General features: G+C 48.3%; 3 protein-coding genes and 1 long non-coding RNA gene across 4 annotated transcripts; 1 reads left to right on the plus strand and 3 right to left on the minus strand.

The window, feature by feature from the left end:
• Positions 1–1,710: 1,710 nt before the first annotated feature.
• LOC107076612 (uncharacterized) lies at positions 1,711–19,778 on the minus strand. The gene is made up of 3 exons (XR_001477803.2): positions 19,472–19,778; positions 15,382–15,465; positions 1,711–2,047 (listed from the first exon to the last, which is right to left on the minus strand). It is a non-coding gene; the product is annotated as an uncharacterized lncRNA (long non-coding RNA).
• A 124-nt stretch (positions 19,779–19,902) lies between these two features.
• vgf (VGF nerve growth factor inducible) lies at positions 19,903–30,000 on the plus strand. Its single transcript, XM_015340600.2, has 2 exons — positions 19,903–20,081; positions 24,216–30,000. Exon 2 carries the CDS (start codon positions 24,240–24,242, stop codon positions 26,247–26,249), a length of 2,010 nt encoding a protein of 669 aa, XP_015196086.2. The 5' UTR covers positions 19,903–20,081; positions 24,216–24,239; the 3' UTR covers positions 26,250–30,000.
• Positions 30,001–32,806: 2,806 nt separating this feature from the next.
• ap1s1 (adaptor related protein complex 1 subunit sigma 1) lies at positions 32,807–46,733 on the minus strand. Its single transcript, XM_069186553.1, has 5 exons — positions 46,544–46,733; positions 39,085–39,263; positions 37,329–37,437; positions 36,599–36,736; positions 32,807–35,281 (listed from the first exon to the last, which is right to left on the minus strand). Exons 1-5 carry the CDS (start codon positions 46,544–46,546, stop codon positions 35,234–35,236), a joined length of 477 nt encoding a protein of 158 aa, XP_069042654.1. The 5' UTR covers positions 46,547–46,733; the 3' UTR covers positions 32,807–35,233.
• Positions 46,734–47,687: 954 nt separating this feature from the next.
• On the minus strand, positions 47,688–56,244 carry serpine1 (serpin peptidase inhibitor, clade E (nexin, plasminogen activator inhibitor type 1), member 1). Its single transcript, XM_006627500.3, has 9 exons — positions 56,053–56,244; positions 54,243–54,481; positions 53,548–53,772; positions 52,856–53,050; positions 52,114–52,312; positions 51,689–51,789; positions 51,357–51,443; positions 50,662–50,745; positions 47,688–49,591 (listed from the first exon to the last, which is right to left on the minus strand). The coding sequence occupies exons 2-9, from the start codon at positions 54,478–54,480 to the stop codon at positions 49,545–49,547; spliced, it is 1,176 nt and encodes a 391-aa protein (XP_006627563.2). The 5' UTR covers position 54,481; positions 56,053–56,244; the 3' UTR covers positions 47,688–49,544.
• Between the last annotated feature and the right edge of the window lie 14,880 nt (positions 56,245–71,124).

The following is a 71,124-nucleotide window of genomic DNA, read 5'->3' on the forward strand; positions in this document are numbered from 1 at the left end:
GCTGTAGTAGCAGGAGTATTGGCGGTAGTTACTGTCAGATTAACATTGGTATGGCCGAGACTGTGAAAGTTAACGCAATAGTAATAGTACATTAGTGTCAAACAAATAGAAGAATCCTGTTTCAAAGTGCTGCTTAGCCTTGGAGTCTGTCTACCAGCAGCGGGGAGCCGCGCTATCGCTACTTTAGGGATGCTGGCGTTGTTCGATGTCAATACTGAGACTGTTAATGTTTACTGTATGTCGTCTCTGCTCGCCAGAATGTGTGTGGGCCCACAGCACCCCGAGGAAAGGGATATCAGCAGAGTAAACAGTGCCCGAGAGAAAGAAGACGGGGTAGCTGGGTTATTCTCCGCATCAACGCGTGTTGGTAGCAGGTCTGCGTTCATCAGTGGGGGGTCTCTTGCGCCTCAGTGTGTCGGTGCAAACGAGACGAAGTGTGTAGAGCAGAGAGAAGGCCTATCACTGCGCTTGCAAGAGTCCCAAAGTGTGCGTTTGTGTGTGTGAGAGAGAGAGAGAGGGAGCGGGAGTGAGAGAGAGAATGGTTGGAGCTAATTAAATGCGCAGACCTCTCGCTATCTCCTCCTCCAGCGCGCCAGTGACGCACGAGTCGGCTGCAGAGGAGTGAGTCACCGGCCTCGGGGGATCATCACCGCTCGTGGTCTCTCTCTAAATATAAACCCGCGCTAACCACTCAGAATACCTAAGCAGCTCCGACAGGCAGAGCGCAACACCGGTCCTCCGCCCTCGACCCCTACATCTAACCCTTTCCCCGTGCAGATCTGCACTTTCTGTATCGCCTGCTGCCGTCCTGAGCCGATCGCTGACAGCGGCGTGCAGTACGGTGCGATACTGTACACTGCGGGACACTGAAGCGTTCCCTCAGCTGTGCGCAGCCCGCACTAAAAGCGTAAAATGCGCGCTGTGCGTTTCCCTCTGTGCGACTTTTGTCCGTCTCCACGGGCGCAGCTAAAGAGGAATTTACGCGGTGGTAGGAGCTCCAAAGTCGTATTCTGAGGAGGCAGCACGGTTTAAAAAGGTGTGGTCGAAGAGAGGCTGCAGCTGAGCCAGAGGAGTGGGTTAAATGAAAACATGCAGACCTATTCTACGGTCGCTTTTAGTCTCCATGCGATTTTTTGCCTCTCGCCAGAAGACGGCGAACAGATGGATGCAATCCCTGTCCCATCATGCAGGTTTAAGAATCTGCCTTTGACAACAACAACAAAAAAAAGGCGGTGGATATATTTTAGCCGCGAGTGTTTGTCCGCTTCCAAAGCGCATCGGTTATACCAGAGCTGTGTTCCTGGGCGCTTTCACCAGCCAGAGGCTCCTGAACAGGGCGGTCTGCTCACAGGAAAGCGAGCACTGTCGTTGGTCCAGGGTGTCTCCTACAGGGCACGTTTCGGACTCTTCATGCCGAATGTCGGCTCCTGTTCTGTTTCATGTCGGTGCACAAAATAAGTTCGCAGTCACTCGTTGGTGGTAGGGGTGGCTCATTTAAAAAGAGCTGAAGTTGCACAAACACTCGTATATGTTACATAAACTATGAACACACCAAGACAATTAACATGCGCCCTGACCTCTCAAACAGATTAAAAACTGGCTTTCACACACACACACACACACACACACACACACACACACACACACACACACACACTAACTCAAAGAGTATTAATTGGTTTATTAACTAATCAATAAATGTGCCGACATTAAATTTGGAACCCGATTTCCCTTCTCTCACGCTCTGAATGTACGCACACAGGCACTATTGAGTGACCTTTGTAAAGACCTTTTCTTGACCCCAGCACGGTGAGGTTCTGTTCAGAGAGAGAGATAAAGAGCGTGCTAGCCACACCCAGCACCCAGACAAGAGCCCTGAGCACAGAGGGGTGGCAGGTGGGAGAGACAAGCAAGCAAAATTCTGTGAGCTCCAAAGACGTCCATCTTTATTCATTCAGAAAGACAGCAGAGGGGGATCGCTCTCCTCCTCACTGTTTTTGTAGAGTCTTTAATTGGACGTCCTCGTGAAACAGCCCAGATCAAGGTCCTGGAGGGAAAAGGGAATACATACATTCCAGAGCCTCATCATCAAGGGGAGTTTTATAAACAGTATTAACGACAGCATGATCCACAAACATCCGACAAGAAGCCCGATGAGGACAGAGCAATTGTGGCCAGAGCCCACCTTTGGCCTTCAGTCTTGGGTCAACTCCATGACCTACTGTAAGAGCATGGTGTCAGGAAACCAATTGGTAGCGTAGGAGGATCCTTATGCGTAACTGTGAATCTCACAGGATGCGGAGTGGCACAGGGACAAACCAAAAGACGTAATCCAGGGGCTTGGTCAAAAAGGGAGGCAAAGAGTCCCGTAATGAGGGAAATCAAGAAATGACAATCCAAAAACAAAATAATAATAATAATAATAATAATAAACTTTATTTTATATAGCGCCTTTAAAGGTGGCTTCTCAAAGCGCTTTACAGGATGACAATAACAATAAATAAGAAGACTACAACAATAAATAAGAAAATTTCACAAGACAGGACACAATTATAATTACAACAATACAACAATAACAATAGAGGAGACCATGGAAGATGGTATTAAGAAGAGCAGAGGGGTGAAGAATGGAACCAGTTAAGTAAAGGCTTTTCTGAAAAGGAGGGTTTTGAGTCTGGATTTGAAGGAGTTTAGAGAAGGTGACTCTCTAATATCCTTGGGCAAGGAGTTCCAGAGCTTGGGGGCATAGCAGGAGAAGGCCCTGTCGCCCATACAATGTAGACGGGCTTGGGGGACAGTAAGGAGGGCAGAATTTGAAGAGCGGAGGTTGCGAGGTGGGGAGTAGGGCGATAAAAGTTCAGACAGGTATTGAGGTGCCAAAAATCCAAAAGGCATGGTCAAAAAGAGCCAAGTTAAGTATGAGGAGATCAGTCAAAAGGTTTAGAATCACAAACAAGAGTTCTACTGAAAGCTTCTCAATAGTGAGCAAAGGTTGGTGTGTGAGGGAACTTTAAGTACTGAAAGGAAAGGGATGTGGTTGGATAATTGGTTTGGGAGTGATAATTTGTGGAATCTGGTGCTTGTGGGAATGTGATGGGTTCAATTAGGAGTGAGATTGTGAAACAGTGGGTTTGGGAATGCAACGCCGTTTGCGAGGGAGAGTGTGGGGCGTGACACATGGGGAATGTGACAAACGACAGGAACCTCACACTCGGTGTGAGATGTCAAGTTGCTCGGCATTTGAATCACATTGAGGATCTCATCCAAACATTTCTTGAAAAACCTCTAGTTTGGCTTCAACAACGTGGCTGCTCAGCTTGTTTCAAATTTCCTCCAAATGCTTTTGGAAACAAATGTTTGCAGAGCCCTCTGGACATGCTGTGCACCTTGAAAACATCCTTGTGGCAGTTGACTAACGACAAATGCCAACTCAAACTCCTGGTCTCAGGACTGTAGCACTCAACACACCATTCACTGAATTTTTTCCTTCCACAGGGATGCAAATTAAAAAGAATCCGATTGAGGTGTTGGTTAGGGAACTATGATCTTTTAAACAGAAGTATCGCAGCAATATCCAACGTTTTCCCTGATCCCCCCTTAAAAATGTTTAGTTATCTTATTTGTTTAACAGGAAGCTCTGTACAATTGTCACTTGATTGTCAAGCACCAACCATCAGAGAAACACCTACAGTTTCTATTTCTGTTCTTATTTACAGTGTTTACACTTCAAGCCCTTCTGTCCTGCACTCTCCAGGTTTGCTGAATAGAATATAAGCTTTGTAGTCCTGTTCACTCCATTTCCAACCCTTGACAGAGGTACTTCAGATCTGAACCAGCAGCTGGAATAGGGAAATACAGCAGAAGAGTCATCGCTAGGCCAGGAGAGGCAGTTGAGTCGGCTATAAATAGTCCAGTCTATTATAGTCCAGCGTGCAAAACTGAACTAACTATAAACGGATGGTATCTGGTGACGTCACTAAGAACAAAAATATCACAGCCTCAGTGTTCCAACCTGTTTTGAAAAAAATATATATTTTCTTTGCTGGCTGAAGCATGGAAGAGATTACCAAAGCTGAGCGAACGTGTGAGTTATCTTTCATTATCTCTGCTCGTTCACAGCCGGAGCACTTAGTTAACATGACATCTTTTAAGTAGAAGCAAATGAAAAAGTGAAAGGCAGAGGCCGAAGGAAACCAGATGTGTAAATTAAGGCTGATAAGCAGCCGTCGCCGATTGGCCCAGGTGTATCTTAATTGCCGATGGCTCCTTCATTAAAAAAAGACAAGTAACAGAAATACGTATCCCTGAACTCATCTTTTACTGTGTGAAATGCAGATGCTATTTAAAGCCTCAGACTGAAAATTAAGGCGGAATGCAGGTGGAGACGATGACAAATTCACGTGCCAGTATAGAAGGAACAATATAGGGGAATATAAAGTAAGCAATAAAGAAAGGAAGGGTATGATGATGATGATGTAGCGCTTTTCTGGACAACAACACAAGGTTTTGTAAAGGGGTCTGGGGACTCCCCTCCACTCTCAATGTGCGGCATCACCAGGATGACGTGACGGCAACCAAAGTGCACCAGTACGCTCCCCACACACCAGCTCTCAGTGGTCAGTGGGGAGGAGAACAGAGTGATGAAGCCAATTTGATAAATGAAATCAGGACCTTGGTTTTACCTCTCATCTGAAGGACGGCACCTTTTTACAGCATAGTGTCCCTGTCTTTATACTGTAGTATTACAGTAGGACCCACACAGACTGCAGGATGAGTGCCCTCCATTAACACCTCTTTCAGCAGCAACCTCATCTTTCCCAGGAGGTCTCCCATCCAGGTACTGATCAGGCTCCCACCTGCTGAGCTTTAGTGGGCTGCTAGCTATAAGGTGCAGGGTGACATGGCTGCTGGCTAGGGGTACTATGAGAGGTGGAGATAGAGAAATAGATTTTGGAAAAAGACAACAAGAGATTTGAAACTTTTATTGCTAATAAGGGAGTTCCATATGTTATGTGCTTAAAACCAGCAGGCAACAGTTTGCGATGGGTAAAGGCCTGCATCCAGGGTACCGCAGGACAATTAAGTGAAGAATGAATTGAAATGAAGTCATTGAAGGTCCAGGATGGAATCAAAGCCAGAAGGCAACTCCTCCAGGAGTCACTATTGCCAGTCAGAAATTCAGCCAGGGAGTCAATCAGTCAATGGGTTCGTCACTGAGATGGCCTTTAATTCAGAGAGTCAGGCAGCTCCTCTGGAGCACCTAAACATGCTTTGGGCAAGAGAAGAACCGTTCTACATCGTCCACTCTTCTGAAGAGAAGAGCATTCGGAATCCAGAAAGGTACCCAGAAAATCACAGCGGAGGAAAGCAGTCGATAGACACTTTTCCAACACAAACCATTCCCCATGCTGTGATGGCAGTACTGGCAGATCCTGGGGCTGTTGAGAAACATTTTGAAAGATATGAGGCACTTTTCGATTTAAGAGTAGGCGCCGTTTAGGTAGGAAATGGTCACTGACATTGTGAATATGTCCCCCTTATTATTAGCCTTTTGTCAGGCATTACTGTCGCCGTGGGAACATGGTCTGCAGCTCTGTTCCCCGCCTTAATAACATTACATACCCACCCAACCACGCCTCAGCCACGATGCTGCACAGCTCCACGTTTCTGCAGAAAACAACCAGGATCTATTCACATATATTTAAAGACGAACACGCGCTTCCACCCTGCCTGGCACAGCACCTCATTGATGGATCGAACGCTCTTTAATAGAAGTGTCACCGTCCCTGGAATGTGATATCGGATGGTCTGGGAGATGCGCGCCTGGGGAAGACTGCAGGCCAGTAAATCTCCAGCGCGCCCAGTTTCCTTTCACACCGCCAACACGCCGAGCGCGCCGGCAGCCTCCTCTGAAAGGGGGGCCGTCAATCTCCGGCCCTGCAGAGTCCGCATGTCCTCCTTTATTTCCACCCCCACAAGAGCCGCTCAATTCACATTATTGATCTCCACTGCCTTGGCTGGATGCACACAAGATCTTTTAAAAGTTGTTGATTCATAAACGCGAGGTATGAGCACTTACTCGCTCAGCTGCACGGAAGTCTGTTGAGCCGTAAAACGATCTCTTTGCGCCCTTTCATCTTGAAAGAACTAATCGCCTAGAAATCTGAACTCCCACTCGCCAGGATAAATGTCCGTTCGGTTAATCTGGAAGAGGGATCATTGACAAATGAGCCGTGTTTATCACTTGCTACACTGGGGGATATCATTGAAGACCTGGGCAACACCTCCCATCTGCTATCGCGCTGCGATGTAGGTCGCCCGCACTTTCAGGAACAGGCTGGCACAACGTCCAGGGGAGTTTGCATTTCCCGGAATTCTGTTGGTAAGAGTCGGAAAGTTTCCATTTCCGTCTCTCTCCGGCAGTGATTATGATTATTTTTTTTCCACGAGTGCCCTCTCTCTCTCCGCTAAATTACATTTCATCTTTAATTCATAACTTCCACTCTGCCACTTTTCCAGCCCGCCTGTTCTACACATGGGTACCAGCCGCCAGACGGGCGAGATGAGCTGGATGATCTCTGGCCACCCGTCCCCCTCTCTGCCGCTCCTTTCTGCTCCTCGTTCCTTCCTCTCATCTCTTTCACGGTTTATTTTCTTAATGAGGAAGCGGCGTCCCTCCCCCTCGCTTACTGACTCAGTCGTGTCCCGCTCACTGCCGATTGACTGCGCAGCACGGCCCTGCACGCCGAGATAAGCGGCTCCATTCTTAATAAAGGAAACTGCTGGCGCTTTGTGTAAGCAGCCTTCTGTCTTTTAATTGAAAAAAAAAAAGCCTATTACCTCCACATTAATTATCTCTTTCCCGAGGCATCTATTCCGTCACAAACCTTCTTAGGGGGATTTTTTCATTCATAAAAAAAATAAGTAAATCGACTCTCCTCCCTCCCACCCGGTAGCGCACTCAGCCGCCCATGGATCGCTCTCTCCAGCTGACGAAATCTGCCTCAAAGTGGTTTTAAAATAAAGTCCCAGTTCGAGGAAGTGCTGCTCGAGATCCGGGGTTTTATCGCTTTCAGCCCCGTTTTGAAGCGCCAACTGCGCCTCGAGGAGGCCTGCGGCGGTTAACGGTGACGAGACGGAACATTTACCGCGGCGTTTGTTTGTTTTTTGTAATCGTCAAATCTCACTCAGTCTTAACATTTTCGCCCGCTGGTTCCCTGGAACCCCGAGCAGCTTTGGAGGTTAAAAACAATACGGTTACAATCACGTATTTTAAATGTTTGAAAGACTCCCGTTTCACTCTAGTTCGGGGCAGCCGGGTTTAACCCGACTCTCAGCCAAGCGGCCTCGGCCGGTAACACCCGTGTCGCCAGGGAGCGACGTCAGACCAAGAGAACAGACGCGCCTCCTCCCTTTCAGAACGCACAAAGATCTATCATCCATTCACCTGGTTTTCATATTAAACAGTTTTTTTAATCAGACCCCTTAGAAATGAATTTGAAAAAATAGGAACATCTGCTGGTACTTTCGACATTACTGCGCAGCTCGGGCGGACAGAGGACTCGGATCTCGTACAATTGCAGGCCAACAAGACCACACACACACACGAACACGTTCCTGAAAAAAAAGCGGCTCAGAAGGTAAATCGCTTCCTCCAGATTATGGCTCGTGTGAGGATGACTCACGCTTTGCAATTACCTCTTTTAAAACGCGTTTAAAATTGCTTCCATTCCACTCAAGCGCGGGCCTGATAACCGATAACAATTTCATTTCAAAAGGAGTTTTTGGAGGGCGGTACGGGTTGTTTTCTTTTTCTATTAAACCTCAACGTATCAAGGCAGACTAACTCAAACCGTTTGATCGATATGAACTTTTTTTTTTCCCCCGGCGTAAAAACTGAACATCAAACAATAAAGTAAATCACGCCTACACTGAGTCTTTCATGATGTTAGTGTCTGAAGGAGACGTTAGATAAAGTGAAATTATTTTCAGCCGTGTTGGAGAGCGAATTAAGACGACTTTCCCGTCAGTACTTTACTCTGCTGTTCGATTGAATTTACAAATAATCAATCCCCACTCCCCCGCGTCTCCAACCCCTATCTAACTCCTCAGACACCGACCTTCTCAAAATGACAAGTCTTGAGTTACGGATTACACTCCGATAACTAATAAGACCCTACGTGGAGCCGGCAAAACTTTCGTGATCTTCCAGACATCTGTCTGCAGTGGACGCGCAAAACTTTTCGCGATAACAGTAGCAACGTGACTTTACTGAGAACAGCGGCATGGATCGATAATCAGTTCTCTAATTCAGCTGTGCATCTATCAAGAGCTGAGGTGGTTATATACAGTACTGTAGGAGCGGGACATAAAATATTATGTGCGTAACAGTCACAGCAATACCAGGTTTTGGTTTGTAATATATAGTATGAACCAAAAGAGCTCCTGTCCGTACAGATACTTAACGTTTTTTTTAAAAAATGAGAGCACTTTTAAGCCCTTATTAAAAGGATGCGGACAGCCGAGTCTTAGAGAATTCCACACTGCTCTCGGCAGCTCAGGACGCAAACTGTCGCGCAGTGAATTTCTGCATCTTCAACTCCTACGCAATCTGAAACTGCAGGCTAGGTGAAATGCCGCCGCTCTATATTCCTTAAGATTATTCCTTAGCATTTCAACAAGATGATTCCCTGACATCCGTAACACGAATTCTTTAAGGTTAAAAATGCTAATGAAACGCCCGACCTAATTCAAACCGTGTCACCATTACGAGGAACAAAAACACTGTAACCACATGATCACTTCCAAAGTTTCTTAAAAATCCAAAACGTTCATATCTGCATTTGGCACCAGGAAGTGTTAATGTCAATCCATAACACGTTATGAAGTCAGATAATCAGATAATTAACTTGCGCTGAATTGCACCGGTTCTGGGATGTTTCAGAACTTTAATTTTTCGGAGAACGCAGAGACACTTTATTATAGCAAGTCTTGCATAAACCTCGGATGGTTTAGAGGGAACCAGCTTTTCCGGGATCCGGATAGCAGCACGATGCCCCCGGCGCGCGTGGAGAAACGGACGTTTATCAACTTGTAGTTACATTTAGGTATTATATACGATATCAAATATATCTGGAAAAAAACATTTACGAATGATATTGGTGGGGGATTATGCTGTTAACATTGCCAGTCAAAATAGCAACCTGACACGGAGACTAAATCTGTCAGGCTCCGTTTTGCGTTGCACCGGGAACGAAGTGACGTTTAATTTTTAGGCGCACTCATGACCGAACACTTAAATCCCTAATTTTACACAGACAGCCGCGGTAGTCTATTAAATGCAATGCAAAACTGTCCACTCTGAAGCGGGCTCCGCCTGATCCACTAAGAACCGGTCGAAAGAGATGGCTGGCACAATGTTCGGCCACCGTTCGCAGCCAGAGAGACCCGTTCCTGACTCCGCCATTCCGTTCGGTCTTGAAACGTCATCATAAAGCAACCGAGCAAGGCCCTGGAGCCCGGTCTGCACGGAAGCAGCCGGTGTACCGCTCAGCGGTCAGATAAACTCACGGCAAAACAAGCAGACAGTCAATCTGGCAAAGATAGAAGCACCAGAACATCACCATGCTTCAACCATTTGATATGAGGAAGGAAAGTCAGACAATAACGCAACACAGTTTAATCGTATTAATTATTAATAATAATTGTGCTATTATTATCCATCTCTTTTCTGCAACCTCTGTCCTAAGAGGGTCAGTGTGAGCCCAAGTCTATCAAGTTGTCTCCGGATTATGGAGAAAAAAAATAGGGCATTCTTCTTAACACCAATGCATTATTTTTCCAGAGAAAAGATCGCAATAATGAATATTTTGTCGGGAAGATTTTAGATTTGCGTTCGAAAAGTTGATGTCGTCCGCCTGTTGTACCGAAGGAAAAACAGCTTTCGATCAATCGGGCGTGCAATTCTAAACATTGCCGATCCAGTCTGCCGGCTCCTCACAGTCAGGCATCTGTATTCAAAGCTCAAGTGGATCGATATTAAAACTGTTACTTTTTAATTTCCCCCCGAGCGCCCGAGTGAGTCGACGGTTTTCAGACTGCTTACAAAAAAAAAACTTTCCTGTTTGGGTAACGCCGGGACAATGGCGCTGGTCTTGCTTTTAGTTTGTTACAATGAAAGCTCTCGTAAGGCTGGTGGTGTTGTGTTAGTCGTAGTGCTCAAGCCGTCATTGGTGGTCCTGCTACAGTATATACCCGACTGACCTAAGTGTTTGCTGCAAACCGTGTTAATGTTAGTCCTGTTCTATTTACTACGGCAAAATCTTCTGCAATTGAAGCACCAGCAGTCGACACGATTCGATTTTTTTTTTCCTTGAAGAGGTGGACACGATTCCAGGTGTCACTACAGGGTCCGTGAGATGGTGGCTGATCAGTCTTCAAGGAAAGATGGACACTGGACGGAGACGGATGTTCTCTTGTACCTCTTTCTCTTAGGGGTCTCATTTCGTTCCCCCTCTTTCCTTGTCCCATTATCCAGTATGACCAATCAGAAAACAAGGAAGAGTTGCATATTAACCTAAACCTGTCTACCAGAGAATTCTAAAGAACTGAAACTACTTTAGACTGCATAAGTGAATAAAACAACAGTAACACAGGACGTACGCTTACACAAGCCTTGAAATCAAAGTGGTGTCCAGGCCGACTTGTTTCCTGCAGAAGTAAGACGTGTAGTTAATTTAATTACGATACGGCGGGTCATCAGAGCAGTCATCGTTCACGCCGATGAGGTTGTTCGGGGTTTATCGACGAAACCTCGGAGGTGAAACCTGAAGCATAGAATTCGCTGGCGTCGCGCAGCAACGTGCTCTGTCGAGGCGGTTTAACGCGATTCAACTCAAAAGCAAACGAGGACCCGGGAGAAATAAAATACTAGGGCGCAGTTTTTGTTTTTAGAACTAGGTTTGATTCGTTAACCATTGGAGACCTGCATGTCAAACGTTTATATAGACAATCATACTTATCGATCGATCAATTAGCCAGTCGGTACTGTGGGCGTCCCAGCAGGGAAAATTCTATAGCAAAACGCAGCTACAGTAAACATTGGTCTCGCGTGTTTCCCGAACCCAATAACGTGCTGTTTTTGCGCTGGGGGAGATCTGCTGGTTTGCTGTCCCCATCTGAATACCCGAGAATGTTGTTTTCAATCCGTTTCCAGCGCAGTAACTGATTGATCCGACCGCGTCAGATTACAGGAGTTTGGACGCGATTGAATACTGACTCCCGCATTACTGTAAGTTTAACGAAGTTGCTAATTGTTCCTGGGGTCTCCTGCACTGTTCACACCCTTTCGTTATACTTGGATTTTGCATCGCTGCCATGGGTGCAAGAGGGGCATCGCGAATACAGCTCTCGTCCAGGAGGACCTACTGGTCTACAGAGATCTGCATGGAGTACTGACATCCAGAAGGACATGATGGAAGACTCAGTGCTCCACATTTAGTACTTTTTATTGAATTGTGTGATGTTAGCATGCCCCGAGGGGTTGGGCAGCCAGTTGGCTTCGGACCTCTAGAGGTTTTTTTTTTCTCCTTACAGAGGAGTTTTTGGTTCCTCTCCTCCGTTGTCTTCTGGCTTTTTCCTCTTCCTGTTTTGTAATGTCAGGTATTGTCACACACCTTTGTTACGTTTCTTGGGGCAACCTTGTTGTGAAAGGCGCTATATAAACATTTTTTTTTTCAAATCAATTGAACAACCAGATCCCAACTGGTTCGATTCATCACTGGAATCAATTGAAAAGCTGTCCAAGTGGCGGGTACAGTGAAAATGAACACTCTTGATGATAAGAGTGTACAAACAGCAGGGAAAAACAATACTGTTACCATTTTACAAAGCACGGTCACAATGGCAAGCCCGGCGCGCAGGCGGCCAGGATAATGGCTGTTTGAAACTGCGGGTAAACGGAAGCCGGGAATCAAACCGCGAGGGCAGCGGAGCAGATGCTCGGCTCGCCCCCGCGCGCCTGGCAGAGGCCCTAGTCGTCCCGGGGGCGCGTGGGTGGGCAGCTGCAGGATTCGGGAAACTACCGCGCGCCTTTACCGCTTTATTGGATTCTTCTTAAACCGGGCGCCCACGTACCGCTCGTGGCGAGAAAGAGGGGGGGGGGGGATACCGCCTTCCAGCGGGCGCTCCGCCTCGCCTGTCTGTGTTGACGCTGGGAGCAACGATGCTGAATGAGGACAACGGTTATAGGCGGCGGCAAATCCATCTAAGAACAGGAAGTCTATCGGTTAAACCCGAAGGAGGAGTTTTGTATGAAATGTCCTGAGACTTAACCTTAACCTGCTCTTTCTGTCTCACTCATTGAATTGATTACTGCAGCTTAATCGATTCTAAATGGCCCAGTCGATCAATCGTCTTGCCCTCAGTGGCAGGACTGTGCCTCAGTCTCTGCTGTTAATGAAGCAGCCCGAGCCGACTCAAACACCTTTTCCCTAGTTCCCAGCTCTACAGCAGCTCCGGCAGTCTTCTCGCCCTCCTGCTGCTCCTCGTGTGCTGCTGCCATTACGGTTGGTATCTGACGAGTGTTCTTAAGTTTAAAGGGAGGCGGAGAAAGAATGAATGAGCGAGACAGCAGAGAAGGGAAAAGACGACCCTGCTACAGATGTAAATGCTCACGGGCGCCTCCTCTACCCCCCCGGATATTTCACCTTCATGTGGTGAATGGAGTCAGGGATTGAGGCTGTGCTTAGCTAACCGAGAAACACTGCACCAACTGTCCTGGAGCTACTGGGAGGGCAGGCACTAAATATCAGAGTTACGGCACATTGAAAACTGCGGGTGGGGTGGGGCACTGTGAGCGAGGATGTAACCCATTGCACTGACTGGCCAGCTCTATCCCAGCGGTGTCACATACTGTACAACACTAAGCAACTAATACTTGGGCCCTCCGCGTCACGCTAGCCTAAAAATAGACACCCACGTCCTAGACAGATGTCCACATGAAAAGCAAGGAAGTCCGGAAAATGGGACAGAGGTTTTGGAGGGTGCTCTCTTTATCACAGCTGGATTCTAATTCCAATATGTATTAGATCACCTAAGAAGTTGGACATGCAATCTGGAAAACATAAACAGAAGGTTAAATAGATATCACGTTCAAAATTAAAAAGGACAGGTCATTTTGTTATCCTTTTGAATATTAAGGTTACAGTGACTTGTCTGGCTGTATCAGTGCACATAAGAGAAGAACAGCACCTTGGGATTCTACCACCCATCTCTTGATCTTGGACTTGCACTGTATAAACTGCATGGTTCTTCTACAGGTAGGAACCTTGCAGGCAGATGCAGGAGACCAGTGGCCTTTCAGTTGGCTTCTTTGTCCTACTGTCTGCTGACTAGTCTAGTGAATTTTAACACTCTGATCCCATTATGCTTTGTTGTGTAACACAATTCTGTCCCTGACACTGACTGAGACCCGTGTCTTGTAGTAGACCCTATGCGATCCGGTAAGAGCTGGAGAAAACAGCCAGGTGCCAGGCGGGCCTCGCGACATCCTTACCCTAATGATTACCCCAGGACTGGAGGAGCTAGTCTTTAAATAAGACACCTAAGAGGGTACACCTGGGGAACTTAATCACAAGAACAATAACTGGAGTAGTGGAGGGATTTCGGGCGATAGAAATTCAGGGAATTTGAATTGCACCACATCAAACTTCTCTGTTCTAATCACACTGTGTCCAGAACTGTGTTGCACTGCTCTGTATTTACTGTTTCACTGTGCACCATTGTACTGTAATGCACAATTAAATTGTTAGGACAGACCCTGACTTCAAGTAGGGAGGTCCCAAGAATCTGCACGCACAAAAATGATGGTCAAGAGAAGTAAAGTCCAGGAGGAGTTATTGTAGGAAACAACAAAAAACATTAGCAGCAAGCCTAATTCACTTTATCACATTGGTATAATATTGAAGTCCTATACCATGTAACCAATAACTAAGTCAATGACCCCTGGTGTGGCTATTTACATATAATTAGAGGCTGCACAGCGGCCTCTAGTGGCAGACTTTAACTGCAGCCCCTTCTTAAAATGGGCTGCCACACGTTTACTGTATTGTAATGGTACTGTACTGTACAGTACTATTTGACATACAGGCTGCAGACAAAATAAGTATAAACTTCAGTGAAGAGACCATAAGACATTTGCCATGTTTGTGTTAGTTGCAGCACGCGAACGGATGGAAATCTGTCCACAGACGTGTGCAAAAAGCAACAAAACTGCAAACAGATGCAGCTCTGTTACACACACAGTAAATTCATCCCCATATGTGCAGCAATTATCGCCCTCAGTTATGGCCAAAACGTCCACATCACTGCTGAATTTGCCAAGGTGCTGCAGTCTGCTTGGCTGTAGCTGCAGCAGCAATCTGTCACAGCAAGCTGTGAGCTCCAACAGACTCCCAGAGACACACACAGACTCACTGGTACATCCCACACACAGAAATACACAGAGGCCACTGAAAACACCAAATTGCATTGGATGAAGACATCAGACAAGGAAAATAAATAATGTATAACTCCCTCCTCTTCCATTGATGAACATAGAGCAGACACAAACACCCCACCCCACCCCCACTCCTTTCAATTTTCCATTTTCTCCACCAGTTGTTCCCTCTGTCCTCCTGTATCCCGCAGTCATTGTGTTTTACTGCATCGGGCATTTCAATACAGCCTGATCACCACAGCTCTTACAAGAATCGAAGCTGGTATATCATGATGCCACCTGAACCCTAAAACTCTGCTAAAGTGTGAGTAAATAAATGGGCAGAACTGGGCAGATAGGATCGTTGAGTTAACTACAGAGGAAAACCAAGGGGTAGAGGGTATGTGAATGGTATATTATAAGGCATGTTATCCATGCTTGTTTGGGTTTTATAAATGTTTAACTCATGCCTTAGAACTAAGCAATGCTAATAAATCCTATAGCCCAGAGTTTCTTAGCCCTGGTGTTGGGTAACCCCTGTGTTTTCTGGCTTTTACTCCTATTACACTCTTGATCACAGGCTCAAGTGATCAGGCAGGTTAAAGGAAACTCTGGAAGAAGGCTCCACAGCCGAAATATTGTGTTTCTTTTCTTCTCTTTTCAGCCTGGGATAAACCTTCCTTTGCAGCCTACGCATGCTGACGCAGCTCCCTACTCTAACTCATTTATTCGACCGTCCTCAGTCTTTTTCAAATCTGTATGTTGAGTTTCTAAAACGCTCAGTGATATATGGGACGGGCAGGTGCCCTAAGCTGACCGGTGCGTTTCAGGACTGCTCCGACTGAGGTGCGCGAGCTGAAGAGCGACCAACTGGACGTAAGCAGAAGGGGAAAACATGGACTCACCGGAGGAGCGGTCCTTCACAGCACCACTCCAGCCACCTGCAGCTGGTCAATCGAGCTGCTCCTCGGGTGGTCACCTGTTGTGAGCTGTCGGGTCAGAAATAAGGACGCAGATTCTTAATCAGGAAGTTAATGAGAGGCCGCATAAAGTTGTGGGTACTGCAACTAGGGTAGTTCTGAAGCCAACAACTGGATGCAGAAAACAAAATAAGCCAACAAGTTCATCGGTTACTGTTGTCAAGAGGCACTGGTGATTGAAGGGCTCAGCTGCAAGAAAAAGCAGCAGAATCAGAGGGACCCCAGGAATGAGATTGAGAACCACTGATTTAACATAACATCACTTTACTGGCCCTATACAACTTCTTGCATTAGGAATTTGTCTTTTTTCCACACACCTCAGTTTGCTCTCCATGAGACAGACACACAGACAGTGAGAGAAGCTTGGGGTCAGAGTGCAGGGTCTGCCATTGTACAGCACCCCTGAAGCAGTTGGGGTTAAGGGCCTTGCTCAGGGGCCCAATGGAGTAGGAATCCTCCGCCAGTTGCAGGATTTGAACCAGCAACCTTCCAGCCACAGGCACAGATGCTTAGCCACAGAGCCACCGCTCTGCCCTGTATTTAACCTGTAGCAAGATATTGATATATGACAAGACTTTCCTACGTTTGCTATTGATTATGTGTTAATCAGGCAGCATGGCGGCTTGGCAGTCCTCACCCACGGATCTGGTTTCCTTTAGTCCCCCCCAAAGACACGCCGGCCAGGGTCAACGCTACCGCCACCTGGCCTTGCAAGGAATAATAAGCGGCCTTTCAGACAACGCACGCGTTTGTTGTGTGTGAGTGCCAGTATGTCTCTCGTAGTAATGCGCGCCTTTGAACGCCCACTTAAAATAATGTGTTACTACGGGCCCGTGCGGTACTGTGAAAACGCGTGAGCGCGGAATTCCGTAAAGCTGCAGTACACGTAGTACAACTCACTGTATGGGCCGCTTGCCGAACTGAGTAAGGACCGATCCTGACTGCAGATAAGGGCCTATCTACCTCGGGCAGAGCAAGCAGCGCGTTGAGCCTTGTCGGCGTGTGGGCGTGAGGCTCCTGCACTCTATTAAGGCGGTTAGCTGATGCGGTGAAAAATCAACGCGCTGCCCTCGCCCTGCACGCAGGCTGCGCCTGGCGGAGATACAATTTCCGTCTGCTGCAGGGCGATTTATTTCGCCAACGTTTAGCCCCCGCGCGGACGTTCCTTCTCCCTCTGCAAGCGGCCGCTTAAAAACGCGCATCGAAACAGGCGGCGGTAGAAGGCGAGGCGCTGGAATGTGCGATCGATACTGATGGCGATGATGATGGCGACAAATCTCGATCCTATCCTGTATTTCCCAGCCCTCATACAATCTCTCATCATTTGCACGCACACACACAGAGTCTTCTTTTGCACGATGTGGAAGGTTTGTGATGCTGGCAGACAGTCGATAATACTAATCCCGCATCAATGACAGTGTCAGGCGCGTTCTACACCCCCGCCCCTATATCCGAGTCAATCACCGCAGCCTCAGCGGGCGAAGCTTTATCACATCTCGGCAGCTGCTTCTGCGTTCTGACCTTCCTCTCCCTTCGCTTTGGAGCAAAGGGGGGGGCGGATGTGGTGCTTAAATAGAGGCGCATGAAAAAAAAAGTCCCCCCCCCCTTCACTTTTATTCAAAGAGACGTGCCCATGTGACACGCATCGGTCCTCTGCAAGGCTCCGGGTTCGAATCCACCCCCAAACAGCTGAAAATATCATCATAAGAGAAATCCACGGAAGGCCGCGTTGCAGAGAAGCAATAATAAATTTTCCGCGTGGCCGAGCTTCTAGTTAGTGATTGGTCATTGACGTCTTTTTTTTAGGTCTCCCGTTATTGTAGCAACTGTGAAACGCACGGTGTAAACTAGCACACGGCCTCGGGGTCCCCAAGACCCGGCCATTGCACGTCTGCCCTACCGTCCTCTGCGTTTCTGGAGAGACCTCAACGGGTTGGATTTGGGACTGGCTCGCTCGCCCCCGACGGCCGCGATAAAAGGCCTCGTCTTCTTTCTAAAAGCCGCGGGGCCGCGCTCCAGCCCACAGAGAGACACTCGTGGGCACGCCAGCGCGGTCGGGAGCAGCGAAAGCGAATTATCGACCCCGTGGTCGAGCTTGGGTAGAGGAGGTGACTACTGCCCGAGAGCCGAACACTTCACACGAGGGTGACTACCTACTTGAAGCGGCTTAAAACGAGAAAAAGCAAACATCATTGTTCTGTCTCACAAATGTGAAAAGGTTCCGGAATATTAGGGCTTCGCGTGGGTAAAAAAACGCGGGGAAGCCGAGATCGTGTCCGGTTTGATGAGTCCAAGCTCATGCACAGAGAATACATTTGCAGATAGAGAGAGAGAGATTGGTTTTAGTATTCGTTAATTATTGAAGACCGTGAATGTTTTCAGTAAGAAGTAAATGGATTCGCGCTTGAACGGTTTTTATCATAGATACTGAACGTGTTGCCCGGAACAATCGAAAATGGTTCGATAGATGTGTTATGTGCTATATACACACACGTACACCTCTGCGTGTGACACTACAGTATACTGCAATTATCAAACCTACTTTTTTTTTTGCAGGCCGATTGTCAGTCAACAAATTCAAATCCTTCAGTAATGATTTGATTTAGTAAGGAAATCACTACTTTTCATTGCACAGCTTGGGCGAGATAGAACTATCTAAGTTAAATTTAACATATATATAAAATTCCTAATTTTACATATTACAGTTCACCATCGACTTGGCAATTAGAACTGACAGAATACCGATACGCGATAAATAAAATCTGCTGTTGAGGACTGCATGCACACTTAATAAGAAATGATTATATGATTTGAATTCCGTATTTGAGTCCTGTGGAGGGCCAAGTCAGCTCTTTAATCTATTGCGGCTATTTTTATATGCTGCGGTGTAAGTGCCGCGCAGCTAAAAACCCTGATAATAGATCTGGTTTGCTTCATAAAGCACGCTGCCAGGAAACAAGGAGGGCAATATAAGTCTTTCTGAGTGATGTCTGCTCCATATGAGAGAGCTCTTCCCATCTTCCACTGGACAGAGACGCAAAGCAGTCGTCATGGCCTGCATTGCTGTCTTCCTGTGTGTCATCTAATTACACGTCTCTGTTCCACGGCTTTCAAATAACGACTTGCTTTTTTTTGTTTGTTCTGCTACTGGCGTTCAGCTCACTAAGACAGTTAACCCGACCTGTCGTGAGACACGCGACTGTAATTTGGCGGATCGATCGAATATGTGAACTAAATATCGCAACAGGATAGTTAATAGCGCTCTCCTCACACACAAAACCCTAGACTGTAGGCATTATTAGTAGGCTAAATGAAACACATCCTTTTTTTTCCCTGCAGCTGATTCTGTGTTTGTATGTCTAAGTATTCCTACGAAGCTGTTCATTAGAACAAAAGATCGAAGCTGTTGTCGTCGTGGAAAAGCACAGACTGCCACGTTTTTCCGCGTTTCGTTTTTTCCGCGTGTTGTTTGGTCTTTTGCTTATTCTTTTTTTTTAGCTCTGTCCTTCTGTTTAAAAGCGGCAGGATAGCTGACGAAGCACAGCAGCATAACTTCATAAGATGCTTTATGAATAAACCAGTGACATTCACACCGATGTAGACTCGCCTTTTTGCGCGAGAATAAATTAACATTTAACACTCACTGCAGGGCTTACAACCGAGGGAGGAAGAGTGGGGTGTTGGAGGGGGTCGATGTGGGAAACGTCAAAGGACGAATTTAGAGGGATTGGGGGACTGGGAAGATGCGCCCTGCTCCTGTTACGCTTTCCGGGAGTGAGCGCTTTGTTTCGTGGTCTCGGTGGCGTGGAGACTCGGGTGGGCAAACGAGAGAAAGACCGGAAAAACCCGGAACACGGGAGTCTCGTGTTTACAAATCCAATTTAAAATAAATGAGAGGCTTTTGTTATTATTGTTATTATTATTATTATTATTATTATTATTATTATTATTATAATTAGCTTTCGATGTGCACGGGTACTGCGGTGCCTTTTGTTAACCGGAGGAGAGTACTTACTCGTGCGCTATGCAGGGGTGGGCTAGGAGGGTAGTGGAGCCATCGCCCACTAGCTACGGCTTCTGCAGGGGAATGTCTGCTCTCTGCCCAAGCTCTGTGTCTCTCTCAGCGGCTGAGTGTGTGCGTTGCTGTGTCTGCGTGTGTGGCTAACTGCAGGAACTCAGTATGCGAAGCACAGCCGCATCTGGGAAAACCTCTTCTCTTCGCTCTTTTTATCTGCGCCTCCTTCAATGAAAAATACTATTTCATTCACCAGTTTCCGTTCATTCATCAAATCAATGCAGCGTGGAGAAGAATAGGGTTCGATCCTGACAAAATTCTTATCAATGGAGCGCTGACGTCAATGGACAGCCTGACGTCATGTCACGTGGCCTGCCAGCAGGACTACAAATACCGTGGTCGCTGTCCCTGGTGCTGAAAAGCTTCTTAAGACGCCGCGCCGGGTAGTGGTAGCGCCGTCGGACTTGAGTGTTCCGAAAGAGCATTTAGAAAAGCAACAACAACAAAGAGAGAGAAAAAAGACGTGATTTTGTTTTTTAGAAAGTGACACAAAAAAGATAGAACATAAAGCTAGCCAGTGACGCTCGCCTTTCCAAATCAGAAATTCTGGGTGAGTAAAACATTTATGTTTCTGATGTTCGTCATTAAAACAGCAGCTGATAAAACAATCTGTCTTTTAAAATATTTTAGGTATTGTGTCTTTATGGTTTCCAGATGAACCGATTTTCTGGAAATTCAAGTGCGGTTTCAATGTATGTTTGTAGTGTGCGATGTAAGTTATAAATACTCGGGCACAGGACTCATTTCATATTTCCCATGTTGTTCAAATGGACACTGTCGTACTGGGGGATTCTGCGGGGGATGACACTGGAGTTATACGTGTACTTGTAGTCGCAGACGCAGTGAACGATCACCTAACAACAACATTATACGACACGTTGTTAGTCATCTTAGACACACCTGTAGATCTCCAGAAGTCACCCCTTCACGTTTTTTCCTTAGCTTTAGGCAACCAAAACCGAAATCTATTCCGCATTAGGAGCAACGCCTACGTCGGGGAAAAGAGTGGCGATAATACCGCGAATAGTAAGAAAGGCTTCTGGGAAGAGGAGCGATGCGAGAGAAGCGGGGTGAAGAGCCCACGCGGTGCTGGGCTTGCGTGTCTGTCCCGTGGGGGCAAGACATCTAAAATAGCGCCAGCCCCCGGAGATTACACGGGGCAAGCGCTTCTTAGGAAGGGATTAGGATCGGAGCCTGGCGCTCCGAGCGCACCGGACACAGAGCCGCGGAACTTCGGAGCAACCAGCTGGTCTCGTCAAAAGACACAGCGCTGCCTCCAGGCCAGTGTCCGAGTCAGTGCAGGTCCCCCTTCGTCACTTCATAAAACAATGTTACCACAGTGTCGGGAGCGGGAGGAAGCGAGATGGGGGCGTTTATAGAAAGAAAGCCGATGTGTATAAGCCAGTGATGGGGGCGGATTAAAGGTTAAAGGTCGAGGGCCGAAGGGTTAAGATGGCAGAGCGGCCGGGGAGCCAGTGCAGAGATGTAAGGAGGAAAGCGGGCAGCTGTCCCACCGACTGGCCGGGAGTGAACCTTTCCGATTAGCGGTCTCTGCTTTGCGTCCGGTGGACTGCGAACAGCACTCAAATAAAGCCCGAGACAGGCGCCGGCTACAACACACTACAGTAGGTATGGGGGGTTATTATTGACGGACACCGACTAAGAAGCACTTCAGCTATAACCTTGCTCCTTTGTGGTAGATTCCAGCGGGGAATTGAATGGCCCAATGGAGACTAGAGGGGAGGTGGGGGAGAAGCAAAGTTTTAAACCGTGAAATGTTAAATACGATGGCAGCAGCTGCAGCCGTTCTCTTTACAAAACCACTGCTAACCCAAAAATCTATCAATCCTGCAGCAACACTTTGAAGCTGCGGTCGCGCTTCACTTTTCCATTGTCCTCCCGTGCGGCTTCGCTCCGCTACCTGGAGTCAAACGCGGCGATCATACGATCCCATCGCACTAGGAGCCGCAGATCAACCGGATCGACCGTCTCAACCGGTGTGCTTCCGGTGAATAAACTTTTCCTAAAAATCGACGACGAAAGTTGCTATAGAAACAGTTCCTATTAGAGAAGAGGTTAAAAAAATAAATGCAGATTTCCCCGGTTACCAAGGCAACGCTTCGAGCCCACCTTACAACCCCCCCCTCCCCACGCACGGCTCTCGAGACCTGACCTTTTTTTTTTTTTCCTCTCCGGTGATTCAATAATGCGGCGGCTCGTGCACAACCGCCAGACCCAGCGCTCGCGCCTCCGTGCCTCCGTGCACGGCAAACTTCGCCGCGTCGACAAGACTCACCTGTGCTCTTTGTGTCCAGTTTAAGTAAAGGAAATGACTACATCTGTCATTTTTACTAAGAATGAATAAAGAGTAATGGGTACTAAAGAGGAAATTACTACAGGTGAAGTCAGCAGCGCTCAGTCTTTTTAATAGGAATTAAGGGTCTACAACCCTGGTCCTAGTTTGCCTCCATTCTGCGGGTTTCATGCACAGCATTAACTTAATTTCTAGACTTGAAACAATTTCTTTATGATTTAGAATTTGGTCAAACCGGTCAAAATAATGTAGACATTGATTTGGATTACTAGTCTAATAACCTTTTCAACACTAGCGGACCACTTAAGAGTGTTCTGAACTGAGCCGACCGCTTGTTCGGTTCATCCGTCGCCCGTCGGTGTTTGCAATCTTCTGGCAATCAGGCGTGCGCTTTCGGTCTTGGAGCTCTGCAGATCCGGGGTTGGAGCCCCCTGGTGGGAATTGAGCGCCGTGTCAGCGGCAGGGGTTCGCAATCACGTCCAGTGGACGGGCCGTGGTCGGTGTGAAGGTGTGTGAATGAGGGGAGGGTGGCACCTGCCCCACTGCCAGGTGATCGAATGGCTCACGTCCAGCAGGTACCCCCCTCTGCCTCGTTCAATGGCGTGATCAGAAACAGACCGGGTGGCTGAGTGGGCGTCGAGACATTAACCGCGGTGGGGAGGACAGTGGCGTCCACTGACAAAGTTTCCGTCTTCATCCGTCTCTCGTACACATGCTAAATGTGTAGCACAGACATTCAGCCACTCAATCAGGAAAGCCAATCAGGTCAGGAAAGATCAGGGTTAAAAACTAATTACAGATTGGTTAGCATTTTCTCTGATGCTGTGAGAAGCCGTTCTGCATCAGAGTGGCTGGAAATGTGGTGAGACGTTAAAGCATAGTGCTCATACTCCAGCTTTTCTACGCTGACCAAGTCATTATGTTTTACAGAGAGATGGACAAAAGGCTACTTTCACCACCACTAATAAAGCCAGTTACTGTATATGGCTCAAGACAGAAAACCCTGAGAAACCATAGCTCTCTATTTTCTCCAGAATGGGCATTTAAAATTCAATCAATCACTTTAAAGAATCACTGTGTCTTAGAAGCAGCAATCAATTGATGTGACCTTTTTTTTATATTCACCATACCAGATATATTCTGTTTTGCAAGCTGTGTCCTATTAAGCCTAATTCTGGGCAATCGCTGCTTTGAGGAAAATCGTCCATCTTGTCTTCCTTCAGAACTCCGGCTCAAAACACACGACAAACTGGGATTGATCTGTAAAAGAAATGGTTCCCATGGAGAACACCAGTTATGATACAAATAATTGACCCTATTTTGACACACCTGAAGAAGGCTCCTCAGCTGAAACGTGTTTATTTTTCATTTCCTTCCAGCATGAAATAAACCTCTACTTGTTCTAATTGTTCTAAATGTTGTTTTAAACTTAATATTGCATTTTATTATTTCAATCTGCTGACTGTTGAACTGACGTCCGAGTGTGTTTGGTGATGTGTGAGAGAAACATTCCCACTGCTAAATTGTTGTGCAACTCCTACAGGTTGTTGTCTTGCGATGTGAACCTTGGTCAGATTTGGTAGTGGTTAAGTTCTGACCCCTTCCAATTCTGGATTATACTGGAATTTTAGATATCTTTCAAAATGGGGAATTATTACTGCTGAAAGTATTATAAGATGTGTTTATCCAAAGCAACTGAGTCAGAAAATGAACTATAAAAATGGAGAAACAAAATTGCGTAATGTGGGATGATGCAATAAAGCATTCAAATGTTGTATGATAAAAACATTTCTGTACTTCTTGTAGTTGGCACCTTATATTGTTTTTTTTTTTAAGATGGTCATAGTGAAAAAAAACAGCACGGCTCTATTTGCCCAGAGCCTCTGTCATGATTCATCACATTGCAAACCAAGTGAAAACAGATGCAGCTGTATGGGCACAACTGAGCCACATCACCGTGAATAATCCTCTACAGATCTCAACTGCCACCTGCTCAGATAAATAAGGGTCCATTAAATGTAGAGATGATTGTCAAATAAGTATGTAGTTTAATGAAACTACAACATTTTCACAGATGAAAAGCACTGTTGGTGATGGAGGATATTGTTATTTGTACTGTGTATCTGTGACATCATATATGGCTTCAATATTAATTCTACAGCATATTCAGATTTTTAGTTCACATTATGAGATTCAAACCCCTTATGAGCCGTGAATATTTAACGAAGAACACTACGGAAGAGTGCCTTTTGAGAATTCTGTGATAAAACCATAGACTACGCAAATAGTTTAATGAGGAGCCAACAGTGACTGTTCCTTCCTGATGTTTAATGTCATTCTCATCCTTGTCCTCTCTTTTTCCACCGCCAGGTGGGTCGCACCCATCTCAAGGTCATGATCCCGTGCCAACACACCTTAAGTGCCCCTCTGTTGCTGTTGCTGCTTGGCACTAGCTTGGCGTGGACCGATGCTGCCCCAGGGGCAGAAGAGAAGTATGGTGCCACGAGTGTCTCCCGCCCCCTCCCGCCGGCGGTGGGAGTAGCGCAGACCGCGCAGAAGGAGTCGAGAGAGCAGGGAGACGGCCAGACGCAAGGGCTGAAGAAAGAGGCGAGGTCGGCCCCCGAGCCAGAGGACGAGCTCTTCAAGGACGTGGACCCCAAAACCCTGGCGGCCGTCCTGCTGGAGGCCCTGAACCAGCAGGAGGGAGCCAACCAGGAGGCTGGAGAGGGGGCTGGGAAGGGGGAGACCGCGAGAGAGGCGCTCCGGGGAAGCTCGGAAGAGGGGAGGCGTGAGGAGGCAGAGTCGCAGCTGATCTGGGGAAAAGAGGGGCTGGAGGAGCGAGAGAGGGATCAGGAGGAGGAGGAGAGGAAGAGAGCAGAGGAGGAGGAGAGGCTGACGGAGAGGGTGAAGAGTCGGACACGGAGCCAAGAAGGTTTGGGTGTGGAGAGCAAGAGCCAGGAAGCTGGAGGGGCAGGAAGAGGGGGCGAGAGGGAGGAGGGGGAGGAGCGCGTGAGGGGGGGAGGGCAGGAGGAACAGGAGGAACAGCTGAGCCCCCAGGAAGTGGAAAACCTGCAGGCCATGCTGGAGGAGCTGCAAAGCTACAGCACCACCACCAAACGAGAGAGGGACTCCCTTAACGTGGTGGAGCGGGGAGTTGGGAAGCCCAAACTATGGAAGGACAGAACTGGGGGTTACAAGGCCAGCCTGGATTCTGAAGCCAATGAGGTCCTACAAGAACTGGGGGCCTATGAGCGCGTGATGGGGGCCATGAACAAAGGGAAGACACAGCAGAACAAAATAGATGTGGAGTTGGGGGGGGACACAAAGAGGGGGAAGCAGTCGTACATGGGGCAGAACTTCTTCGAGGATTCCAACCAAGGCGTGGATGACGAAGAGGAGGAGGAGATCCTGAGCCCTGAGGAAGAAGAAGCAAGGGCCAGGGCCGAGCAGGAAGAGGTGAGGAGGCAGGCAGCCGAGGCGCAGCGTGCCAAAGAGGAAGAGGAGAAGCTGGCCGACATCGCCTCCGACCTCCTGCTCCAGTACCTGGTCAAGCAGGACGGGGCCGAACACAGGAAGCAGCAGAAGCAGCAGAAGCAGCAGGAAGAGGTGCTGAACTCCCTGGCAGGGGCTCGGGGCAAGAAGCTGCCCGTGGTCAGCAGTAACGCAGCGGAGGACAAGCGCTCCGATGAGGACGATGACGACGACGACGACGACGACGACATTGACCCCCAGACCATCGACAAGCTGATCGAGATCTCCAGCAAGCTGCACCTGCCGGCCGACGACGTGGTGGACATCATCAACGACGTGGAGAAGAAGAAGAAGAAGGACGCCCCCGAGCCCCGCCCGCGCAAGCTGCCCCCACCGCCCCGCAGCAACTCACCCCCACCTCTGCCCGCCCCCCAAAAGCCGCGCCAGAAGGACAAGTTCCTGCCCAAGCAGGCCGCTCGTGTCTGGCAAAAGCAGACCTTCTCATCCTACCCCTCTTACTCGCCCTATCAGAAGCCCTTCCGCTCCTACTACCCCTTCTACTACCCACCCCCCAAGCCCCGCTTCCGCAACCAGGAACTGTCCGTCAACGACATCCTGGGAAACTCCCTGGACTACGACCTGGACCCCAGGCCCTGGCGGTACCAGCTCAAGCCCAAGCCCAAGCCCAAGCCCTGGTCCCGCCCTCAGCCCAGCGCCCTCTTCATCTCCAACTACATCCGCCCCAGAACTTACCTGCCCCCGCCCCCGCCCCGCCGCGCCCTGCCCCCCGCCCGCCGCCGGCCCTACTACTACTCCAAGCCCATCCCGCTGATGCCCCGCGACGAAGACTACTACGACCCGGGGCAGGAGAGCGAGGAAGAGCTGGAGAACTTCATCGAGAAGGTCTTCCTGAAGCGCCCTCGGATGTTCTAGTGAGAACAGGCCAGCCGGTGCAGTAGGAGTGCGTTTCTGTTCCATTAGATCTGTTTTTTCCATTGGTTCGGAAGGGAGGACCTGTATGTTTATGCCTTTACCGGTTTCTCTTTCCGTTTTCTGACTCCTAGTACTGTCAGTGGATGTTTGTGTGTCGTTCCGGGTTACTTTCTAATTGCATGAATCGGACAGGGGAACCAGATGGCCACTGGCCTCACTCCCCTCCACCCCCTTGCCCAACCTGCCAACAGAGACAAGCAGTTTTTTTTTAAGGGGGAGGGGTGGGGGGTGGGGGTGGAGTGAAGAAAATGAACTAAAATATGAAAAAAAATACCAGTCCTTCACTGTGCCAGTCCCCCTACCCTGCATTTCTTGATCCAGCTGTGTGGCCTTCTTTGAAAGACCCATTCCTGGTTATTAAGCCTCTAGCACACATCTTCAAGAAAGTCCAGATATATCATTACTGACCCATTCATCACCTACCTCAGTACCTTTAACCTTCCGCGTACCTGTCAGCCTATTTTGTGCCACCCCCCCGTCGCAGAAGCTTGGCTTCTTGTGGCGCTGAGAACGTGCGTCCCTGTAGGATCTTCCGTCAAAAACACTTGCGGACACGGGCCGGATGACGTCACCGACTTCGGGTCTCCCACGCTTCCAGCTCGCGCTCTAAGTCGGCTTTCTGAATATCTGACGGCTGGCGAGATCGGTTATGCTCCCGCCTCTCGAACCACGGTCAGCACGCGAAAGAAAAAAATAGCGAGATGTCGTCAGGGATTTAAATGCTTGGAGATGGGACTGCAACGTTATGGATGGGGGGGGTTGATGGCTGATGACGTCATTGTTCGCGCCAACGTCACCTGCCCGAGTAGATCAGAGTGATCTAGAAGTCTTAAAGTATTCGAAGCCCAACACACCCGCAATCCCTTTCCCCGCCTCCTAAAAGACGTGACGATCACGGCCTGAGTCGGAGACGTTTGCTGCGAGCTACCGCGTCATATTGCTGAAGCAGATCCAGCACAAAACCAGTCGAACATGAGCGACGTGGCCTTTCTTGCGTTCCTGAATCACAGAACTGAACTTGCACTTTATACAGAATTCTCCCTGGCTGATTCTTAGTTCCAGAAATTGAAACTATGTCGTGGTTTACCGAACTATATCATCATTAAGAGCAGGAATAGTAAAGCGTTTTGCTCCTGTGCGGAACTGGTTTTGTACTCAAACTAAAGAGTGTTTAAAATCCACCCCCCCCCCCCAAAAAAAAAAAGTTTTAACGAACATTTTCTCTCGGTAGGCTGTTTTCACCAGTGGGCGGAACGATTCTCCTTCTCCAAGCACTGTCGCTCGCGCTCTTTCCCGCCGTTTAGAAGAACGCACACAGAGGGGCCGCGCGCCACCTAGTCCGACTGTTCCCGATCGTCACCCAGGAGCCGAATAAGACCGACTGGGGCTGCGGTCCTCGGTTTGATATTCGTGCGCAGTCGAGAACTGACTCATAGTACAAGACTACATTTGGTTTTTCTTGTAAGGGTGAACGTTAAAAGAAGACGGCGCGTTAACTCGGAACAAGCTGTAGACATGCGCTACATTAAGGGAAGAACGAGACGTGACTGACCAGGTGTCGGACGCCTAAGAGAGGGCATCCATGGGCATCTTTCAGCGAGAACGAGAGGACGACTGCTGGCGCGGCAAAGTCACAGTTTGCTCCGCCGAGCTGCGCGCAGTGTCCTTACGGCGCACTAGCCGGCTTGGCGAGACACAGAAGTCAAACTCTTACCTCACCCGGCCCAGGAGCCCGGGGTCGGCTTTTCGGTGGCCCGACTCGAGCCCTTTGGAGCTCGATACTCGGGCTTTTCCTTTTCGGACCAACGTGCCATTACACCCATATCTCACAGTATTCAACCGACAAGTGTCAGGGTTAAACTAAGCAGAAATCCAAGCCTATGTGATTCGTAGTTTAGTTTTTCCTGAATCCGTGACGGTCTTTAATAGTTTTTTTATGTTCTTAGAACACACGACACAAAACAGTACAAAACTGAGGTGTACAGACCTGTATTACCTCAAACAGTATTTGCCTCGCCTTAAAAGCAGGTTGGTAATTTTACATACATCGTATTCACTCGGAGTGGACTCGTAACCTTCAAGGCGAGGGACAAGCAATCACTGCCAAATGTTAAGTTAGGGGATTCGAATCAAATGTCGATTTGATAGATCTTTTAAATGAGGCGCAGGCACTAATGAGCAGGTGGGTTGAATTGACTAACCAAGAGAGAGGCTAGTTACCGTGTATTCGTAAAGAAGCACCGCATTCAGAAATATCGTTATTAGACATATTAGACGTAGCCAACTTTGTTATAGAATAACTAGAGTTAAGTAACATTTTTTTCTATAATCTGTTCTGGTTTCAAGTAAATTGCTACATGCTCATCGTCATCACTTGAAATTGTAAGCCCTGAAGTACACACAGCGGGTATGGCAGGTTAAAGGTAAAAATCATCGCTGTATTTGAAGCAGTAAAGGAACACTTAAGGAAAACCGTCGGAAGTAACTTGGCATCTGTTTTCTGAATTTTTTTACACTAATTTCCTATTCTTCATTGTACCCGAGGTTTCTTACTTGTACAGATGTGTCTGAGGGTCACACGTATTTATTTCCTTGACAAATTTCGGTGCAAAACATCATACATTCCAAACATTTTTGCATAGAAGTTTAAAAAGAGCGGTATACAAAAAAAAATCTAGTGATAGTAAACTATTGCCTTATAAAACACCTGGGTCCCATCCGTCACTGCAGGGTGTTTCCGGAAAATCTATCTGAAGGTGTTTGTGACCGTTGTTGCTATACTTTCCGGTGAAAATAAGCGTTTTTTGTATGTTAGTTTCCGTAGTATAGCTCAGGCATGCTGCTAATGTTGTGTGATCCTGTGGATTCGTCGTTTACAAATGGAAGGCGTGGCAGAGTGTTTGGGAAGCCAAAATAAAATAAATCCTTGGATTTTTTAATGCTTTTTGGCACAATTAGTAGTGACATTTTTTTTTTCTTTAAAGAAGAGTGGCGAAAAAACATGAAAAACTACGTGCTGAAACCCCTTACCTTTCTATCTGGTACTCAGAAGCCAGAGGCTTAAGTGACGTCATAAAATACAGTACGTCATTGGACTTTATTAGCCGATGCACGAGAGATATTGAAGCACAGAGAGTGTGGTTTATAATTATGACACATTGTTTTTTAAATGAAAGAAGCGCAAGGGACCTACAACTCAAACGATAAGGATGTTTAATCTCTTCACCTACGGGCAACATTCCATTCGCTTGCCATTTAAGAGGCTACAATGGCGCCTTTAACAGATCGACCGCTTCTAGTCGGGTAGGGGTTCGCTCAGGGAGTTGCAGAGAGAGGGGTGGGTGCGGTGCTCGCGCGGAGGAGCGCGGCAGAGGTGTCTAATCACGAGAACAGCCGGGCAGTGGCGAAAACCGAAGGAAACGGACTAATTTCTGCACGTTTGTCTGTACTGCATCTCACAACCGCTGTGGAAAACATAACGTGTTGTTTTTGACAAAATCAGTGGGAATACTATTCAATGAAGAAAAAAAACTTGAGTAATTCTGTAAGTCTTGTACAAGGATCCTGTCTGTGATGTTCTTTATAGATGTACCTGTATTTAATAAACATGCATTGACTCGATGTAAATAGCATGTTGATTACTAGTTTTGCTATACAGAGAGAAATAAATAAAAGCAACTATTTTATTAAATGAGTTTTTTTTAATTCCTTTGAATATATCTGACCCATCAAAAGGGCTTCGACTCTTTCAATCTTCATAATTGCCTGCGTGTTACATTCCCGTACAGACCTTCCAAGATCTCAGCCTCACTGCGGCAAAAAACCTGAAGAAATAACTGTTTCCAGTCAATATAACCTCGCCGTTATATTTCCATATCACCTTATATCCAGACGACTTTCAACACGGTTGCGGTAGTGACCAACCTGCTCCATCTCCTATCTGTGAAGAAAATGCAGGATTCCGTATTTTTTTTTACAGTTAAATTCTAAAACAACAACTCAAACGACAGCTGACGAACGCGGGACGAACGCGCGTCTTTTGCACCCTTGTTAACAGCCGACACCCCAGCTGCTGTCTGACTTCGAGAAACGAAGGGCTGACGGCCTAATAAAAGTGTACTGAAGGCGTAGTGTGCCGTTGCCTGCAATAATAAGGTATTATGATGATTCATATTTCTATGGCTCTTCTCAAAGTGCTTTACAGTAAACAAAAAAGCACACAGTGAGAGGAGACAGCAGGATTACAGTTACAATAGGGTTTTGGGATACAGTTGAAAAGCAAGTGGACAGACGCAGAACCAATTAAATAAAAGCCCCCTCTACAGAAGCAGGTTTTGAGTCTTGATTTGAATGCGCTCAGGGAAGGGGACTCTGATATCCTTGGGGATAGAATCCCAGAGCTCTGGGGCGCAGCAGGAGAGGGCCCTGTCACCCATAGGATGTAGACAGGCCTGGGGGACGGACAGGAGACCAGAATCAGATGAACGAAGGTTGCAAGATGGGGAGCGGGGAGCTAATAAGAAGTATTATGATTATGGGATAAGGTTTCCCAAACATGGGTGACAGTTTGGAGCGCCTGTATATTACTGAAGCCCACGCGGATGCAGCGGTCATTCCCCTGGGAATGTGGGCAGCGGTGTGGCGGAGAGCTCCTGCATCGGCCCCCGCCGGTCAAGGAGGAACACCCTGCAGCTCTCACCCAGGAGGAACATCGCCAGCTGGAACCCCATCCCGAGTGGCGCTGGGTCCCACTGGGGCGAGGGCGCGCAATCTGGGCCATACCGCCATCTCTGCACTCCCGAGTGGCTACTCCGAGTCGAAGCCGTATCCAATTTCCCCGGATCCTGCGGCGAGTGTTCCAGAATCGCCTGCACACCTCCCCACTGCCTCCAGCAAAACACTCGGCTCAGCCCAGGGGAGGGGGCAGCTTCTTGCGTTATCCCTGGAAAAACCAATCCGCGCATCCGGTCATATCTCCATCCATCAGCTTCCCAAGACTTGGCCTATACATCGAACGCTGTGATCCATAAAGCAGGGACCCCCCCGTCCCACAAACCCACGATCCATTTCTGCACACAGCCACTGCGCACACCAGCATCATCGGTGCGTACCCAGGGGGAAATACACAAAGGCATTTCGACGAATCAACTGGCATCGCACCCGTTTCATTCACAGGCTCATGCTAATCAAGGTCATATTGGAATCCGTAAGGCTGTGTAATGTGCCATCCTGATGCTCCAGAGAGAAACATTCTTGACAGCAGAGTCCAAGAGGCGCTCAGATAACATTAATCATGTCAACTGCATGAGTCATAGCACCCACCAAGCAGCCAGAGATTAACCTTCTGTGCCAGCTCTTCGTGCAACATTCTGCAAGCAACTGGCTTTCTGCTTTCGCACGAAAAGGAAGAGGGACTGACCTGCACAGCACAGGGCAAGTTCCAGGTGCAAGGGAAGGCAGGCAGAACCCCAGGTGTCCTGGCCACAATACGGGGGCCACTGGTTTTACACGGGCTGTGATGAGGGGTCAGTCACAGGTACAAGGACAGCAACAGAAGAGAGGCACGTGCTGACTGCTCAGGGCCGGACAGGTAGATGGAGCTGAACTGACTGACAGACACGCAGTAACTGCTGTACCAGTAGGAAGGAAAACTGGGAGCAGCTGTTCTGGGCATCAGAGAGCATTTATCTTATTTATAGATGCAGGAACAGAGGAAAACTGCAATACGCTGGCAGAGTTGAGGAATTTTGATAAGAAGGAAGTGCAACAATCCAGCAATTCCATCTTCCCCCAAGAGAGTCGGCTGTGTCAGGACTGCACAGAGGGCATCGGGGAGAGGTGACTTTCTTCCGATTCTTTCTCCGAGAGCCTCTCGGGGCATGCTGGCACTTGGGCTGGACTCCTCACACCCCACACACTGAGGAAATGTCACAGGGGGTCAGGCTGGTCAGAAGGGCTCACAGAGTGCTGCAGATGGATGGTGGGATAGACGTGCGCCCCCTTCCCCACCCACCTTCTCTGCAGGGGCCCGTGGGTGAGAAGCTGGTGCAGTGAACTGGCTCACTGCGCCACTGCCACACAGGGCCGGTGACTCATCCTTCACTCACGAGAACACACACCCACCTGGACACACACTGACAGACGCACAAATCCATTCAGATTTCCATACCTGGGAGGGCCTCGTACAGGCTCTCTCTCTATTAATCCTGACTGTTCTCATTAAAACAAAGCCGGACCTGGGCGGAAAACAGACACAAATGAACGGGTTTTGGCACTTTCTGATTTCAAAAATGCATTTGGCTTTTAAAACGTCACTGGTATGGTGAAGACCTCCTCCCTAGCCCCCACAATGCCTCCTGTTTGTCAGGAGTTACTGTCTTTGTGAGGATATTTGCTCATATATGGCAGTCACAAACAGAGCAGTAGCTCTGTACACACACACACCCAGACCCATCTTGCTTTCTCCCTCTCCGAGATTACCAGACAGACGACACTGGTCACATACTCAGCTTGGTTTTATTATAAAATTCCATTCACACACAATTCCCTTTTTCATCTCTGTCGTCATACAGCAGAAGGACACCGCCTTCTTCCAAAGGCAATGATGCCCCATTTCCCTGAGACCCCCCCATCCCCAGCACTGATCCACAGGCTTGTCAGTCGCACGCATTGTAAAAACACCAGGAGGGCTTCCTGAAAGGACACCGCAGTGGATGTGGGCACCCCACAGCTGTCAGGAAAAGAATTTCCCCTGCGTGCTTATTAGAATCGTGAGCACAAGCTGAATCTGGAACAAAAAGACAATTCTGAGCTGGGTGGATAAGATGCTAAAAAATAACTGGGAGATCCTTATGCTTAAAATTGATATAAAAACACCCCAAACCCACCAAGAGGGTGCATTCAGTTTGAATAGCAGGGGACAGTCTTACCCAGGAGGGCCCCGATACTCGGGGCACTACAAAGAAACCATTCTTCCACGAAACAGCTTCTATCTTGCTAAACATGGTGCACAAGGGTAATCTACCTCTCTAGTCAGAGAAATGGAATGCATGTTACAGTAATAAATTACCCTAGAACTAGTCTGCAGTAATTACAGAGTACAGTACAGAAAGAGGGGGGTGGAGGCTTGCAGTGACATAGCTCAAGGACACAAACTCTACCTTGAGTAGCAAAAAACAGGGCAACAGGTATTGCTATAGCTCACCATCATTACACACCGAGATCCTGAGTCCAGTGAAGTCAGGAAACAGCACAAGACATTGTAATGATGGGGAAACAGAGTGGATGCAAATATGATTTAAAATGTTAGGGTATTGTGTGAAGTCAACCTTCGAGGTTAGCATATTACCATCCTTACCACTGCACAGCCACGCACAAACATGGTTAACTGGAGGCCAGCTTCCTGATGGGCCCCTGCTGATGAAACTTCAGAGCGCCTTCCCTACGGTGGGAGAATGGGTTTCCCTGCAACACGCGTGACCCCCGTTACACGTGTGCGGCACGCGGATCCACATTTCTACAGCCGAAGCTAAAGCTGCAAAAATCAGTTGGAATATGCCCCAGAAACTGAAAATATAAAAGTCCTTGGAATGTTGTAAAGTAAAATGCTGAAAAGATCTGGAATTTTGTAAAGTACTTGGGATGGAAGAATCATTTAGAGTATCAGGAATTATATGGATTAATAAATAGCATTAAAAATCTTTTCATTGCACTGTTTGGTGGTCTGCGCGGGTTCACTGTTTAGTGACGCTCCTTCAGTGGGCATCCTTTCATCAGAACGGCACAATCACAGAACACCCACGTGAAAGAGTTGTGCTTAAGAGTAACCAAACCACATCAGCTCCAGCTGGGAGCGTATCTCCCCCAGTGTCAGCATGAGATCACACCCACCAACTCACATGGCTCAAACCTGCCTGCCCCCAGTCAGCTGCATCCCACACAGCTCCTCGCCGGCGCCACCTGAAGGCTCTGTGTGGTGAAAACACTGGGAGTCGTGTGGATCCGGGGCAGTGGGGAAAAAGACAGCAGCGGGGGCAGCTTAACACAGGGGCTGAGATAGGAGGACGATGCACACAGAAGCTGCGGTCTCAACAAATCCACAAGTTCCCCCAAGGCCTGGCCATGAAGTGGCCAGTGGGGCTATAACAGAGACACCAAGCCTGACACCCCAGACCTCTTGATGCAAACCTCAAAAGAGCTCCACGCTGCTTAGATCCTTCCCAGTAGAGGCACAGCGGAGGCGTGAACTGGGAGTCCCTAGCAATTCATCTCACTCACCTCAACTCCTGTGACTTGGTCATGAACTCGAGCTGGGGCCATGCAGAGGACAGAACCAAGCGCAGTTCATGACCAAGTGACTGGGCTGAAGAGTCTTGGGCGCTCCCTGAAAAACTGGGGGGAGCACCAACACATCAGAGCTGGTCTGGGGGGGGCAGGATTTCAGCCGAGACATCCCTGGCACTCCTCCTATAAGCCACTTTGCATACTCTGTGTTGAAGACGGTCCTCTCTTTGCCCGCTCAGAAATAATACAAAAGCTGGAGCCCTTGCAGGACTTCAGACCAACAGAGACCCGTCTTGGGCATCAAACAATGATGTTTCTTTCTGAACCGACAATATTAAACATTTTCCAGGAATCTCTTGACCATGATTCCCCTTGAACCTTTTTTTTTGTCCTTGATCCATTTCAAAAGTTATTTAGATTGGAAAGGAAATCAAGCACTGTCGTCCCTTGAGTGAGAATCATCCTACCCACCCCCCACCCCCAACCCATCCCCTCCTGGCCTGTACTTTCTGTCCCACCCCACCACCCACACCCACCCGGCCAAACTCATTTTCTTCCCACGACACTCCCAAGCTCCTAATCCCGTAAATCCATCATTCACTGTGTCCCAGCATCTGACTCAGTCCCAGGCGTCAGCGAGGCTATGCCAGACCCATCTCCTCCAGTACGCTCCGCGGGGATTCGTCCTCCTAAGGAGGAACAGAAAAGCACAAGGAAGGTTCAGAACCAGTCAGTTCTTGCTGTCGCTGCTGGTCCTGTAAGAGCCCGGAGGGCTGCTGGATGAGATTCAGGAAGAGCAGGGCCTTCTGGCTCATGATCGGCTTCGTCCTTCTGCAAGGATACCTTTGTGCTTTGGAGATCACAGACAAGAGTCTGAAAGACCCTGATATACTGTAGTGTACGACCCATAATTACTATGCCTCGTTTCCTGAAGAAAGAAGGGGGAGAGGGGTTCAACTTCTTTATGGCTAAAGAACCCCCTTTCAAAGAAATCTGTTTCCACAGTATTCCATAGCCTGTAACCATTATAAATAACATTACTGTCAATTATAAAAGCATCGGTAGCTGAACTGTGGGTCAGCAGGTCAGAACAGCTCTGCTCTATGCCAGTGTCCCCTAAGGTTCCCCAGACCCCCAGTTATAATAATTGCTCACACTTATATAGCGCTTTTCTGGACACTGCTGCTCCACCTGGATGATGCGATGGCAGCTATAGTGCGCCAGTACCCTCACCACACACCAGCTCTCAGTGGGGAGGAAAACACAGTAATGAAGCCAGTTCAGAGATGGGAATTATTAGGAGGCAATGACTGGTGAGAGCCAATGGGAAATTTGGCAAGGACGCTGGGGTTACACCATGTTTTCAAGAGACACCCTGGGATTTTTAATGACCACAGAGGGTCAGGACCTCGGTTTTATGTCTCATTCAAAGGATGGCACCTTTGTACAATATAGTGTCCCCGTCACTATACTGGGGCATAAAGACCCACACAGACTGCAGGGTGAGTACCCCCTGCTGGCCCCACTAACACCTCTTCCAGCAGCAACCTTAGTTTTTCCCAGGAGGTCTCCCCTCCAGGTACTGACCAAGCTCACACCTGCTGAGCTTCAGTGGGGTGCCAGCTGTGCATTGCAGGGTGATATGGCTGCTGGCCAGTTCAAAACCCTTACTTCAGATTACGGCCGTGCTGCACGGAAATCAAGAAGCACTTAAGGATAAATGAAATTTGCTGTAATACACAGTCTTTTACACCAAGCACGGACATCTTCAGTCCTCAAAGTCAGTTCAGCTGTTTCTTTGAGTCTTAATCAGTTGCTAATTGAAAAGTAACTGCAAAATCTGCAGGATTTGAGCTTTGGAGGACTGAAGCTGCCCCTCCCTGCTTGACAGGATTACCGTAGCTCGAGTGATAGGAGAGCCTCCGGGGGATTAAGATGTAAAGCCCAGCGGTTTAGAGGATTACCGCACAGCCTGCGGGACAGGAGCTTTCCCGAGAGCAGCCTACCTCTTGCAACAGGTCGGACTGCTCGATGGCCTTAAGCACGCTCTTCTTGGAGGTGTCCTGAATCTCGCCACCCATGAGGAACTCATCCAGGATGAAGTAGGCCTTCTCGAAGTTGAAGATGATGTCCAGCTCACACACCTACCCCAGCAGAGGCAGAGAGGGAAGAAAAGAGAGAGAGAGAGGGAGGCAGAGGTCATGCCAAAGAAGAGCTTCTTTCAGGCTCTGCATTATCTGTTTGTGACCAAAGGTCTGTGTCAAAGGGAAAAAAATTGGCAGGAAGTGTTGTTCGAACGTCTAAAAAGAGCAGACAAAATCACAGGCTGGTGCAGCTGGGAAAATGTTCCCATGAGGATGTGGGTTGGGTGAACAAAGGAAAAGAATTTGAGGAAAGCAGACTGGGAGAGCAAACACAGGCTCGGGGAGGGAGAGGCAGACCGAGGGACAGAGACGGGATGTGGGGGTGGAAGAGGGTTTGTAGAAAAAGGCAATGTTCAGAAGATTATCCATTTACCCACAGTTCACCCGCGCACACTCAGATGTAGGGAAGGCTATGTGTGCAGTCAAGGGCCTGGGTTAGCGCTGCTTGCGGATATACTATGGGCAAGCTCCTGGACGTTCCCGAAGAACCTTCCATCCAATGAATGGAGAAAATACAAGCAAGACAGGGATCGCATGAGGAGGAGGGAAGGTAAGGAAGAGAGGAGACAAGGGAAGGACGGCAGTCACTCACACTGCCAAAGTATTTGTCCAGCAACTCCACGAAACGGTGGATGACTTCCAGCGTGAGGAGCTCGTTGTCCTGTTCCTCGACTGCACAGCAAAAATACAGACTAGCATACCTGAGAGAGAAACAGAGCGCACGTGAGGGACAGGTGGAAAGAATGAGGAGGAACAGAGATCTCTTCGCACAGCAGCACAGGCTTCCAAAATTCACTAGATAAGCAGTGTATATTGCAGGTACTGGGGGGGGGACAATGCATCTGGTTGTGTTCCTGCTCCGGTCTTAATGACCATCATCATATTAGTTAGTTACTGCATCATCTTCTTGGCTTAATTAGAGCGAATTGGCAGCTCTTCCCTGCTCATCTAATGTTATAAGGAGACCCAGAAAGCCTGCAGGCACACCAGCTCTCCTGTACAGGACTCAACAGCCCTGCTCTACATAACCTGAGCTCAACAGGAGCAGCAACACTGACACCTGCTGGCCACAACAGAATCTGCAGCCCAAGCTCCTGTAAACCTGGGGGTTCTTATGGTTCCTGTCCTAGAGTGGCTCATTCTGCATCACTGCTCAGAGCTTTTCCAGATTAGCTCAACTCCCTTCAGGAAAAGGGGACAGAGAATAACTATATGTATGGAAGCAAATAATGACTGTAGTGTTGGAGTTCCACTTGTACTTGCACAAGTTATTATATGACTTAAGACTGTACTTACAGCTACATTTCATTTTTGTGAATTTCAACGCCTGTATGCATGGGGGTGATGGCTTACAGTGTTATTCTGCTGTTACAACCGCAGAAACAAAACACCGACAAAATGAAGCTGACATTCTTGTGTATTACTTAGCTGGTTATTTCAATAGTGTGTTTAACAAATACTCGCTTCTTTCAGTACAAGAGCAGCTTTGAATACAGATTTGGACTGATCAGTCACAATGGTGTGTATATTTTGTGAAAACCCTTCAAGGAACTCAGGGTTTCAACCCTAGTGCCAGCACACTCCTCTGAAACATCCAAATGATCAAGCAGCCATTTTCCCACTGGGAACCCATCAGCAGATGTAGAACCAAGCACATGTCACTGACTCCACTACGAGATCACAGCTGAGTGAGTGTCATAGCCCATGTCATAGCGTCAGTGGAGACAAGACAACCACATGCCATCGAGAACATTTTAAACTGATCAATGGCTGTTTACAGTTGCAACCTCTGTACCACACAGGGAGCATGAGAAACCTCTCACTGCACTGCTGTGACACGCCCACCTGTCAGAACTGCTCACATGCTGTGAGCCACGTAGGGCCCTACAGGAAACCCAGCCCTGGCCTGAGGAGCAGTGTATTTCTCGCTCATGGCACGGCCAGGTTACAGGGGCTGTGCAAGTCCCAGTGGCTGATCTGGCACTGCAAGCCGAGGAAACTCTGGCTGACTTAGTTTGGTGTCACTCAATCAGCTGTGCAACTCAGCCAGGGGAACTCTCGGGGCAGTTCCCCTTTCAGCTCCAGCTCTGCAGGAGAGGAACCTGGGCGTGCAGGGTGCTTGTACCGGTGTGAGCTGGCCTATGGGAAACAGGTCCGTAAACAATGACACTTCACAGCAAGGCAGCTGTTTGTGCACGATGTTCCCCTGCAGGCACGCGCTGGTGGTGGAGTGCACTCTGGGGTGTGTGTCACTGCCTGAGGAAACATGCTCTCCATGGTTCCCTCTGCCTTCCACGCAGGCAGAGATGGGTGCGGTGGGGGAACGGGAGGCGGGGGAGGCAGCTTACCTCTTGTAGACGATTTTGAGGTCCCTCCACTCCAGGAAGCTGCACATCTTGGGCTTCCTGGCCAGCACGACCTGCATGAGCTCGCGCACCATCTTCTTCTTGTCGCGCTCCGAGGTGGCCGTGTACCACTTCTGCAGCCGCAGCTTGCCCTGCCGGCTGAACAGCAGCATGAAGCGCATCTGCAACACAGCAGGACCACGGCTCAGGTCAGCGAGGGGACCCCCGTCCCAGCCCGATCGGCAGCAGGTCGGGGAGGGGACCCCCGTCTGGGCGCGATCGGCAGCAGGTCGGGGAGGGGACACCCGTCCCGGCGCGATCGGCAGCAGGTCGGGGAGGGGACACCCGTCCGGGCGCGATCGGGAGCAGGTCGGGGAGGGGACCCCCGTCCCGGCGCGATCGGCAGCAGGTTGGGGAGGGGACACCCGTCTGGGCGCGATCGGCAGCAGGTCGGGGAGGGGACACCCGTCCGGGCGCGATCGGGAGCAGGTCGGGGAGGGGACCCCCGTCCCGGCGCGATCGGCAGCAGGTCGGGGAGGGGACACCCGTCCGGGCGCGATCGGGAGCAGGTCGGGGAGGGGACCCCCGTCCCGGCGCGATCGGCAGCAGGTTGGGGAGGGGACACCCGTCCCGGCGCGATCGGCAGCAGGTCGGGAGGGGACACCCGTCCCGGCGCGATCGGCAGCAGGTCGGGGAGGGGACCCCCGTCCCGGCGCGATCGGCAGCAGGTCGGGGAGGGGACCCCCGTCCCGGCGCGATCGGCAGCAGGTCGGGGAGGGGACCCCCGTCCCGGCCCGATCGGCAGCAGGTCGGGGAGGGGACCCCCGTCCCGGCGCGATCGGCAGCAGGTCGGGGAGGGGACACCCGTCTGGGCGCGATCGGCAGCAGGTCGGGGAGGGGACCCCCGTCCAGCTGCGATCGGCATCAGGTCGGGGAGGGGACACCCGTCCAGCTGCAATCGGCATCAGGTCGGGGAGGGGACACCCGTCCAGCTGCAATCGGCATCAGGTCGGGGAGGGGACACCCGTCCCGGCGCAATCGGCAGCAGGTCGGGGAGGGGACACCCGTCCCGGCGCGATCGGCAGCAGGTCGGGGAGGGGACCCCCGTCCGGGCCCGATCGGCAGCAGGTTGGGGAGGGGACACCCGTCTGGGCGCGATCGGCAGCAGTTCGGGGAGGGGACACCCGTCCAGGCCCGATTGGCAGCAGGTTGGGGAGGGGACACCCGTCTGGGCCCGATCGGCAGCAGGTCGGGGAGGGGACCCCCGTCCGGGCCCGATCGGCAGCAGGTCGGGGAGGGGACACCCGTCTGGGCCCGATCGGCAGCAGTTCGGGGAGGGGACACCCGTCCAGGCCCGATTGGCAGCAGGTTGGGGAGGGGACACACAAGATCGGTAGCTGACCGTGCGGAGCCACTTTTTTATTACTCTCCCGTTTTACATGAAATATCTTTACGCAAAGTCTTATATACGTAATCGGCAATGAAAAAATACAAATACTGGAAATGAAAATCCGCACAGGACGGGGAATTTCACAAATTCACATCTGGAACAGGTTACAGAGCCTGCAGCACGCCGGTGCTTTCTTAATCACACAGCACCACCCTCAGTACAGCTCGTGAAGACAAAACAGGTGCGAAGGGGAAAGGCAAGTCAAGAAAAGTTCAGTTGTAGTACTGTTTTACCTTATACTACATACATACACATGCGAGAACACTGACAACTGATTTGACTTGTTTGAGGGAGGGGAATAGGAGGTCTGGGGGGGGGGTGTTCTGATTATATGCGATTTGGGGTATATGCACTATGTCAGGAACTTAACTACCGAGTAAAACCAGACTCTCATGTACTTCTACTCAGGTGGTGTGTGAGTGACAATATCAAACTCACTTAGAGGGATGCATATGCCTGTTTTTTCATTTTTGGATCCTATTTTTACTGTTGGGTTTGCAGGAGAAAGGGCTACAGCAGCAGTGTCCCAGTCTGGGATCCCAGAGCCCTGAGCGCTACACCACTTTCGTTCCCCTCCGGGAAAGAAGACAGCAGTCTGGCTGGACTGTTTCCTCCAGACTGGCTCTGTCCGTGTCCTCCCCCCACCTGGATGAAGCAACAGCAGCCAGAGTGCGCCAGTTCTCTCCCCACACACCAGATCTCAGTGGGGAGGAAAACAGAGTGATGAAGCCAGTTCAGAGAGGGGGATTATTAGGAGGCGGTGAGCAGTAAGGGTAGGTAAATTTGGCCTGGACCTCAGCATCCTAGACAAATTTTGTAGGTTGTGCTCTTCAGTTGTTTTCAGTTGTCAATGTAAAGACAGCTCTTTAAGCCTGATTATAAGATAAATGATTATAATCTATTGAAAGATTATAGATTATAATCTATAGATTATTATAGATTTATAGACATTGTATTATTATCTATAAGATTATTATATGGTTATAGACATTATAGATTATAATGACTATAATCTAAAACAATCTAACACCGCTTCCGAAGTTCGATTTCCCTGCACATTACTGCACGCCTTAGCAGGAACTTTGTTTCTGCCATTGAAAACAGCAAGCGAAGAAGGAGCACACGGAGTCATACTGCGTGCCAGTCCATCCACAGAGGCAACTCGCTGCTGGCTGCTACAGCAAAACAAGACTGATCAGGTATCAGTGCGAGCGCACAGCCTGCTGCCCTGCTGGTGTGCGGAGGAGAGAGCAGGAGATGAAAGGAGACTGGGGGGGAAAGGGGAGAGGGATACAGACAGAGGAACAGCACGGGGCCTGAGGATACAAAGAAGCTGCGCGGGATCGGTTCGGAACAGAAGCTGGAGGGCTCGAGGCCAAGGAATAAAACTGCAGGAAATAACCGGCAAGCCTAAAATTAAACGAACAAACTAAAACCGACTGAGATTCAGACTGAGCTGTTCCCTGAGGGGCTGTCCCAATTTACCAGCTCGGCATCTCGCCTCTGATCTCGTGCTACTACAGAGGGAGATAGCGGCATCATTACAGCAGATATCGCCCACAGCCTGTAACGGAAGCGTTCTTTCTGGACCCTGTGCAGACGACACAATCCGGGGATGAGTGAGGAATGAAAACAGGGGGCGTGTCCACGGTTCGCTGGTGTTCAGGGGAGGTGTGGCAGAGGCAAGCAATCCAGAGCCGAGTCCAAAAGGGGTATCCAAGACGGGGCAAAAGTCCAAAGCCAGGCGATCCATCCAAGACAGATGATTAAAACAAGAACCGGGTCGGGACCGGCACGGGAACGGGAACAGGAACTAAAACCTTGACGGGACCAGGCGCTTCCAGGTCCTGGACTCGCCTGGTACGGGAACCAATGCAGAGCCCAGAACAGAGTGAGCGCCTGGCTTTTATAGGACAAGGGGAATGAGCTGGAGGCAGGTGCAGGGAATGAGTACTGAACAAGGAAGGGCTGGAGCGTCCTTAAGAGGAGGGGTTTACGATTGTGACACAGCCTCCACTCTCAATACAGAGTGCAGAGAGAAACAAACATCTGTACATAGACAGTAAGCATCACTGAATGCCTCCTCTCTCGGATCCAAGAGGCAGAGAGGCCGCAAATAGGACACACCTATTCGGGTGACTGGCATGCTGCCCTGACAGGCTGGCAAACTGACAGACTCACAGCGGGCAACAGCACCAGAGAAATCTCCCGCAGGCTTGTCTTGGGGCAGCCGAAATAGTGTCCCATTGGGAAAGGTGCTATTGGCCTCCATGTGTGTCACAGCAAATCCAGAGTTAGGAATCAGCTCCCAAACACACGCATGCACGCACGCACTGTACGCACTGTACGCACTGTACGCACTGTACGCACTGTACGCTTTATGCTCAGGATGTATGAGCATCCACAGCACAATGTTAACTGCAACCTGGCTGTTGATTCTGATTCGTCATTGCTCTTCAGGGATCCAAGAGACCAGGTGGGGAAGGGATCCAAGTGCCTGGATTTGGAGGGGAAAAGAGTGAGTTTCAGCCAGCAGAGAGCAGGCAAGTTTAACAGCCATACTGCACAGCACCAAGGCCTCGCTTACAATACACTGCTGAACTACAGCCCCCATGTCACACAAGTGATGGTGCTGCCCCACTGAAGACTAAAAATAGGAGGTACTTCCTCCAGAGATTTGATTAACTCTTTTCCATGTGAAACCAATTCAGAGAAAGCTCAGCTCTTCCCCTTCATGCGTCTTTGAGGATCCTCCTTGGAATGTGAAATCCTGCCACAGGCCAGCCTTCTCCCCTGATACCAACACAGATCCTGGGAGGACCTCCCATGCAAAATGGTGTCCTTCGTTTCGTAAGATGCGTCCCTTGAGGTTGACCTCTGCTGCTGTGAGTGGCCAACAAGGAGTTCCCCCGCCGCTGGGCAGGTGGAGACTCAGCTTCTCGGTCTGGGATGGAAGACGCCGAAGAAGGTCTCCAGGGTTAGGAGCGTGTGAACAATGGTCAGGATCCGGGCCGGCCTCTGTCAGCACGCGCCAAGGCCACAGGTCCGAGGGCTGTACTCGGGGTATCAAAGAGTTTGCACAGAGGAGATTACAGAGCAGGGGAACAAATGAACGAACAAGTTAAAAAAAGCAAAGACACGAAGGCAGGGAGTGAGAAAATACAGGCCGGGCTACAGAGTCTCTGCACCTGCGTACACAGCGCATGGCAAAGAAATCTATCCAGATCCCTGATCTTAAGGTCAACCCCCCCATCTCCCCAAACCAGAAAACAAATAGAGAAAAGAGTTATAGGGAAATAGGACTGAAGTCATGTGAATAAACCCATCAGACGTGAAAGCCGGAGCTATCAGTGTGGACACCCACATGCATACATTAATCTACGTAATGTAGGTGCACATCCAAGCCTGTGGATTGTTTGCCTGTTCGCACACTGAGCAAAACCGGGCACGGTTTTCGATCTAGAAGGAAGGGAGGTGCTCCACGCGCTCGGAAGAGTCTGCAGCCCTGGCTACAGGCTCCTACAAATTTCACCGCAGTCATGCTTTTGACATAAGTAGAGCACTTTTATTTCTAGCACAGCTCGTGGCGTCTGGGGCACTGATGCGCGGTGCAGATTAAAGGAAAGCGCCGTGACCCGCGCTGTCCCACTTTACGGATCCAGGTGACGGCTGCTCCTGGGACTTCAGCCCCCACGAGCATTTGCAAAAGTGACCACACGACTGCGCGCTCACTGGCGCACAGGACCAGGGAAATTCGCCCTGGAAACGGAAAGAGAGTAACGTGGCAATTGAGCACCGTGCCTGTGCCAAAGTTGATGACTTACTCCTCAGAAATAACCAGTCCCTGAGTACATCACAGTCAGTCAGGAATGGTCAGTTAACCAAAATGAGCCTGAAGGCATGTCTTGAAAATCCAAGGTCTGTTTTACTAAAAACATGCAGAGCTAAACAGTGGTTTATTCTGATGCTCAGTGCATGACAAAGTAACTAACGTCATTTGTTAGTACAAATCCTAAGTTGCCTTCGGTACCATGTTTAGAATCTTTATTATTACACCAGTGGTTACACAGCCCAGTAAAATCCCTGCGTCAGGAGAGACAGGGTCAGGAGGTCAGGATGCATGAGCTGCGGTGAAAGGGTCAGGAGTTAAGTTATCGTACTCCGTGCACAAAGGTCAGGTCACGGCCGCTGGCACAGCATAGTGTGGCTCCAAGCATGGGAAAGCGGGCACTGATCTCATTAAAGCCGGAGCGTCAGTATTAATCAATAATCTCATTAAAGACAAAGTCCGTTAGTACTGCCTCCTGTATCTCTACATGAACTCCGTGGGGGTCAGAAAAAAATCGTATTCTCAAACTCTGGGGCTTACAACAGGTGAGCTCACTAGAAAGACATCGAAAATGGCACCAGTCATCAGCCAGCCTGCTCTTAGGACACTTTGGTCATTTCAGACACCGGGCCGCAGGAACGATGCTGATGTTCAAGAGGCAGGACAGAGGAGACAACTAGACTGACTCCTACCTGAAAACTGAAGTCATGTACTGCTCAGGGAGACGGGGGGAAGCGAGTACAGAGGATATTTCAGTGGTTGTGATTCTAGTACTCAGGTATTCTAGTAGTCAAAGTCCTCAAAGGCCCCGATTAAGTCAAAAGCCACTTCCTCAAGATCAACAGTGACACCTGACCCTGGACACAATCGGTAACTATGGGGGAAGGCACTTAAAACAGAGAACAGGAGGCCCTTCTTTACACAAAGGAGGGTAGGAGTGTGGAACAAGCTGCCCAGCCATGGTGCTAAAACTGGGACCTTGATTTCTGTTAGGAAGAGACAGGATAAGATCCTCAGATCACTCAGCTATGAGCTACAGTACTAAACCTCCTCTCCTTTCTTGTCCAGCTGTTTCCAGGGGAATGGATCCGGGTGCTGACTAACCCCTTCAGCCTATTTTCCCGACTGGAGCAGCCTGTCTGCCAGTGCTCTCCACCCTCACCCCCTCGCTCTTTAATCTGGCGCCCGGACTGCTGTGTGCTCAGGCTGCTCTGCGGCTCCGCTCACACCCCGATCCTGCACTCCCAGCCCGCACCCTCCAAGCTGGGACGAGCCGGCCAGCCCCTGCTGATGCGACCTCTGAGACACATCCCTGGATAACCCCTCAAACTACTTACCCTGATCAATTTATTCCCCATCTGCTCATCGAAACGGCATATCTGAATTAGATCCACACGGCTGCATTATCGTAGTGGTATGTGCATGACCTTGCTTATTTTAATACTTGTTATTTACTTATTTTTACCCTCTACCTCTTCTGGTGACGGGACATAAACTGTCCTACTATTTTGGATACAGGCACACCTCAAACAAGGAGACTTCCGAGAAATGTAACAGTAGCCCCTCACGTTAGCTTTGCTCCATTTTTCGTGTTTTTTTTAAAGATTCTTAAACCCCAAAAAGTGTGAGCAGAGGTATCTGACTCGCTTACAGTATGTCGACAATGCACAAGACGCGCAAGTTTTTTCTCTCTCTCTCTGTGCTCCGAAAGCGGCTTCCAGGTTACAATGGCTACGCTGGCCGTGACGTCAGCACCTCACCTGCCCGGGTGCCTCGCGGTAGAGGACCCAGCCCGTCCGGGTTAGAGCCCCCCCCGAAAATCAGCACGCTCCCCCAGCCCCCCCACCCCCAAATAAATGAAACAGACTTTCACCTGCTCTTGCTTTTTACGTGGGTGGGATTCGCTAATATTAGCTATTTGTTCTTTTTAATAAATACGTTCGTTGAACCCCAGAGCTATTTATAGTTAACAAATAAGAGCTGCAATAATAAAATAAACAGAAGCTCGGAGTCGTCCGTCTTTTTCAACTGCGGGCGGAGAGGAGAGACAGGTAGCCGAGCTCTGTCAACTTGCGGAAACAAAATGCACACCTGGCCGAGCCTTCAGGGTGTAAACATGTTGTATTGTTCATTTACAAAAAAAAAAGATAGCCGATACAGCAGCAGAAAGAAAACCGCCTTACCATCTTGTCCAGCTTCCGAGACGCAGTTGGTTTTCTCACAAGGCTGGATCTTTCAATTCCCGTTTTTCTTCCCCTGATCAGATTCCGTCCCCGAACCGAATAGGTTAACACTTAAAGTCTGACTCAGCCATTACCGTACACGGTCGGACACACACGGAGAGAGAGAAGGAGGGACGTAGGCGAGGGGATGGGCCAAGCCTCCTCTCGCGCAGGCGCACCGAGGCCCCCATCCGAAAAGTGCCGAAAATGGACGAACACCGCCAAGTGCTGTTCGGCTCCTTCGTCACCATGGCAACCCCCCTCACCATCGTCTTCGTTTTTTGCCTAGCCAGACGTAGGAGGAGTGGGTGGCGATCAGACGATCGCCATGGCAACCATGCAGTGTTTCCATAACAACGGGACAAGGCAAACGTATTTATTAAATTATTATTATTATTATTATTATTATTATTATTATTATTATTAATATTATTATTGTTGCGGTTTGGGGAGGTAAAAACGATCGTTAAAATGCATGAAGAGGCTATGATTCAATCCTAAAATAATGAAGTAACACACTTAACTGACCGCAACAATACATCTGTCCAAATGCACACCACACTCTTCCGCGGAGAAAACTAGATACAATCGTGTACACACAATCACAAGAGCCACAGGACCAAGTTCACCGGATATGTCCTTTCAGCGGAGCTTCCTGTGTACGGTTGTCAACACCACTCGGGCTTACACAACGTAGACACACGAACACAGACACAGGCAGCCAGCCCATTGCAGTGTGTTATGCACAACCCTTGGTGCGACCGCCCGGCTTGGCGCTGCTTTTATGCGGCTTTTACAATCTTTTCTTGTGGGAATGAACTTTTCCGTCAAACGTGGTATTGCAGCGCCCTTTGCCTGTAAGCCAAGAGTGTAAAGGTATCAGCTAAAATAATTAAAAAGAAAAAAGAGGCAGTAGCACCGGTGAAAACTGACTTCGCCCTACAGATACCAAGATTAACTGAGAAACATGGTGACAGGGCGATATGGAGCCACAAGAGGTCGCCTTGGTATTTGTAAGGTACTGTAGCGACCGCACAGCTCAGAGCAGTGAAGTACAGTATGTGATGGCAAGGAACACACTTTCAACACACACACAAACACAGTCTTGAGTTTCCAACGGAATTTTTAATAAATATATAAATATCGAAAAATATACAGATTCTAGAAGAGCCCAAAAATATCAGCATCTGATTTTGACAAAAGTAACCAACGCAAAATAACTTCTCACACGAACAAACAAACGATAAAATATCTCTCTTGACTCCCCCTCGCTCTGCAGATGGAGGCCCCGCGTTTCTGAGACCTGGCTTACACGACAGGAGCCTGAAGAAATGTAGTGCATTACGAATCCCAGGGAGAAGCTCACAAGTACTTTGCCACATTCAGGGCGGCAGACGCAGGAAAGAAGCGATACCGGGTGGATGCGAAAAGCGCAATTCTATTCACGGCAAAACTGGGTGCCGCGGGGGAACAGTTCAGTTTCTTTCTTTCTTTTTTTTTACCCGGGTGCATAAAAGATTTGGGAAATTAGTATGAAATGCTAGAATACACTAAAGTCCACCAAGGAAAATGACATGGAGAACTGTAATAGACTGTAACACACCTTGACCATTTTTAAAATACCACGGCTGGCTGTAATCAATTATACAGTGAACTATGGTGTACTGTAATGCAGAATAATACTCTGAGCTATACTGTGGTGTACTTTAATAGAGTATTGCAGCATAATACTCAATGGTACACCATTCTAAATTTGCTATATTATAATAAACTGTAAGAAAAACTCTGGAATCAATGGCACACTGGAATGTACTATAATAAACTGTCATATACTGTGATTTTAGCCTGCAACCTTTCCCTGGTACAGTATGTCACCCATTTCATATGGCAAAAAAAAACATTAAAAAAAGCCTGGCATTTACTTAACTTGTGACCAAATCTTTTACAAGCCAGTTTAGTGCATTTGAAGATGAATTACTTTAAAGTCAAAGCAATAGAAATTCAGCTTTTGGGAGGGTCATTCGGGGGTCAATCTCTCGCACGACCACATCTCTCAGCTCTCTGTTCCCACCTGCTTCCACCTCCTCTTTCAATTTCTGACAACTTGCCTGGCATACAGGTTTGCAATAATAATGTGGATGAGTCTAGTGCTTGCAATGATAATTGCAATAATCATGCTAATGTCATCTGGGCTATCTTTTACAAACATCCTGAATGACCAGGAGGCCAGTTTAGTCAGCCTCTCTCTATAAAGAGTGACACTCCATGACTCTTGCAAACTGGCAGGTTCACTACGAAAAAGAGAGCGAAAGAATAATCCATTTTTGGGTCGTCAGTTCGACTAGGGCAGGTGGAGCTTGTGAAATTGCCATTTGAAGACTCTCTCATTGCCATTCGTACTCAAGCATCTGGATTGGAGCTCCCCCTTGTGGCAGCACAGACTCAGAACCCCGGCGGATTGTGCTTTTTCAACCATTCAAAAAACATCTAACAAGTAAACTTTTAATAATAAATTAATTTGAAAAGGACAAAAGTATCAAATAACAGTGCTTCTTTGCATAAGAAAATATACTTCAGTTCTTTTAAATATAAAATTCTCTCTAAATGTCTTTGCTTCTCAGTTCCATTTTGTTGTTTTAAGAGCTTGGTTTGGAACAACTTATATTACTATAATTTTGCATTGGATACTTTTTTATATTATGATTAGCAGACAAAATCATATGGAAAACATCACTTTTCCTGTTTTTACTTTTATAGCTTCAGGAATGGAGTGAATTTTGCTTCATAAAAACCAGCCAAGCTTTTAAAACCTTATTTCTGGAAGCCATGAGTGATTGGTTCATTGATTGGAATTGAGCGGAATTATTGACAGTTGGATTATCTGACTCTTTTCTCTGTCCAGTTTCAGTCTAGTAGTCTGTAGACGACGGAGTGTCAAAGGTCAGGGGTCAGAGGGTAAAGATCACTTATCCTCTGGTTCCATCACCTGGCCCATGAAGAGGACGGCACCTGAAAGGAGAGTGGTGTTATTCTGAGGCACATTACTTTTCTCAATCATGTCAGGCATATAGAATATCAGCAGGAGACGAGGACTGTGTGTTCCAGAAGAAGGAGAGAGATGGAGAAATGGAGAAGACAGGACCAACTGACGTGACCCTGCAGTGACCGACGCAGGGAGAGGAGCGGTGTGCCTCCGTGTGTGACCCTGCAGTGACCGACGCAGGGAGAGGAGCGGTGTGCCTCCGTGTGTGACCCTGCAGTGACCGACGCAGGGAGAGGAGCGGTGTGCCTCCCGTGTGTGATCGACGCAGGGAGAGGAGCGGTGTGCCTCCTGTGCGTGACCGACGCAGGGAGAGGAGCGGTGTGCCTCCTGTGTGTGACCAACACAGGGAGAGGAGCGGTGTGCCTCCTGTGTGTGACCAACACAGGGAGAGGAGCGGTGTGCCTCCTGTGTGTGACCGACACAGGGAGAGGAGCGGTGTGCCTCCTGTGTGTGACCAACACAGGGAGAGGAGCGGTGTGCCTCCTGTGTGTGACCGACACAGGGAGAGGAGCGGTGTGCCTCCTGTGTGTGACCAACACAGGGAGAGGAGCGGTGTGCCTCCTGTGTGTGACCGACACAGGGAGAGGAGCGGTGTGTGCCTCCCGTGTGTGACCCTGCAGTGACCGACGCAGGGAGAGGAGCGGTGTGCCTCCCGTGTGTGACCGACGCAGGGAGAGGAGCGGTGTGTGCCTCCCGTGTGTGACCCTGCAGTGACTGACGCAGGGAGAGGAGCGGTGTGCCTCCCGTGTGTGACCGACGCAGGGAGAGGAGCGGTGTGCCTCCCGTGTGTGACCAACACAGGGAGAGGAGCGGTGTGCCTCCCGTGTGTGACCCTGCAGTGACCGACGCAGGGAGAGGAGCGGTGTGCCTCCTGTGTGTGACCAACACAGGGAGAGGAGCGGTGTGCCTCCTGTGTGTGACCGACACAGGGAGAGGAGCGGTGTGCAGTGGGGAAGTCAGACAGTGTGGCAGTATGATAGTGTTGCAGTGCAGTGGTATAGTGGGGCAGTGGAACAGTGTGCCAGCGGTGTCTTACCTGTAGCTTTGTGCTGCACCAGGAAGAGGAAGGGCCGGTCCAGGGTCACTTCCTCGATGGCCATGCGGGAGTAGATAATTGCCGCTGCAGAGACAAGGGGGACAGACGTCAACACAGTGTCCACTACTGCACAGCACTTTCCCACTGGCTCCCAAACTGTATCACTGTCAAGACTCCACTAGTACCCAAACTGGTTATTACCAGGCGTGATGAGAATATCCCCGGTCAGACCATGTACAGTATATGATTAACTCAAGTTCATATATTATGACAAAAATATATTTAATAGTAGACATATAAACTCTCCATGTGATTAGTCACACACATATATCATTACCCCAGATCTATTTATAATTATTCAGCCTCCACTGATTATAAGTCAAAGTTCCACTCTCTACATGTCATTAGTTATAATATATACGTATCACTAGTGATTCCGGTATGCTGAGGTGCCTGTGTTGGTCTATTATCCTGGTAGAGTGTTCATCTATCTCAGTGCCAGTGATTCTAGCAGAGTAGCCTGTTTAAGTGCCACTTGTGTGACCAGTGTAGAGCACACACATGCCAGTGTCCGGTGTGAAAGTGTTAGCCCACTCCTGAGGGGAGATTTGTCAGCGTGTTCAGTGCAGTGCACAGTGTGCACACGGTGGTGTTAAGGCACATGAGACAGATGAAGGGAATGAGTTGTACTGTACCTGTGGCAGAGGAGCCAGTGGTGCCTTCCTCATTGACTTCAATCTTTACTCGCTGCAGGACCTTGGACACGAACAGGTTCTCAAAGGCTGTGGGACAGAGAGACAGGCTTCAGAAAAAGATCTGTCAGCTAGTGAGCGCGCTTTACTCTCCATTGAGTCACACGGCACCAACGTGGGCCAAGCCGCTGCTGGTAATCAAGTGCCAATGGTCAATCAAGCCATTCGTGCATTATAAAGATCAATCAATCAATTCATCAATCCATCCATCATGATTTTCATTGGTTTGAGAGGCTTGTTCATGGAGGAGGTGGAGGTAACATGTGCTGACTCACCACTCATGCGAGAGAAGTCTGCCTCCCGCTCGCTGAAGATGTCGCCCAGGCCCAGATCAGAAAGAGCATCTTTCAGGTCGGTCTCAGTGTCGATGGAGAACCTGCCAGCACACATCACAAAGCACAGCTCCATGAGCTAGACCCAAGCTTCATCAAAGACAGTCAAATGTAAAAGAAGCTGTAAACACACGCAAGCAAATGAGTAGAATCAAATTTAAACTTGGATCCCTGTCTTTCAAGCACTGTGCCCTGTGCTCTGTACATGGGCATTCAGAAATGGTCCCAAATGTGTCCATCTTTCTAATATCCCATGTACATTGGTGTGTCATGGCAGAACCATACAGCTGGGATTTAGGATACAGGGTCTGTAGGCAATGATGTACCGGAGAGCTGTCACTCTATTCAGTTCTCTGTCTCAGTCTCACCTGGGCAGCGCCAGTTGTCTGCTCACACGCCGGAGCCCCGCCCTCCACTGCTGAATGCTCTGCCCGTTCAGCCCCTGTGTCAGCTCGGAGAGGGGCGTGTCCCTTTCGAAGGGGGACACCAGGAACATGCTCATTGTGTCCCCTTCATACGGCAGCTCAATGACATCGTACTCCAGCCCATCAGCGGTCATGAACTCCCCTGCAGAGAGAGAGATTCACAGGAAGCGAGGAGAAAGAGTGATGATCAGTAAAGGCATTAAATTTGAAAGCTGTGAATGCTGTCATTGCTGTCCTTGTCTGCTTCATATGTGTTCCATGGGCGCTAAGTACAGGAGGCCAGCTTTTCTCTGCCTGAAAGGTTTATACTCACACTTTCTCCTTTTTTTATTTTTCCTAATACCTCCTGATGTTTTGCTCATATTCAACCCTGATCTGACCTGCCGTACACACTGAATATAACCTGAGTGTACTGCAGACAGCGCTTGAGCTACTGTTGTCCCTCTCTTTCTCTGCTTGCAATATATTTACCTTTTGAGATGAATAAAGTATATTTTATAAGAAAAAAAATATTTACCCAAACTCTGTTCACACCAAACTTTAAGGACAGTAGTCACATTTAATCGCTTTAATGATCTACTAGCAACCAAACGAGCTAGGTAGGCCACATAGTCTGCTCTCACTTGTAAACTCTCCGTTGTGCCTATGTTCTACAAACAGCCTGAGCAAGTCCATCGGTGCGTACCGTAGTTGAATCGGCTGGTCATTTGCATCATGGGCACCGAGACCAGACTGCCGTTAGGGCAGTGGAAGATACGTTCCTGGGTGAGCTTTGGGTCAAAGGGCACCATCCAGCGACCCTGGAAGTGGATGGCATTGAGTAAGACCAGGCGGGTCTCCTCGCCGACTGAACCAGATGGCAGGAAGTCTGGGATCATGCCTGAGAGAAACAGAAACAGAGATCGAGACAGTCAGGGTGTGAGCTTGGAATCACGGGTGTATTTTGAGTGGCCAGCTCACACATGCTGTGTGGGACATGGGCATGGACCAGCCAATCAGTGCACTGTAGACTGAGTAATATTAGGTGTTCTATGGTAGTCAGTCATGGTCCAGGAGAGATTCACTCAATTAGGTTTATGGATCACCCTTTTATCAATTCGGTTCTGAAGCCCTGGAGCAGTTTACTTCTCCAGCAGGACATTTTTTAAATCATCTGTAGGCTTTTGGGAAAGCAAACACAAATGTCCTGGACACAGACATCCATGACCAGAGCCGGGACGTCTTGACTTAAATGAACCAGTTAACATGCTAAATTGGCCCAAAGCAGAAAAATACACCAAGCCTTTATGAACTGATGATTTAAGGCATGACCTTAATCATGGCAGCTCTCCAGGACCAGGGCTGACCACTCCGGGTGTCAGTCATGCAGCCCCTCACCTTCAGTGTTGTCGTACACCCAGTCATTGATGACCTTCAGTGCTGTCTCAGGCTCAGTGTAGTCCACCTGGTGCACATCGCTCTGGAAGGCCTTGGCCAGTCCCCGGCGGAAAGCCCGCTCCAGCCTGAGCCTCCTGTCTGCCATGACGGCGTTGGCCACCTGTAATGCCCCCTCGTTTGCCAGCTGCTTCTGCAGGAGGCGCTGCTGTCGGGGAGCTCCCCGCACTGAAAGAGGCGACACAGAGAGAGAGAATGAACGTCTCTGGGCAAGAGCACAATGAGGAAGTGTAATCCTCTCCCTGCTTCTTTCTTTGGCTTTGATCAGAAATTGTGAAAGAGTGGAAGCTACAATATCGGTGCCCTTCAAACCACAGCAGAGCAATGTACTCTACAGTACGATGGCTGGTGAGCCGGTGTGCCTGTCATTGAATAAGTCTGCCAGTTATTGTGTTGGCTAGCCAATCACTGTGCCAGACAGATAATCAGTGTGTTGGCTTTTCAATCACTACAAAGCCAGCCAATCAGAGTGTGGACTATCCAATAATTGTGCCAGGAAGGCAATCAGTGTGTTCGCTATGCAATCACTGTGCCACCTAGTCAATCAGTGTGTTGGCTTTCCAATCACTACACCAGCCAGCCAATCAGTGTACGGACTATCCAATCACTGTGCCAGCCAGACCTGTAAGCCTGCTCACCTTGCAAAGAGTAGCCCATGTGGGTATGCAGCTGTCTCAGGGTGTTGCCTGCAGCGCCCATCTGAGCCATGCCCATCACTGAGGATATGCCATAGGGGGAGAAGACCAGATTCCTCTGGTTCGAGGATGATTTCGCCACTTCCTGGAAAACCCGCATTCCGAAATCCACCTGCCGTTCGGTAACCACAGTGCACAGGGTGGCCCCCACCAGACAGAACAACACGAAAACAACCTGCATCCTGGAAAAACAGAGCACAGGGGCGGCACTTGAGACCTGCAGGAGAATACATTCACGAGCATCTGTGCCAACGTGCTTGTCTCGGAAGACAAATACTGCTACTGAAGAAATCTGAGCACAACGCTCCCCAGCTATGAAAAATAACATCGTGGCGACACCACACAAGGGCTGAAGCTCAGTGTAAAAATGTGACGCTGCTTGTAGACTCCAGGGGCTGTTGTTGAAACATTCTCTACAATGCTGTCACAGTTCAAATGAAATGAAATGTTAACAGAATGCTGCTGCAATGTTCACCTATCATTTTGAGATTTTGTATCAGACTGACGTCTTAATGATGAGTGTAAAACACCCCCTCATAATGTCCTCTCAAAACATATACAGCATAAATGTCTTGTTTGTAATATGGCCATAGTATTATGTCACAAAGAACTGCACAGGCCCAGTAAAGCTGCAAAAGCAAAATATTTTGTCTAACAGAACCAAACCACAGCCTTCCTGCAGCATTCGGATGTGTTTTACAATGTTTTTGTGTTAGCTGGGTTGGCATCACTGTCTGTGTTCACATTAATCCAACACATCTGGTAACAGACTGTACTGTATATGCGGGTTCAGTTAGAGAGGAAAATGAATGGAGAAGAAAATAGCAGAGTCTTATGCTTGTTTGATTCAGCCTTGCAATTTATACAGAGTGTGCAATGACAAGAAAATGAATAAAGTTTTTTTGTTTGTTTCTACAAGGGATGTGTTTTGCACAAGGGCCTTGAAAGGCTTCGACTGTAAAGGTATCACATTCCGACACGTCTGCCTCCACAGAGAGTGCAGCTCGCCTGCGCCAGTACCAGTCTCCTGCCCTTGTGTGCTTTGTGTGTCACACTGAACACCCAGTAATCAAACATGTCCCCTCCAGCCCTGTCCAGGCGCTGTTGACACAACCTGCCCTTCTCACTGGGGCTCGGCGCTCAGCTACCTTCCTCCTGGGGCTCCAGCCATGCTCTCACCTGGGGTGAGTCCGCCCTTGCGGAGAGCTCTTAATCACAGAGTACCCCACACCTGCCTGAGCACCGGAGCTTGCTCACGTCTGAGACAACAAGGCTTTCTGGCAAACAGCACAGCAATAGAACTTAGCACCACTCATTACTCTGGTGCAGTGCAGCAGTGCAGAGGTGTTTAGAATAGTACAGTGCACTACACAATATAGTGTAGTAGCACGAGAGTACAGTAAAGTGCAGCATACAGAGAATATATTTAATAAAGAGTTAGTGCAAAGGAATTTAATATAGTACACTGCAGTACAGTTTAGTGTGATACACCATATATAATAATTTATTAACAAAGCTATTTAACCTCCACTCCAAAAGCAAAACAGAACATTAGTTCGACTGCTATGATGAATACTAATATGAATTAAATCAGTTCTTAAAAAGCAGCCCAACCATAAACTGCAGAATGTTATTGTAGAAAAAAGCTACCTGAAGTGCCTGTGGGTACTCACACTGATTTCTAACACAAACACTCCCAGTTGAAAAAGTCAATATTTGAAGAACAGTTAGTCAAACAAGGGAACTTTCTTACCTTCAACCTTGTATTTTGAATGAGTGTTGAAATGGAGTTGGAAGAAAGACAAGCCCTGATGTGCCTCTATAGCCCCTGGGTACAGATGTTCGCGGCAGCTGGGTTCTGTGTTCTGGTCAGCAGGCTGTAGGTTATGTAGTTTGGTGTCTGTTGTCTCTCTTCCTCAGTGTTGGGCTTTTGACACTGTTTTGGGGCAGCCAGTTGGCTATATATAGAGGGAGAGTGCCTTCCCCCTGCTCGCTCACACACACACAGTAGCGGAAGTTATTAGTGGGAGTGAGCTCATCTTGGCCGTCTGCACACACTCCCCCCCCCCCCTCCCCCCCATGCTTGGGGTTTACTGTAAAGGAATTTGGAGCATGTAGACACTTCAAGGCAATGCTGCTGACAGGCTGCGTCCACAGGGAAACAGGCTGAGCGATACAACTCAATAGCTCCATGACCCTGGGGTTCCATCTGTGTGTCTTGTCACTGTGTTTGTCTCTTCCTGTCTCAGCCTCCCTCTGTCTCCATTTTCTACCTCTCTGTATGAATATCTTTCTCTACTCCTCTCTCTATACCTGTTTATCTCTGCCGCCCTCTCTCTATCTCTTTGTTTATATGTGTTAGAGGAAAGAATTCAAGGCTCATACTTGTGCGGACCACACGCACAAAAGCAAGCAAACTGTAATAAATTATTTCTAAATGTAATAAAGAGTTTTTGTTAGCTATGACTGCTGGGCAGAGGTCAGGGTGTCAAGGTGTCGCTGAGGAGTTCGGCGAAGGAAAATGGGCAAACATTTGAACGGGAACACTACCACAGTCAGATGTCATGGTATTTTGCTGGGTTGAAGCTCTTTAGGCAGAGGAGCTGACAGGTTTACAGATTACTGAGGATGGAAACAGTTTGTAATAGAGGACATGGTCTATAAATAAAAATATTGGAAACATTTAAAGAAAACAAGGAAATTGGCAATTTTTCAGAGGTCTCACAGACAGGTCTGGCACTCTTGTCCAGAGAGATTTATACATCGTCCCAAAATCAATGTCCCACATTCAGCCCCCAGACCTTACAGAATGGTTAATTGCTTAATTGAACTTAATTGAGTTAAGTCAAATTGAATATGTGGTAGTGGATAAGAACAGAAAACCACAGAGGGTGGTTACAGTGAAGGTGAAGCTCTTCTTCCTTGCCGGGCTGCTCAGAAGCTAATACATCCCTTAAATCTCATTCAAACGTGTTCCAAAAGACTCCTGCAGTTCGCAGGAAAACGACTGAAAACATCAACATGAAATTGTTTAACGAGCAACAGCCTATGCTATCAGCTGAGAGTTCTGAGAGATATAGTGTGTCATAAGGAAAGGAAACTCCCTCAATTAATAGCAGATTAATCTATTCAATGAGGTCAGGGCTGACCTCCTCCCCTCTTCCTACGTGGAATTCGCCAAACTTTAAATCATCAGAGTTACAAAAAATCGGACAAAATGCTTGCGCACATACCGGCAAGTAATAGATTACAAATCAAAACCCTTATCTCTTATTTTCATCCCACCAAATGTACAGAGCAACCTAGTGAGGCCTTATTTATAGAGCTGTGCTCACTGTCGGTCGCCACGCTACAGATACAGCCTACGGACTCTAGAGTGAGTCCAAATGAAAAAGGAGCTGCTAAAGCTGTCCCCCGCTGTAAAGATGTCATCCACTGGCAGGGAAGAGGAGGTTCAGTCTTGAACGCGGGATATCGAGAGAAGATCTGATGCAAGTGTTCAAAATTATTTAAGGTTTCTAACAAGGTTGATCCAAGAAGCGAGACTTCGGGATCAGCAATTAAATGGGCACCCAGTGTCACAGAAGAATGTGGGAGGCCACACATGTGGAAGAATGTGGCCAAAATGACCAGCCCTATTGCCCAACTCCCTTGATTCCCCCGAAAATGATTGGATGAGATTCCTGGATCTCAGGATCTCGTAGGTACCAGTAAACAAGTCAGCAAGGTGATCGGAACAGCGCTCTATGTTGAGTAACCTGACGTTGCTCATGAATCTCTAGCCAGAGGTGTTAAGACCCCCTAAGGCTACCCAGTGTTAGCCAAAAATCAAAACTGTCAGTTTCTTTTCTTTCACAATTCCTTGGCATTCTAGGAGCCCTTTCTCCAATTATGGAAAACCGTAGCCGGCAGCATTCCCCTGCACAGTAATCACTGCCTCATCTCCGCCACAGCCCGGCACGCTGAGACAGGCAGAGGAGAGGAATGCTGGAAGCAGACAGAAAAAGGAAGAGAGAGCAGGACCATGGGATTACTTCTATATTAGTGTACATAATGTACTTTGCAGGACCGAACGAGCCAAATCGATCCCTATGGACAACCTCCAAATATATTCTTTGTTCTGTTGTGTAAAACGTTCCTTTTGCTACTTTCCAGCCGCGGCTCGTCATTCTTGGCGCCCTTCAGCACAGACAGAACCCACGGCTTTGGGCTCTCGGATCAAAGCGCAGGACTCTGGTCACCCCCTGCTGTGCCATTGGCCACCAGCTGGCCTCGCGGCAGGGAGAGAGGTCAGTCTGTGGACTGTAGGATTCAGGGACGGTCCCATTCTCTCAGATCACAAAACACCGCTGCAGATGAAGAACTTACATGGAATGCAGAAAAACAATCTCTGTTCAGCCTGTCCTCAACACGTCTGATATGATCAATCCCCTAGTGCTGTCGACACAAAGACACAGCAGAGTCAATGACGCACACACAGGTGGGGTGCTCCTGTGCTCTGTACCTGTGTTCCCCAGATTCAGTATTCGGATTATTTTTTTGAAGGCATCAAATCACCACAAATTAATGCATAATGAGTGAATCATACGCAATATCTTAAAAATATGCCAAATAAACATTCCAACCTACTTTTATATTGGATTCCCTTCAGAAGAGGGGTAATGGTAATACCCGACCTGCATCAAACCCTTCATATCAAACAGAATCGGTACTCTGATCTCTGCGTCAGTTGCAGACATCTTCTTGTTGAACTTTCCTCACGGAGGGGAGAGACTGTAAACATTGTAAAGTCAATTCATTCAAAACAAAAACCAAGAAGGAAACGGCTCAGTTTTCGTGCAGGTGCGTTTGGACCTGTTATCGGGCGGGTGGGTGACGTTTAGTTCAGTCAGCCAGCCCTCCCGATGGAACAGACTGACAGAGGGAGTCACAGCGGTCCTGACACAGATTCCGACCTCGGAGATCCAGCATCGAGAACCGAAGTTGCCTGGCTTTTCCCCAACAGCTGCTACGCTGACCTGTGCGTCCTTACTACACACATGGCACTTTGCTCATCAAGAGGGCGATCAGTGAATTCCCTAATTGGGCGATCTGGCACGCAAATCTGACTCTACATCCCCCGCGGTTCAGACCCACAGGGGTGATGGGGAGAGCACGCCGCGGTCCACGTGTGGGGTAACATGTACAGCTCGGACGTCAGGAAGGGCCACACGGCACAGGCTCACACAAGCTGAGAGAGAGGAATGTTGGGTCGGCTCCCACTTCTGTACCTCCCTCTATCCTGGTTTACCCCGTCGCCACGGCAACACTAATATAGTTTATTTGGAGCGCACAAGGGGGGTTTGGAGGAGGCCAGGGAGGGGAGTCCTCTGATCTTCCCAGGAAGAAATTCGTAATGCCTTTTCATTTCTGGACTTGTGCTGAACAGTTTACAAGCTCGTTACAGACATAAACACGCAGGCACACACATGCCAGGGCCACAGAATGACACAGTTGGCGGTTCGGCACGCTATACACTACTTGCACATGGGGAAGGACATAGAAAGACAGAGGAATCTGGGGGAGAAGGTTTACCTCTTGGGTAAAAAAAACAAGGTGTCACACTGTTGTGGTGGATCACCGCACCGGCACAGATTGTGGATACAGGTTTCTGAAAAGCAGAAGAAAAGCTTCTGGAAGTGATCTATAAAACAGGAACAATCCTGGAAAACCCGTTTTCCTAAAAACACAGCGAGCTACCAGAAACGCAGAAAGAGCTGGGCCAGAAGTGAGGGAAAGCTGTGATGAAACTGTCGTGTATAACCATGAGCGCCCGAGCGCACAGGCAGTTCCGCCAGGTTTCTTAAAAGTCCTCCTGCGCCCCTCCTCTTAATCAGCCTGTCTTAATCACCTCACACACACAGAGTGAGTCGCGCTGAAGCTGATGGACGGGCCAGACAGACAGACAGCAGCCGGGAGGCATGGGGAGACGTGAAGTTCTGGTGTGGGGCTGACTCAGAGGGGACAGTGACTGGCTGCTGAGAGCACAGGAGAGTCAGCAGCTCTTATCTGAGATCCCTCTGGATTGCAGCATCTCCTGGAAGCACAGGGAAGCAGATCACACCCTTTGGTCGACACATCTGTCCCTGTGAACGTCCCGACTTTCTTTTTCATTTTTACATTTAGGTCATCACAAGATCCGACTGCTCGATGTCATTTCTGTTTCACAGGTTCAAAGACCTCTATAAAAGAATTCACCGTTCACAGAGGTCAGTAGGGCTTCTTACGTAAATCCAGACTTTGATGCCTGCTAACAGGGTTCTTGATCAGTGGGTGGTGGGCTAAGGAGGTTATCCACTTATAGGGACAATACCAGAGCATGTATTTATACAGTGACTGGCCATATTAGGAATGCCCAGTCAGATCAATAGAAACACTCAGTAGCAGGGTAAAGGAGAAAGGAGAAAGAGGCAACCTTCCATCACCTTCCCTGGACAGAGCCAACCCCAGATCTCAAAGCTATTGAAATGCTGGGGTAACCACTGGAACAGGTAGTGTACTGCCCCCCCACCACACACCATTGCCCCCATTATAACCCCAATTGAAGCCAGTCCCGCTGAAGGAACAGACTGGGAAGGGGCTGCAGGTATTTCAGATCCCTGTGGAACACATGCCCCTGCTGCTCGCAAGGCTCCAGCCACACGATTCGGTGAGGGCGCCTCGCATGTTTGCCAGAGTGCTTGGCTACAGCCCAACACTGCCGCAGCAAAACCCAGACTCAGACGAGCTGATCCGTCACTGCCGATCCCCACCCCATCATCAGGGCCCAAGTGTTGATTACGCTCAAGAGACGCCGTGCTGAGCAGCCGCCCAGGAGAGCCAGCTCTAATCAGCGGCTCGCGAAGAAGGCATCCATCTCCCCGATTGAACCGTCATCAAGGCTGCTGCTGCAAATTCCCCACCACCCCTGTGCTGTGCGGCGGAGACAACCTTCCAAAATCTCACCTTGGTGAGCTTGCTACAGCGTTTTTTTAACCGTTGTGCTTTCACCACTCCTATGCAATATGCTTTTACTGGGCTTTGCTTCACTGGGCACTGGCCTGTTGGGTGGCAGTGTGGCTAAGGATCTGTGCCTGAGGCTGGGAGGTTGCCGGTTCAAATCCTGTGGCTGGAAGAGGAGTCCTACTCTGTTGGGCCCCTGACCAAGGCCCCTAACCTCAACTGCTCCAGGGGCGCTGTACAATGGCTGACCCTGTGCTCTGACCCCCAGCTTCCCTCCCTGTCTGTGTGTCTCATGGAGAGCAAGCTGGGGTCTGCAAAAATATGAATTCCTAATACAAGAAATTGTATATGGCCAATAAAGTGATCTTATCTTATCTGTTCCCAGATGGAGCTGTGGGATGGTGGGATACACATTGGAAATTGGAGAAATCCAGTTGTCCCAGGATCGGAGCAGACAGATCGTTACTCTAACCTACCCCACCTCTAACTCTGTTTCTGCGTAACTGTGTTCTCACTCTCTTTCTAAATCCCTTTAATCTTTCTCTTCCCTCCACCGCCTAAACTTTCTCCCTTTCGTTCTTCCTCTGTCTCGCTGCGAGCCTCTCTCCCTCTCCTGTAATCCCTTCCACGGCTCTCTCCCTTGGACAACACCTGTCTTTCTTTTTCTTAGTGCTCTTCCTTCCCCTGCTGCCTCTCCATACCACTCTGGCTTCTCCTCCTCCGCTCTGCCCATCTCTCTCCCTCTCCCAGCTGTCTTACCAGCTGTCTGGACACTCGGAAGAGCTGCATTTCTCCTTGGCTGGGGCTGCGAGAGGCACGTTACCCCTGGAACACCCTGATCCCACTGTAGCCAGGAGAGTCTGGAAAGCAGATTAACACGATCCTTCGCTAACGAAGAGAAAGACTGTGTGAACAGAACCTGCTTGTATGGTCTGCAGGGACTATTAAGAAACCCCAAGAAAAGCATACAATTACACAAGAAATTTACAATTATGTATATATTTAGCTGCTGTAAGCCAGACTCTTGCACAGCAGCCTATACATAACTTTCAGGAGTGCTTTCTTTATGTGCCTTCTCACCAGAGACACGCACACACCAGCAGGGCTAATAGCACTGATATGCTAAATCGAAAGCGCTCAGGGAGGAAGAGGAGCTGAGGAAGTCTGCTTGCACAGCTCTGGGCTGTCAGAGATAAGGAGCCCTTGCTCACAGCGGTCTCGCCACAATAGGGGAGGCGTTGTGCAACATTTTTAGCCGTCAATAGGTGCCTGACCTCACTTTCTCCCTGGTGAGATATCCCTGTGTCAGGGCCCTGGTGCGAGTATGTGTCAACCCCCCCTCCTCTCCTGGGACTGAATCAGCATGACACCCCTGTGCAAGCAGAGCCGATGAATGGTGCTAGACTCCCCCCCTCCTGTCTTGAGTGACACCCATGATGTCCCCATGTTCACCCCTGACACTGCCGTGACTCCGAGCAACGCTCAGTGACGTGAGTGTGTGACATCACTGTATCTTTCGAAGTGTTCTTACATAAATATGTCCATATATAACCCTTTTTAAATGAAAACGGCTTCATTTTGCTTCCTCCTTCGCTCTCTTATTACCCTCATAAGATATGTTATCTCCAGGTCTGTCTGATCATCTGTCCATCCATCTATACAGCTAATCTATCGGAGAAAGGCAAACGAAAGGGAAGAAAGGCAGAAAAGTGCAGGCAGTGGTCTTCCCTTGTTCCTGTTATTGAGTTGACCTACCGAGTGACCCCCAGGTTGACTGCACAGTGTCAGGGGAACCTTCCTGTTGCTCAAGCCATGTGGCTCTGAGACTGTACACTCCGTACACAACGTACTCCACACACACACACTGTACCCTTTGTACACAGTGCACTCTGTACACACTGCACTGCAGCTGTAACACATCACACCTATCACACTGCCCAGACTGAACACTGTGCTCAGGGATCATCTTGCTGTGCTATAATTCAGTTCTAATGCTGCAGTCTGTTTTGTGTCAAGGGCCTTTCTTTTTAAAAAAAAAAGAGTCACCAATTCAGCATTTACAGGAAACACACAACAACACGAACCACCTGCACTCAGTATTAAATACGCAGTATTTAAGAAAAAAGGAAGTTATTTCTATGAGCTATTTTTAAATTCTCATTATGTGATTGTGGATATTTTCTGCATCACCGTTTAGCGTTTAGAATATTTCTAGCTGCAGTAATTTAAACCAGCACCTCCCACAGATATAATAAACAGCAGAGAGTGGAAGTGAGCTGCCGGTGTAGCTCCAGAGCAGGTCTGGCAGCTCCTGATCCACATTTCCACTCACTACAGCTGGGGCCCCTTACTACCCAGGAAAAGCTGGGATCCCCACCTCTGCAGAAACTGGCACCAATCATCCTCACACTAGCAAGGAGAATCTGGATACTTCTGTAGTATTACTGTATATATATGATGGAGAAGTTCAAATGGGTACAGTAGCTGCACCAGCATACGTAGGCTACAAAGGAACAGGTAAAGCTTTATTCCACACTGAAAAGAAAAGAAGCAAGACACAATGTTTTGGCTGATGAGCCTTCTGTGGGTGACACCTGTTACCGGAAGAAGGCGCCGCAGCAGAAACATCGTGTCTCTTTTCTTTTCAGCGTGGAATAAATCTTTACCCGTTTCTTATATATAAGATAGCAAGCGACAGGCCAGGGGTTTCTGTCACTTACAAGTGATGGTGCCCAGCTATTGTGTTTATGTTCTATTGTAATGGCCCGGCTGTTGTACGTGTCTTAGTGTGTCTTCTGGTGGTAGTCCCTGTGTGTCAGTGCGTTATAATATGTGAATTTTTGCTGGCTCAGTTGCAGTGTGTGTGGCACACTCACAATTTCCTGTTTTTCCAGACCTGTTTTGTCTGTAGTGCTGCTAGGATCCCACTCACAACCTTGACTCCACAATGTCGCTGTTGTTGCAGGAACTCAGAAATTCAAGATGTGTGCGAAATAGTATCACAGTGAATACTGCTGGAATGCTTTCCTGGCTCCAGTGTACAAACAAAGGCACCGTTTTCTCATGCCCTAAATGCCTTCACACTTGGGCACCCCAACACGAAAAAACCAGAAACGTCCCTCTCCTCTTAACATTGCGTCTATAGTTTTGATTAACTATGTAGATTGAAATCAACTTGGAAGAAAATAACACATTGTCTGATTTATTGATGACTTTAAAGCAGCACACACTTAGTCCATTTTGAGCTGTAAGGTACAGCAAAAATCCCATCCTAACGTCAACCTTCTTCAACAGGCTTCCACTTCATGGGAATTTCTCATTCATTTTCAACAGGCAGGTGGGATTTCGATTTTGTGTGTTTGTGGTTTTAGTCTCAGGTGTTGGAATGTTTGGCACACCAAGCAGATTTCAGATCAGCGCTTACTGGTACTTCGCTCTTTTGTTGGGGCTTCCCTGGCTCATTTTCCAATCCTCAGGAAAGAACTGCTCATTCAGCTACTGTTGCACAAGGCTTGGTGTCAGGACTACAACGTTTGAGCTGGTTCCCTCTGGGATAGAAGGTGATAGGGCTTATTGAATTACACTTTCTGAAAAAAATGTAATTCTCTCAATAACCAGTTCCAGGAAATATTGAACTTGGAAATAAAAACTTCCCACATTTCATTTCAGCCGTGTCCTGTTCGGGGTGGAGTGTATGCTGCTGGAATTGGCTCCAGATTTTCGTAATCCTTTCCAGGAATACTGTAAATGGCCTTCTGATAGTGGAAGGGTGAATGGATGTCATTTGCACTGTGACTGCACACAACTGTGACACAAAGGCTCAATAAAAGGTGTTATTTAACAGAAATTCATGAGCAGGTCAAATTCTACCTTCCTATAAATAAATAATTGCACATAGTGGGCAACCAGCATGTTCTCTAGGTCGCCGCCACTACCCCAACTTCACCCTTGTAGCTGCCTCCCTAGTTCATTCCTTATAAATGGAGGGTGGGGGGAGGTGACAGCACTGACCTTTATTTCCTCAGCTGAGTTAACACTAAAATATTAGGTACATTATCTCTTTATATTCGTCAGCTTGTTTTGTCATTATTCAGATTTGATTGAACTAGTGAAATGGTAAACCTTACGATTCAATTTTCTGATAACAGTTCAAACTTGCGCAAAAACATTTGCATTAGAATGAGGCACACGCTTTCAAATACATAACCCATAACACACACTCAGACACAGGACATTGAGTACCCACGTCTTGTGACCTCACTGCATTAAGCATTCGAAAATGAATGACTGGAAGACACAATTGGAAAAATATTTCCTGAAACCCCTACTGCAAACTAACCCCTTGCATTATCTTTGCAGCAGGAAAAGTGAATGATAAATGAGTATTGTTCCCCCACTTGGGATCACCCCCCCATATACACACCGATAAGTTCAATGTTCTTCATGTCAAGATTTCCAAATATCCGCTCCTGACACAGCACTGGGACAAGGACAGCCAGGTTGTTTTTGATGGAATATTTAGAACAACACTCCAAAAATAATACACTGGCGTTAACAGAGGGATGCAAACAGGACTACGTGGAGGATATGACAAAACTTGGGAATGCCAGTACAGGAAAGAAAACAGGTGAATTGCAATGCCGAGAAAATAGCGAGCAAACAGGAAAGGACCTGCAATTGTAGGAATTATGAGGAGCTTTGAGGATTCAGATGTTTTTATTTTGATGAAATCATGCAAAATACAGGGCACATCTGTAGTTCAAGATAAGGAAAGAAAAGATAAAGACGAGATGGGGAGATTCAGTCAGTCTGGCTCATTTGGCTGTTAGTCGTTTAATGTTCAAGGAATTTATTTTTTTCCCGTTGGAAAAAGTTCCATGGAGTCAGCCACATCCCATTCACACGTCCAGGAACTCGGTTCCAATTCCCACAAGCATCTTAAATGGTCCTAAATTGAACTCCTAGGTGTGTCCTTACCCCTTGTGCTGCTGCTGTTCTTGACTGGTCAATGATTTTCTGGTTCTTGAATATCTGAATAAGTGTCTATTCTATCTTCTGTGTTCACAGCTTAAAAGATTTAGCTCCCTTTGTCTGTACAAGGACTTGATTTCATTTCAGGCCAACAGTGGTCCGGTGAAAGTCTGGTCGATCGATCTTGTACACACTGTAAAGCAGTACTGTTCTTCTAGTGTAGTGATCAAGACTGAACACCACACTCCAAGTAAGATCTAAATAATGTAGCACCTCATTTTAATACAGACTCCTTTTAAAAAAAAAATCTACAGTCTTAATAAGACATCAAATACCATGAAAAATAATTTAAAAATCATGTAGTTATGCTTTTATATTGCTTCCACCTACTGACTAGTGGAAGAAAATATATTGAGTCGTATATGAGTAATATATACACATTAATATCTTGATCTTCCTGAGAAATATTTTGCTTCTTCCAGCGCAATGTGCATGCAATTGTTTGATATTCCTATGCATTATGATCCATATATTATATAAAACTGAACATTTGATATGCTGAATAAATATATATGGACATTTCATCACTGCTGGAGTTCACCCTGGACTGGGACACTGGTAATCTCTAAGCCATAAAGATCTCACCCTGGCCTTAATGGTCTACTCTTTTCCTCTTCTAGACATTATACATTGTATTAGTGTAAAAACATTTCTGATGGCCTCATTAGGTCTGACACAGGAAATCTTTCTTTTCTTGAAAGAATGTTTCCTGTCGCACTGAATGCCCTGATCCAGACACAACAGAATCCCGGCCCAGGGTGACTGTACTGTCTGCTGTGCCCAGACAGGTTGCAGTGCCAGTGAATGCTCCTGTCGGTGTCTCACAGCCTACTCACCCTGCCTGTCACGGGAGAGCGGGCAGGAGAGATAAGAGCGAGGGAGAGAAAGAAGAAGCCCAAAGAGGGACGAATTCTAGCTTCTAGCGTTACAAATTGTGCTCGATTGTGTTGATTTGCGCGCCAGTCTGTGGGTCTGTGGATGAGAGTTTGGTCTCGGCGTGTGCATGTGTGGGAGAAGCTGTGTGTGCTGGAGAGGGTGTGACCTCTGTGTGCAGACAGCCGCGCTGTACCTGTCTGCCCTGAACACACTCACTCACACCTGCCCTCTCAGCACAACTAGCTCTTATATAACAGTACTGAACATGCTGATCCAGGCATGCAGAGGAAAAGTACACCCCTCCTCCACTCATTTACTCCTCCATTTCTGGCTTTGCGCTCCTTCTAGCTGGGACAGTAACCCTTTATTAACAGTTTATCTCAATGCAACCGCCTGTATCTTTCCATCCATCATCACTCCTTTGGGAATGGGATGGTATTTTAGTGCCAGATCTGACAGATGGGCTTTAACCGAGACACATGTTATTCCCCATTTGGATCCCAACTTTTTGATTTCAAGGCCTTGGGGAGGAGATGGATGGGGAGTTCCTCCTGCAGTTTTCTCTTCCTGAGAGGGATTGTGCCAATGTTTCTCCGTGCATGTTTATGCAATCAGAATCAAGATGTAAATTCCCCGGCTGCCTCATTGTACGATACGCCTAGGCAATCATGGCCTGCTGGCTCTGCTCCCCTGGCTCTGTTCAAGGAGCTCCACACTCACAGTCTCCAGCTACCCGTGGCTGTGTGTCTGGCGCCTTTGTGAGCACGCTCCGTCAACGGCCTGACTCACTGTGCCCTCTGGTCACACAGCGGCTCCTGGTACAGAGTCGAGCTGTCAGACCTTTCAGGAGAGACAAGCGCTGAGGCCTGTCGGCAGGGTCAACAACCATACGTCCGGGGAGGGCAAGACGTCTGGGCCTCTGTGACTAGATGAGAGAGGGAGAGGAGGAAGAAGAGAGCTGAGAGGGAGGAGCAGAAGGGAGTGAGAGGAGGAGAAGGAGGAATGAACGAGGGGGCAGCAGAGGACGAGAAGAATAAAGTGATGTTAGGATAGGGAGAGATTTCTAATTGAGTGGAAGTAGAAAATGCCTTAATCACTCTTACATGGAAGAGCCTAGCAGCAGCCTGTCAAAACAGACACAATAATAAAACCAAAACAATGTGTTTGTCTAGACTCTTCCGCAGAGAACCTCTAAATTTGAACATTATATCATCAGTCTTTTCCTGTTCATTAAAGTCTGGCAGCCCGTTGTGCTGCATTGCTTTGGGGGATGCCGTTGCTGGTTTGTCATCTGAGAGGGTTCTTAGTAACTGCAGAAACAAATATTACCCGCCCACGACTTCTGAGCAGGGATCAGCACAAAGGGGGAAGCTACTTTTGGCTTTAAGCGGGTCATTAAAGTAACCTACACTGTTTAACAAACATGGAAACCTCCGGTTTAACTGTTGCACTCATTCCCTTAATCCTTTCTTATCAAATATATCTGTTCCCTAATCACTGTAATACTTTGACACAGATGATTTTTTTTATTTTAAAAGTTGCCATGCAGCTAAGAACTTACTACTTTATTTCGTTTTGTGGTGCCTTTGCTAAACTCAATAACACTAAATACTAAATAGAATATTAAATAATTGTCAAGTTAGTTTCTTACTTAATCAAGACCTCTGATACCAAGGGGAAGCATTTCACTGCTGCACACAAATTACTGCACTTATTGTTCACTACCCTGCCCCCAGATTCAGGAGAAGCCATCTGAACTGCAAGGACACGAGTAAGGGACTGTACCGCCTGACCACCAGAGAAGACCAGTTTCACGACCGGAGCAGAAATCGACAACTGTCTCTGGCAAAAAAACAGAATTATGAAGACAAAGACTTTAAATTAGCTGATATTTTATGAGGTGTCTTTGCACGGGCAAACACAATACAATAGGGGCTGCAGTAGACGTGACCTAGAAACAATGTTTTGTTCCCAAAAAATATATGTATGACTGCTTTTGCTGTATTTGTACCTTTACAGTTGCAAATTGCTTTCTGTAAATTAACCTTTGGCTACAGTCCAGTGTGCCTGAAGACACGCTGCTCCCAACAGTTTGATAAGTGCCCACAGCAGACAGCCTCCTGCCACTCCACTCTAATTCTTTGGAAAAACCTGGCATCACTGTGAGTCTCCTCAGGATTTACCGCTACACTGTGAAACGCTGCGTCAGTTTTTCCTCGTCCTCTCTCTGGGCGACAGCCCTGTGGCTCAGTGAATCACAGGGCTGAGAGTATGTGAACTTGGGGGCGAGTTTGCTTCTAATGTTGCAATTATTAGAACACTGACCGCAGAATAGGACAAGTGCCCACCCACCCCTCTCACTGAAGGGCTCCCCCCTCCCTTTCTCCTCTCCTGCTGCGTCCAGCCGATAAGAGCGCAGGGAAAACAGAGGGTGAGATTTCTGTTCACAGTGGACAGTAGAAATTCCCTGATCGGTCTTAGATGGAAGATCTTAGCAGCAGCCGGTCAAAACAGATCGAATAATACAAACAAAACACAGTGTCTGCTTGGAAGCTTCTGCAGAGCAGCAGGTAAGAACATAGGAGAGCCTCCAAACAAGAGAGGGCCATCTAGCCCATCAGCCTGCTTGTTCCAGCAGTAGCTAATTGATCTGAAGATTTTGCAGACTCATGGGAATCCAGTGCACCAACACTGCCCGGCAGCTTGCTCCTGCCCCCCGCCACTCTTAGAGTAAAGACGGCTCCTGATTTTTCAGGTACACGCCAGAGCTATCCCCCTCCTTCACCCTGCTCTCGAATCCCAGTGCTGCCAGCGCCTAATCAGGCACGGGAGGCTCTACCCACCCCTGCTGGGACACGCCCTTGACCACAGCCTTCGGGCTGGTGCTGACTTCAGCTGCTGAACACGCAGGCCTCAGCTCTGCCTAACAGAGGGCTTTTCCACATGGCAGCCATCCCACTGCAGGCTTGCAAAGCTTCTCTGTTATATAATCAGGCTCATCACCGTCATGACTTTATTCCAGGCTGGGCAGTGCTCGGGGGTGATGCAGGGGCATACAGTGTCATATATGAGGCAGTATGTAATATTATTTACGCTGTGCTCATTTATTTTGCTTCGGTTTGATGACAGAGCCCACTGCTGATCGTGTGGCTTTCCCACGGCCCCCCCAAATTTTCCAATTACAGTTTTCCATGTTATGTTATATGTTATCACCGATCCCAGAGGCAGATCCGTCAGAGCTTCATATACTTGTGATGAAGCAAAGTTGAGAGAGGAGAGCCATTTTTAGGACTGCTGGAAATATCAACTTCCAGCCAAGGATACAGACTATTAATGCACGTATGAAAAGACAGAAATAGATCAGTCTCCATTCCACACAAAAAAAGCCATCAACTCCTTGCCTCGATATGCTGTATTTTAAAATATTTTCTAGCAAACCTTTTCAAATGTTCCCCATGTACAAATATGCATAATTTGGTGCCACATGTAAACCTGTCACCATACCTGAAATAGAAAAATCCATTCTGGAAACAGCAGAGAATTTGTCATGAGTCTCAGCTGCCTCAGCTGTGATAGAAGACAGGGAAATCTTGCCGGTAGAATGCCATATCTCCCACAATAACGGCACTTCTACCATCATCAAGTGCACTTTCACAATGCAACAATGTTACCTATGTCAGTTGTGTGCTGGACACCAGAAGGAAGATTAAGCCAATGGAACTGAGATACAATCCACAAGATGAAAGGAGGTTCTGTGAAGGAACCTGATCCGAGACCTTTGGATTGTAAAGGGGTTCTGGAGGACTGGAACCTCCCGATATCTGTCTCTGCAGACAGACAAATGGACAGTATGGGATGGGACAGTCTGTGGTGAACAGATTGCTCTGGGGACAAGACAGAGTCAGACTGGACTCAGAGCAGGTCTGGCCTGGTAAAG

This window comes from Lepisosteus oculatus, chromosome 3 (genome assembly GCF_040954835.1).
Source record: "Lepisosteus oculatus isolate fLepOcu1 chromosome 3, fLepOcu1.hap2, whole genome shotgun sequence".
Classification (NCBI taxonomy): Eukaryota; Metazoa; Chordata; class Actinopteri; order Semionotiformes; family Lepisosteidae; genus Lepisosteus; species Lepisosteus oculatus.

What these genes read in the sequence shown, in the direction of transcription:
- vgf (XM_015340600.2), top strand. Translation starts at nt 24,240, where the DNA reads ATGATCCCGTGCCAACACACCTTAAGTGCCCCTCTGTTGCTGTTGCTG.
- ap1s1 (XM_069186553.1), bottom strand. An exon ending in CTCAAAATCGTCTACAAGAG is followed by an intron (nt 37,438 to 39,084) that starts GTAAGCTGCCTC and finishes TTTCTCTCTCAG; the next exon opens with GTATGCTAGTCTGTATTTTT. An exon ending in AGTCCGACCTGTTGCAAGAG is followed by an intron (nt 35,282 to 36,598) that starts GTAGGCTGCTCT and finishes GTTCCTCCTTAG; the next exon opens with GAGGACGAATCCCCGCGGAG.
- serpine1 (XM_006627500.3), bottom strand. Translation starts at nt 54,480, where the DNA reads ATGCAGGTTGTTTTCGTGTTGTTCTGTCTGGTGGGGGCCACCCTGTGC. An exon ending in AGACAACTGGCGCTGCCCAG is followed by an intron (nt 51,790 to 52,113) that starts GTGAGACTGAGA and finishes GTGTGCTGGCAG; the next exon opens with GTTCTCCATCGACACTGAGA. An exon ending in AGACTTCTCTCGCATGAGTG is followed by an intron (nt 51,444 to 51,688) that starts GTGAGTCAGCAC and finishes TCTGTCCCACAG; the next exon opens with CCTTTGAGAACCTGTTCGTG.